The sequence below is a fragment of the Glycine soja genome, chromosome 20 (assembly GCF_004193775.1).
Source record: "Glycine soja cultivar W05 chromosome 20, ASM419377v2, whole genome shotgun sequence".
NCBI classification, from domain to species: Eukaryota; Viridiplantae; Streptophyta; class Magnoliopsida; order Fabales; family Fabaceae; genus Glycine; species Glycine soja.
The window spans coordinates 39,930,865-40,002,953 of NC_041021.1; the positions used below are offsets into that span (position 1 = coordinate 39,930,865).

General features: G+C 31.7%; 6 protein-coding genes, 1 long non-coding RNA gene and 1 pseudogene across 8 annotated transcripts; 6 read left to right on the plus strand and 2 right to left on the minus strand.

Moving 5' to 3' along the window:
• Positions 1 to 1,097: 1,097 nt before the first annotated feature.
• LOC114403461 lies at positions 1,098 to 3,007 on the minus strand. Its single transcript, XR_003664662.1, has 2 exons — positions 2,520 to 3,007; positions 1,098 to 1,649 (listed from the first exon to the last, which is right to left on the minus strand). It is a non-coding gene; the product is annotated as an uncharacterized LOC114403461 (long non-coding RNA).
• Positions 3,008 to 4,016: 1,009 nt separating this feature from the next.
• On the plus strand, positions 4,017 to 5,581 carry LOC114403458 (probable inactive leucine-rich repeat receptor kinase XIAO). Its single transcript, XM_028366454.1, has one exon. The coding sequence runs from the start codon at positions 4,188 to 4,190 to the stop codon at positions 5,379 to 5,381; it is 1,194 nt and encodes a 397-aa protein (XP_028222255.1). The 5' UTR covers positions 4,017 to 4,187; the 3' UTR covers positions 5,382 to 5,581.
• A 6,934-nt stretch (positions 5,582 to 12,515) lies between these two features.
• On the plus strand, positions 12,516 to 15,096 carry LOC114403459. The gene is made up of 5 exons (XM_028366455.1): positions 12,516 to 12,689; positions 12,898 to 12,950; positions 13,228 to 13,277; positions 14,421 to 14,575; positions 14,672 to 15,096. Exons 1-5 carry the CDS (start codon positions 12,676 to 12,678, stop codon positions 14,868 to 14,870), a joined length of 471 nt encoding a protein of 156 aa, XP_028222256.1. The 5' UTR covers positions 12,516 to 12,675; the 3' UTR covers positions 14,871 to 15,096.
• A 503-nt stretch (positions 15,097 to 15,599) lies between these two features.
• Positions 15,600 to 18,403, minus strand: LOC114403460 (stress enhanced protein 1, chloroplastic-like). 2 transcript variants are annotated; one of them, XM_028366457.1, is made up of 4 exons: positions 18,226 to 18,403; positions 18,041 to 18,142; positions 16,454 to 16,629; positions 15,600 to 15,968 (listed from the first exon to the last, which is right to left on the minus strand). In XM_028366457.1, exons 1-4 carry the CDS (start codon positions 18,266 to 18,268, stop codon positions 15,864 to 15,866), a joined length of 426 nt encoding a protein of 141 aa, XP_028222258.1. In that variant the 5' UTR covers positions 18,269 to 18,403; the 3' UTR covers positions 15,600 to 15,863. The 2 variants fall into 2 exon arrangements, with proteins under 2 accessions (XP_028222258.1, XP_028222257.1); XM_028366456.1 differs by having other exon boundaries at positions 18,223 to 18,403.
• A 969-nt stretch (positions 18,404 to 19,372) lies between these two features.
• On the plus strand, positions 19,373 to 24,695 carry LOC114401286 (annotated as a pseudogene).
• Positions 22,633 to 24,047, plus strand: LOC114402104 (sodium/proton antiporter 1-like). The gene is made up of 5 exons (XM_028364632.1): positions 22,633 to 22,674; positions 22,820 to 23,085; positions 23,560 to 23,695; positions 23,739 to 23,837; positions 23,931 to 24,047. The coding sequence occupies exons 1-5, from the start codon at positions 22,633 to 22,635 to the stop codon at positions 24,045 to 24,047; spliced, it is 660 nt and encodes a 219-aa protein (XP_028220433.1).
• Positions 24,696 to 30,189: 5,494 nt separating the features above from the next.
• On the plus strand, positions 30,190 to 36,236 carry LOC114402808 (triacylglycerol lipase 1-like). Its single transcript, XM_028365488.1, has 9 exons — positions 30,190 to 30,549; positions 30,696 to 30,815; positions 31,695 to 31,835; positions 32,180 to 32,290; positions 32,376 to 32,519; positions 32,599 to 32,639; positions 32,758 to 32,834; positions 34,716 to 34,811; positions 35,732 to 36,236. Exons 1-9 carry the CDS (start codon positions 30,295 to 30,297, stop codon positions 36,052 to 36,054), a joined length of 1,308 nt encoding a protein of 435 aa, XP_028221289.1. The 5' UTR covers positions 30,190 to 30,294; the 3' UTR covers positions 36,055 to 36,236.
• Positions 36,237 to 41,624: 5,388 nt separating this feature from the next.
• On the plus strand, positions 41,625 to 43,566 carry LOC114403627 (putative UDP-glucose glucosyltransferase). Its single transcript, XM_028366709.1, has one exon. It carries the CDS (start codon positions 41,721 to 41,723, stop codon positions 43,161 to 43,163), a length of 1,443 nt encoding a protein of 480 aa, XP_028222510.1. The 5' UTR covers positions 41,625 to 41,720; the 3' UTR covers positions 43,164 to 43,566.
• Positions 43,567 to 72,089: the final 28,523 nt, after the last annotated feature.

Here is a 72,089-nt window from a genome sequence, read left to right on the forward strand (position 1 = left end):
GGCCCAACAAGACTTGCACTTGATTTTTATTGACTTGGAGAAAGCGTATGATAGAGTGCCTAGAGAGATTTTGTGGAAAGCTCTAGAGAAGAAAGGGGTTAGGGTTGCATATATTCGAGCTATCCAAGATATGTATGATAGGGTATCGACTAGTGTTAGGACACAGGGTGAAGAGTCAGACGATTTTCCCATCACAATTGGTTTACATCAAGGGTCAACCCTTAGCCCCTACCTTTTTACCTTAATTCTGGATGTCCTCACGGAACAAATCCAAGAGATAGCGCCGAGATGCATGCTTTTTGCAGATGACATAGTCCTCCTTGGAGAGTCAAGGGAGGAGTTGAATGAGAGGTTGGAAACTTGGATACGAGCTCTAGAAACACATGGCTTTCGCCTAAGCAGAAGCAAATCGGAGTATATGGAATGTAAGTTCAACAAAAGAAGGAGGGTTTCTAACTCAGAGGTGAAAATATGAGACCATATTATCCCTCAAGTCACACGGTTTAAATATCTTGGGTCTGTAATACAGGATGATGGGGAAATTGAAGGGGATGTGAATCATCGCATTCAAGCAGGATGGATGAAATGGAGAAAAGCATCGGGGGTGTTATGTGATGCAAAGGTACCGATCAAGTTAAAGGGAAAGTTTTATCGGACTGCGGTAAGACCGACGATTTTGTACGGAACAGAATGTTGGGCGGTCAAGAGCCAACATGAGAATAAAGTAGGTGGAGCGGAGATGAGGATGTTGCGGTGGATGTGTGGTAAGACTCGACAGGATAAAATTAGAAACGAAGCTATTAGAGAGAGGGTTGGAGTAGCGCCTATTGTAGAGAAGATGGTGGAAAATAGACTTAGGTGGTTTGGGCATGTAGAGAGAAGACCGGTAGACTCTGTAGTGAGGAGAGTAGACCAGATGGAGAGAAGACAAACAATTCGAGGCAGAGGAAGACCCAAAAAGACTATAAGAGAGGTTATCAAAAAGGATCTCGAACTTAATGATTTGGATAGAAGTATGGTACTTGATAGAACATTATGGCGGAAGTTGATCAATGTAGCCGACCCCACCTAGTGGGATAAGGCGTGGTTGTTGTTGTACACTTGGATGGCAGCACTATGAAAAGTAAGGACATTTTAGCCATCCAATAGAATCTTAACAAAACAAAAGTAACACATGAAAAAGAAAAAAATAAGCATGTAAATAAACTAAACTTGGTTATTCATAAATCAAAACAAAATTGGCTTCAAGAAAATGAGCTCTCCCACAAGGCCATACCTTAGTACCTTCAACATCTACTCAACCAACCCAAACTATCCCTACAACCTCCAAAAATATTTAAAAATTAACATATTAAAGACTGAAACTTTTCAGTTTTCATAGTGAGGTGAGGTCTGAACAACAAAAAATATATAAAGTTATAGGAACTAACAAAAAAGAATAGATCTTTTTATTTGAATTCCTTCAATGTAAGAGACACTACAATTATTTGAAGATAAGTGCCTCTTTTGTTCTTGTTTATTAGAATCTTCACTGAACCAAGATATTAACGAAATAAAACTTTCAATATTTGGTTTTTTTATAAGTAAAAACCCTCCATTTCCCAGGACTCTATATCATTGATATTGGAGTAGACATCATCGAGTTAGCCCTGCATCAGATTCAGAAATCAGCAATTTAGCAACACACCAAAAGCCTCTTTATATCCATAAGTGTTGAATCGCTCCTATTAATCAACAGTTCATGAATATCTTTTTACACATACCAAAATTGAAACAGCTTAGCACATTAAACTTATCATAAAGACAGGACCCCAAGTTAACTGTCCACGACATGAAGGAGTAACTAAAAACCAGAAACCTTAGCACTATTGCAACTCCAAGCTTTTACCTTAGCACTATTGCACACCATATTTACTATACTCCGATTAACTGATGCAATCTATTTGATTGAAAAAATAATTTATACTACTCTTCTAAGGTAGCCTACAACAAAAAAAAATAATATAACAGAAAATAGTGCTTAAGCCATTAAAATCAAGTTATTTTGAATCTCATCATAAGTATCATGTATCTACATGTGTCAAAGAGAAGGAGAAACAGGCATGGTAATGCATAACACAACAAAATATTAAAAGAAAACATGCTTTCTAAAGCCAAATAAGGTAAAAATGTATTCATTTTTTTTGAAACAATTTCAAATTTATAAGACATATATAACCATATAAAAAAGCATGGTGGAACAATCTGACCACATGCAAGAAGAGAAAAGTGAAAATAGCATGATGGCAAGAAGTCCAAGCGCAAAAGTGATCTTTAGCTGAGGCAACGCTCAGTAATATTAAAGTTCAGAAAACTTATTTAGCAACCACCATTCTATAACAACAAATTGCACTCCATTCCCTCTTTGAGCCACTTTGTTATGTCTATAAATATTTCATTCACCTGGCTGAACCTCCGAATATTTATTTAAAGAAGAAAAATATAATAACATCAAAGAGAGAGGGGGGGGAGAGATTAACCTCTGTTGTCCAAACTCCGACGCCGTCGACCTCGGAGGCTCGGACCACCGGCGTCGTCGATCTAGAACTCGAACAATGTTCGACTATCTCTTTGACTCTCTCTGCCTCAGTCGAACAGCGCCGTCGCCGTTGGAGCGGATCTTAATGTCGTCGTCAAAGTTCACACCCATCGCCGCAGGTGGCATCCACCATGGCAAGCACCATCGACTAAACCCAAATTCTGGTTCGGAGGTTTGGAATGGAAGAGAGAGGGTTCTTGAGAGGGACGTCGTACAAAAATATGCCTTTGCTAATCAGTCACCAGTCTTGTCCTACAGATCAACACAAAAACCAAAAACCAATCCTATTTGGTTGACAGAAACATCTCTCACGCAAGAATATTCTCGGCTTTTAGTAAAAAACAATCAAAACCAAATGCACTTAAAAATAGCTTAAGGGCAAAAACGGACTCATACTGTTATCTCAACAGTAAAAAATTCAAAGGTATAGATTCATCTCTTCCCACTCATGGAAGAAGACAATTTTGTCTATTCGTTCTCATTATCTTTTTATTAGAATTGAGGAATGTGCCCAAGAGCTAGAAAAGTTTGGTCCCTCAAATAAAAATAAAATAAAAATTAGTAAGAAAGTACAATAAATTAGTTTTATTATTAATTCTTTTTTTGGTAATGTTAATATTTCTGCCAACATCACATGTGCTCTTCTCGCATGATATGTGACAATTCATGTATAATACTGCGTCATTCATGGTTACATTTGACTAATATCTCAATATGTTGAACTAAATTAAATTATCATTATTAAACGTTTTATTTTTTATTTCAACATCCTCACTCCATTAAAAAAAAGACAATTTTGTTTCCAAACATTATAATTTATTGTTATTTTAATCCTTAAAAAATATAATTTATTAACAAGGATCTTCGTTCAACAAATAAAAAATTACTCTAAGGATAACAAGTTGATCTCTCGGAAGAATTCACATCAACTGAAAGATTTGACAACACATCATATATGAAATATTAAGTGAAAAAAAATGATCACATTAGAGAGGGAACAATTTGTAAACAAAAAGGGTTTCATGAGAAATTTGTGAGGTATTCAAATTAAGTTGAATCAAACGTTTATAATTTGCCAAATCGATCCTAAAAAATCAATTAAAACTAGAGTTGAACTTCCTGTTTGTTAGTAGTAATTTCAATTTGGATGCATGCAAGACTTTTATGTTAGGTGCTTTATCTATGGTGGATTAATTTGTCTATATTGCATCTTTGAATGACTAAATTAAGAGTAAGTTGTAATTTTCACAAACTAACTTGTCTATACTTTGGTGTTGCAAAGAAAGAAAAACAAAAAAAAAATTCAATAATAATAATTTAGTGCATAACAAACATAATAACATATTAATGAAATATAATCATCAATGATATGACATTCTAAATACACACATAATTTGTCATGTAAGTAACAACATTAACATTAAAGAATAAAAATTAATAATAAAATTAATTTATCACACTTTTACATATTCAAAAAATAAATTTATATCACCATCCACTCACTCATACACCCACACTACAGATCCACGGTGATAACACAAACTAACACCCAACAAATTAACAACAAAACAACCCATCTTGTCAGAAACCACACCAAGAAGTTTCCAACATGCAAAATCTCAATTTCCTCTACCTAACCATCATTTCCCTCACTCTCATCCACTTCCACTGCATCCTAGTCCAAGCACAAACCTCACCCTCAGACATTGCAGCACTCAAAGCCTTCAAGGCCTCAATCAAACCCTCCTCCATCACTCCCTGGTCATGCCTCGCCTCATGGAACTTCACAACCGACCCATGCTCACTCCCTCGCCGAACCTCCTTCATCTGCGGCCTCACCTGCACCCAAGACTCCACAAGAATCAACCAAATCACTCTCGACCCAGCAGGGTACTCAGGCACACTCACCCCACTAATCTCTCAACTCACACAACTCACCACACTTGACCTCGCTGATAACAACTTCTTTGGCCCAATCCCCTCTTCAATCTCTTTACTCTCAAACCTCCAAACCTTAACCCTTCGATCCAATTCCTTCTCGGGCACAATCCCTCCCTCCATAACCACCCTCAAATCACTCCTATCTCTCGACCTCGCACACAATTCCCTCTCTGGGTATCTCCCAAACTCAATGAACTCCCTCACCACACTCCGCAGACTCGATCTCAGCTTCAACAAACTAACCGGTTCAATCCCAAAGCTCCCATCCAACTTGCTCGAACTCGCGATCAAGGCCAATTCTCTATCTGGGCCTCTCCAAAAACAGAGCTTTGAAGGGATGAACCAGTTGGAAGTGGTGGAGCTCAGCGAGAACGCGCTCACCGGAACCGTGGAGTCGTGGTTCTTCCTTTTGCCGTCGCTGCAGCAAGTGGACTTGGCCAACAACACCTTCACGGGGGTGCAGATCTCGAGGCCACTCGCGGCCCGTGGAGGAAGCAGCAGCAGCAGTGGCAACAGCAACCTCGTCGCGCTGAACCTCGGGTTTAACAGAATCCGAGGCTACGCGCCCGCGAATCTCGGCGCGTATCCCGCGCTGTCTTTCCTGTCGATTCGGTACAACGCGCTGCGTGGCGCGATCCCGCTGGAGTACGGGCAGATCAAGTCCATGAAGAGGCTGTTCCTCGACGGGAACTTTTTCGTCGGAAAGCCGCCGGCGGGGCTGGTGGCGGCCGGAACAGCGGTTTCCGGCAGCCTGGGGGACAATTGCCTGCAGGCGTGCCCAGGGTCGTCGCAGCTGTGCTCCCCCGCGCAGAAACCTAGCTCTGTTTGCAAGCAAGCCTACCGTGGTAGACCAACACCGTAATCTGATGTCGGTTAAAATTAAAAAGAAAAACAATTAAATAGATTTCTATTATACTTTTCTTTTTCTAGTATTTTTTATAAAGGTTCTTTGTATGTAGAAAAGCTGTGTTAGTGTTACTATCTGAATAAAAGATGATGTTGTAAAGTGTAAACTATGAGGATGAATGGTGTTTATATTTGTTCTCGCGATGATGCCGTTGATATTTTGAATTTTTAAATAATTTAAATTACAGCTATACCTCACAAACTCACAAGTGACAACACATGTGCGTGAGTGCTGGCTATTATGCTATTGATTTGCTTTTAATGCTTTAGATACGAAGTCCGTTCTGGGTCCGGTTACCGTCCATCATAAGAGGTTCATATCTGTTTTCGTGTTCGAGTAAGTCTCCACCGACTAGTCATCAAAAACGTCTCTATCTTCTCGGAGATGTAATAATAAAGGAAAAACATAAGAATAAATAATAGGCAAATCCACGTGGATAAAGTAAAATGTTTTTATTGAAAGGTAAAAATTCAGTTCTTAATTTTTTTTATGTTTACTTATGTTTTATATAATAAATATTTTAAGATTCTTAGATACTGATTAACAATATCTTAAATAATTCAATGAGATTCGATCATTGTATTAAATTTATTATCTTATACTTGAAGAAAAGTGATATACCCGGTTTTAAAATATGCAAAAAAAATGTTATGTTAATTAAGAAAATTAGTTAATTATATCTAATTTATTAATTTTAATTAATTTTTTTTCAATTTATTATTCTTTAGAATTTGATATTAAAAATAAGAAAGAATCATTAAAACTAACCTCTCAATTAAATTAAGAATATTTTAATAATAATAACATTAAATAAGATAAAATTAGATTTCAAACATATTCTTTATATGATCTTAACCACTTGCACACATCTTCGATCTCGTAAGTTATATATGCAGGACGACATGCTCCTTACACGATGCTAACTGCTTGCGATACTTATCCGAAGATCTTAGAGCAGCAGGTAAGATCATATATGTTGTACCCATGCGAGAATTCAATTATATACATCCATATATAAATCTTATTACTTGATTTGGATAGAAAGATTTTACTTTCACATTTAAATACTCTTGGATTAAGTGTCCGATAAGACAAGATCGAGTGACAAAAAGATATATAAAGTAATTTATAACATGGTTAAACATTATAGTATTTAATTTTCTGTTAAAAAACATTATATGTAATTCTTGGTTTAGCTAATAGTACTTTTTTTTGCTTTCGTTGGAGAGGTTAAAAAACCAAAGGCTTATCTCTTAGTAGAATAAAAGAGTATCTAAAGGTGGGATAGGTTCCTGCGACAAAGTAAACCCGTAAGCCTGAGGCGCTCCATGATTAGCCAAGAAGTGTGCATCAGAATTGGCTCGCCTGGTCTGCCAACATGCAATATGGAAAACCCCAATTCCGATGATAAGTCCAAAATAGTGTCTGACAAATTAAAATAAGCATATAATTAGCTAATAAATATAGTATTATAGAGAAGTAATCATTAATTCAATTCACCGCTGTTTAATATCACACTAAACAATTGCTAGCATGTTTGTTTAGGGACAAGAAAATCAAGGGTATATTCTCAACAGTCGTGAATATATTTTAAGGTTTTATTATAATAATTCGTGAATAGAGTAATATTGATATTCTATTTCTTTGATGGATTAATCTTATGGCTTTTAACTGTGAAAATATCTTACTAAAAAAATGTTTTTTTTTTAATGTCATGCAACATGTACGTGGTAGTTTCAATTACAATCATGTAATAATAATCACCACTGAGTGTTATCATTATTTTTCTTTTGGTTAATTAGTTTCAATATTTAAACAATATTTGGTTGGTAAGCAGAATAGTCATGAACTAATTAAGGGAATGAATGATTGAAAGGATATGTTTGTGTGTTGCATTATATTGCAAATAAATAATGCACAAGTTAATTTTTTAATAGATGTATATGTTTGAACTAAATGATAATCATATCACAAGACCAAAAATATGCTTTAGAAGTATTTCGTGAAGAGAAGACACTGATTGATTAATGATTGGTTTTGGCTAAGAAAGGGATTACAAACAAAACTGACAGAAACCATGTTTCTAGGAATTATTTTTACCACAAATTAAGTAATATGTCATTATATATAACTTTTCATGCTAAAGGCACATTCAAATTAAATATAATTCATTCTTATATTATAAATATATAACTCTAAATATAATTAGTCAATATTAAAAGATAATTATGTACCTATCAACGAATATCGAATATTTAATTTAATTTTTATGTATGATTATTTTATAATATATAATAAAAAAGATTAAATATGATTTTCTTCCTCTAAATATTGACACATTAGTTTTAGTTTTTCAAAAATAACTTTATTGTATTTAATTCTAATTTTTTTTAAAAATTCTTCAATTTAAGTTCTTTATATAACATCTAACTTACCCACATTTTATTTGATATGGAATTTTATTTTTTAATTAAAAAGTAGTTAATTATTTTGTCTCAAGGTTACATATTATGGTGCAGTAAAAAAAGTTATTACGTATTTTACTTATTAACCTGACTAGAAAACATATGACATGGATGCTACATTAGATTAAAAATTTGTTTCTCATTCTTTTTCCCTTTTTCCTGCGATTTGATTTGGTCCTCCGGAGGTGAAATGGCACTGTGGTGCTGCAAATTGTCAATTTCTAAAGTCGAACAAGAAATTGCCTAACTAGACCTCTGTTGGGTTGAGAGTTGAAACCATAAGCGAACATCAAATGCTTGCACTTTTACGTTGGTAAAAGTTGTATGATTTGCCAAAATATTAAGTGTAGCCATGGCTGTTGTCACGTAGACAAAGTGAAAAGCAGCCATATATAAAGGGAATAAATTGCTAAACTCGGAATATTAGTGTGTAAGTTAACATCATATATCACTCACATTTTGTTTTAGACTAGCCAGCTAGCAACCGTCTCCCCCTTCCTTTGTCAAGATTAATGCTGTGAAAACTATATATGTATCTGCAAGCATACATACAGCATCAATCACACAAAGCTAGGCTGTCTTCTTATATATTAAAGACTTCCATTGATGAAAACTAATCTTAAAATTATAATTTAATTATTTAATATCATATATTAAAATGTATTTGTTCACGTCAGAAAATATCAGTACGAGAGACTTCTCTGAATTAGAGAAACCTGTAGGAACCCCAACAAACTCTATCTATTTATAAAACTGGGACGAGCATGTTATACGTTTTCATTTCTTATTTTTTGAAAGTAATACTAAAAATTAATTGTTATTTTTAAAAATTTTAAAACTCAATTAAAAAACATTTCAAACGAGATCTAAAATTATAATTACCTCAAAATGTATTTTAACAATAAAATAAAATTAAAATTTATATAAAAATACTATATAAATATGTTCATATCTATTTTTTCATTTAGGTTTGTTTAACTAATCCCAACACAAAATGGGATTAAACAATCTCATAGTACTTGACACAATAAAATTAAAACAATTGTATTAAAAGTTTGATTCACTTGTTTATATTATTTTTATACATAAATTTTTAAGTAATTATGTATTTCCCTCATTATTTTTTACTAATTTTAAATTATATTCACTTTTTAAATTTGAGATTTTATTTTTACAATTGTTCTTACATCATTTTATACAAGAAAAATGATAGATCTAATTTCTCCTTGGCTGACTTGTAATCAAGGTGTTCCAAAAGGTGTTGCAGGTTAAAAGTATTATATAGAAGTTTCATAAGGGAATTTTTTCACAAAAGAGAAAAATATTTACATAAATGATATAAATTATTGTTCACGTGAAGAAGTGAAGAAATTGATTCCTGATAAACCAATTTTTTAATAAATTGTGTGTTTTTTTTACTTTAGTTTAGAAACCGGTTATGAAATTGATTCATGGGAAATTAATATCATAAGGTTTTTTTTTTCCTGATAACTTGGTTGTTTTTGTTATTTTTTTAATTTAATTGTTTTTGTAAAATATTTTTAATTTTTTTCCTTTTTAATTAATTACATTTATATTTAAATTTTTTAAATTGAAAATAATTTTTTAGTTTGAGAACATTTTGTATTATTTTTGTTATTTTTAATTTTATTTGTTGTTTAAAATTAAATAAAGTTGATTTAAGAGAAATTTTTGTTAAAAAAATTAAGATGATACTTCTATTACATTATTTTTTTATTTATTCTCATGTATTTTTATCTTTATCATGTTTTGAGTAATGATAATTTTGATTTTTATAGATTATAGTTTATTTAACATAGATTTTTTCTTAATTTTTTTATGAGTCTACGGTCCAATATAAAGAAAAAGTAAACTTATATAAAATAGATTTGTAAATAAATTAATAGACAAATTAAAACTTTTAAATAGATTAAATGAAACTTAAAAGTTAAATCTATAAAAGTTAATAGAATTTTTAAAAGTAAATTTTTGCATATTCATAATTTTAATGTATGTCTATCTCTTTTAAATCACTTGTTTTATTTTTATTTGCATCTTTAAATTTATATAACAATTTTATTTATTGATTATAAAATGAAAATATAATTAATTTATTTAAAAATAAGTTAAAGTGATTTTTTCCAAAAGTTTTTCTTGGCTTAGTTTGCTCGGGAATTCCTAGATTTGCAAAGACGGGGAGGTGTGTTCAATCAATGTACAAGAGACATGAGTAGATTCACTTATACAAGTTTTGCACGCACACGCTAGCACGTGTTATTGGACTCGCAACGTATTTGGATTTTGTCATTTGCATAAGTCAATAACTATAAGCTAGTTTCATTGGAATTGAAGGTTGGTAACACTAGGCTGGTCTTTTCCCCTTGAGCACATAGCAATGACTCCTACAAATGCAACTACAAGTCAAATGGGGATAAAGATCATGCACAAATTTCTCCCTTAACACAACATACTAATGTTGCGGTTCTTCTTCTTCGTGATTGCAGTTCTTCTTCTTCCTCCACTTCCCGTGCGGCTGTAATTCTTCTTCTTCCTCCACTTCCCACGCTGCTGTGGTTCTTCTTCTTTCTTGTGTCATTTCACTCCGTTGATATTTCTTCTTCTTCCTTCTTGGGTGCTGGATGTTGTTGATATTGGTTTGATGTTGTTGTTTGAAGCAATGTCACAAACAAAAATGATATTTTTCTGAAAGAACGGATTATCAATTTGTGTTTATACAGATTATTGATTCGTATGATTTTTTTTTTCACTTTTTTTCTTCTAAATTTGTTTTTTTTTAAATTTTGTTTACATTGTAAATGTATATTTGTCCATTATTATTTAAATTGTTTCTTATTGTAATATTGTTTTACAATGTTATTGAAATTTTATAATTTTTTCTGATTTATATGTTAAGTATTGACTTTATTTATAAAAAAATATATTAATTATTACTAAGATTAGAATGTTAAAACTAAGATTAGATTAGATTAGATTGCTAAAATTAAGATTAGACTAGTGAAACAATTAATTTTCAATATTATTATATTATATTTGTTTAACTTTTAAAAAAATTGAAACAAATATTTAAAAGATATTGAATTTTTTACTTATGTAAAATATTAAAATAATAATTAAATATAATTTAAATTTGTTAGTTACAAAATATTTAAACTAAATTTTTAAATAATTAAAATTTGTTATAAAAATATTGAAACATAATTTTTAATTATACAATAAATCTGTTAGTTATAAAAAATTATGAAAACAAAATTTAAAATTTAAGATATGATAAGATTGTTAGTTGAAGATACGGATTGAAATCAAATTTAAAAATATATTTAATTTGATAGTTATAAAAAATATTGAAACCAAAATTTAAAATTTAAAATATAATAAGATTGTTAGTTTAAGATAATGATGAAAATCAAATTAAAAAATATATTAAATTTGATAGTTATAAAAAATATTGAAACCAAAAATAAAAATTTAAAATATGATAAGATTTTTAGTTTAACACAATCATTGAAATTAAATTTAAAAAATATATTAAATTTAGTAGTTACAAAAAATACTGAAACCAAAATTTAAAATTTAAAATATGATAAAATTTTTAGTTTAACATAATGATTGAAATCATATTTATAAATATATTAAATTTGATAGTTATAAAAAATATGGAAACCAAAATTTAAAATATGATAAGACTGTTAGTTTAAGATAATAATTGAAATTAAATTTAAAAATATATTAAATTTGATAGTTATAAAAATATGGAAATCAAAATTTAAAATATGATAAGTTTGTTAGTTTAAAAAAATGATTAAAATGAAATTTAAAAATATATTAAATTTGATAGTTATAAAAAATATGAAAATCAAAATTTAAGATATGATAAGATTGTTAGTTTAAGATAATAATTGAAATCAAGTTTAATAATATATTTAATGCGGTAGTTATAAAAAACATTAAAACTAAAATTTAAAATTTAAGATATGATAAAATTGTTAGTGTAAGATAATGATTGAAATTAAATATAAAAATATATTAAATTTGATAGTTATAAATAATATTGAAATAAAAATTTAAAATTTAATTATTAATTACTATATAATCATGCAGATTTAATGATTGATTATGCGACTCATAATTTGGTAGTCTCATGATTTTGTGACTCTTAATAATAATGTAAAATATATATATATATATATATATATATATATATATATATAATATTTTATCCGAATACATTGATTATTTTTTTTCTCATTTATCCATAAATTTTCACGTATAATAAAACTATTCATTTTTATAATAATTACTTATATATTATATATAGGATAATTTATAATTAATTAATAATGTATTTTTTTTCACAGTTATACAAATTAAAATATTTTACATTAAGATTTTTCAATCAATAAACTTAACTTTTCAAAATAAAGAGATCAGGGGAATAAATGGTCAATCCATTTAACATTAATTTTATATTGAAGAAAAAACTCAAGATCTAAACTTTTAATTTAGTTATATTTAAATTAATAATAGATATTTTTGGTGTAATTTTATTTTTTATTTTAAATATTTTGATTTTTTTTTCATGAATTTAAATATTTTGATAAGTGATACCAATATCCCTCAATTTGGTTGCAGAGAACAACTCAGTTCTCAAAGCGCAGCACGGAAGTGGAATCCCTCTGTTGTTAGCCGTTAAGAAACACTATCTCTATCCCTAATCGAAACGACACCGCTGGATCTGCTCCTCCCTCCTCTCAGATTTTGCTGCAATGGGCAAGAAAAGGTTAACGCCTTTTTTTCTTTTGATCGGAAAATCTTAATTTATTAGTTTTGTTAGAAATATGAGTTCGGAATTCTAACCCGCGACCTCTTTTCCCTCCCTTCTCTCTTCACTGTTTTCCAACCACTGAGCGAATCTTTTATCTCCATTAACCCTTTCCTCTTCCCAAAATTTGAATGCCAGTTTCTAATCAGTGTTCTCACCTGTGCAGGTTAGATTCAAAGTTCGATCGCAAGTTCGAAAAGAAGGTCCAATTTTATTCCAGTAAGTTCCTGGATCAATTTCTAAAATGCTTTTCCCTACTCTTTTTATTCTTTTTTATATTTTCAATTAACACAATTTAATAAGTTTACTGAGAAAAAAAAATAAAAAAAAATGTCATAGCTGAGGCGCTAGGCTTATGCTAGGTATTATATATGTTTTATTTGCGTTTGTATGATTATGAAGTTTTATTGTCATTGGTGGTTCGGTGCATTTTACGTGTGAATTAATCCTGTTTAAATTTTTTAACTCATTCTAATAGTACCTTTTGCTATTGCAGAGGTGAAAGATGCTGTTACCTCCTTGAGTACCCAAAAGTCTATTACTAAGGTGATAATCTTATTTCAACCCTATTATTGTTCTTAAGTTGGGTTCATTGAACTGTGGAAGGACTTCACTTGGTTTGTAATAGGTTTAAATTAATGGCTAAATAACTGAATTATGCTGGGTATTAGGAAACAACAACAACAATAACGCCTTATCCCACTAGGTGGGGTCGGCTACATGGATCAACTTCCGCCATAATGTTCTATCAAGTACCATACTTCTATCCAAACCATTAATTTCGAGATCCTTTTTGATAACCTCTCTTATAGTCTTTTTGGGTCTTCCTCTTCCTGGGTATTAGGAAACATTGGTTTAAAATTAAAATGCTATATTGTTCATGGACATGTTGAAGACTTCTCAGCTACTTTCTTGTTCTCCACTTTACAACTTTAGATAGGGACAGACTGGGCATTGTGTCATATGTTGAATACACATGTGATGCCTGCTCTCACAGTTATAATTAGGCATTCACGTAATTTTGATTGGTGATGCAACATGTAAGTAACACTCATTTGATGCAGAAACATATCATATGGCTTAAAGAACGCGCGAGGACATTCTATAGAAGTAACTCGTTGTATTGATTAATATGAAAAGATGATGATACAAGAGGGAACTATATGTATTTATAGGAGTGTAATGGAAACTGACTTATCTCAACTAATATAACTAACAATAAATAACAGAGGAGTTTTTTGTTTCATTTTAGAAAGCATGTATACTCTTCCTACAAGTAATTGTTGATGAAATGTTGTGTACACAGTTGATGCATTGGCATAAAATGACTTGAATGCCTGTTTAATATTGATTTACAGGACACTCTGCAGATTTGAGACTAATAGAAATTTTAAAATAGAATAACATTTTATATGTATTTTTTTCTTTTATAAAGGAAGACTTTCATGTTCCAATGTAATGCAGCAAACTTTTGAACCATCTTGAACTGATGGATTAACTTTTATGGATTTTATCAGTTATCCTAAATATTTTTGAACAAATCTTTATTGAGGATGCCCTGAAGATTTGGTTGCTGTGTTGTTGTATTGACCGAGTTGTGTTTCATTTAAGAGATATGTGCTCCTCTAGTTTTATCACTTTTATGTGTGTACGTGTTATTGATTTTCTGAAAATGTTGTCTTCTGTCAGAAAAAGAAAAAGAGCAAACAACAAAGGCGGCAGAACAAATTGAAGGCATATAATCTATCTTCACTTTTAGAGTCCCTTCCCGAGGTGAAGTCATCAAAGAAACCAGTTTGTGAGAATGACGGCAAACTTAAGTGTAAATCCAGGCAGATATTAGTGTGAGTGTTTCCCATCATTATTCAATATTGCATTACCAACTTATCATTTGATATGTAAGATTGTATTTGTAACCTATTGTCCTTGTTCATCATCAGATTGACTGAAAGAGATCGAATTTCTGCTGTTCTCAACGACCCTAACTTTCGAGCAGATCCCCTGTCTGCCATTCATCAATATATACAGAGCAAACAACTTGTAGTAGAGGAACAACCCAAGAAAAAAGTGAACAAAAATGGATCCAAAAAGAAGAAGAAATCAAAGGCTTCAACTGGATTACAATCTATGGAAATGTAGTGTCTTTGTGTGGCTGCTATAATGATCTGCTTTTTTCAAGGTCTTTCCATAATTTTATTAACTTCTTCCGTAAAACATTAGATTGCTCGAATTATGAATGCAAAAATCAACGATTATGGTAATTGGTCACTATTTTGATAGCAGTATTTATTGAATAGGCGACTGACTTGCTGCGAGTGTTGAGCATAGCAACTCATAGTAGTAATTATGAACACAGGGAAACAAATTTTGACGAACATTGAAAGGTTCCTAAAAAGAAGAGAAAAGATAGTTCAAGATAGGATTGTGACTATCGTTTGATAGTCAAGGCATCTAATGTTTTAAATTCATTTTTTGTGACTACCTTTGACTATCGATGATTTTAAAACAGTGTTCCGAAAAGTATTTTTCTTCCAAGTATAAGAAAATGTTTAAATTCTGAAGTTTGTTTAAATTACGCTTAAATGAGTCTCCCACGCCTCTCATCAAGTGGCCAAATCTAAAGTAAAATACCAAAATGTGCTTGAAGCTAATCCAATTAAATCATATACTAATAGCTCAGAGGAATTAAACCCTCATTTTTAGGTTGAGTTATGATATTGACAATAACAGTTGTGGCCCAAAAGAAACACACTACTGGTTGCAGGATCATTAATTGTATATACTGTAAAGAGCGTGTAGCAGGATATTCTTCCGTGCCAATTTTAGTTGTGAGTAATGCATTATGCTTATCGCAAACTCTTCACGATATTAAGTGAAAATCCTCTTTCATTCACAACTAATGCAATGAGGACAACATAATTCACAAAGGTAGCGTTTGACATGGATGAAGGCAACATGGAAAGGTGAGGTCATACCATATTTAACACGAAGTTACTTTGATTTTTCAGGCTTCATTGCCAATTCTTTTCATCAAAACAAATATTACAGAAAAGAATGATAAAATTTTATCTCCGAAAATGAAATCTCTGAGCTTCAGAATTTACAACAGACACAAGGAGTTGGAATATGTGATCAATTTTTTGACGCTGACTGGAAGATAAAAACTGCCGTCAAGACACCCACAAGTGCTGTTACTGCAAGGGCAACTGTAGGCAGTGGACTTGTGAGTCCAAAGTTCTGCAAAATCAAAGTAAAGGAATGCTGTTATTCTTTTGCAGCGGATCGATAAGAATCTCTAGAATGGGAGGGATAGGAGTAAGGAGCATCAGAACTCCATAAAGCTTGGTTTCAGTGTGTTGCAATCACTTTTAAGCTCAAAACTTAAAATGATTCTACTTAGTTTTGAGATGCATCAGAAAGTTATGTGAACCCATATGCTTGATTATGAACTTAATATTTTAAAAGATCGTGACTCAGATCAGGCTATTACCAATGATGACAATAATAATTAAAAAAAACACTTGAGCTTATTTTACCAGTAGATGTCATAAGCTCAATAAAGTAAAGGAGGGAGAAAGATTAACATATTACAGATTTACAGTCAGAATATCAAAGTGAACTTCTGACAGGTGGGTGGTTATGAAGAAAAGGAAGGCAAAAGCCAATTAATCATTCGATGAAAATGATAAATTGTATAATGACTCAAAGCAACAGTATCATACCTCTAGGAGTCCCTTCCCAGTAGCAATTTCAACAGTGATTGCTACTGCAAAGCCAACCATGGCTAGCCGACCTAGCCACACATCCAAACTGTTCCCTTCCTGGGTACTTTGCTCACATCTTATTGTAACAGGCATTGCTTTGCATGCAGCTTTCCTTCCATGATTTCTCCGAATCACTAGAGACAATTCAAACAATTCTTTAGTTCCACCCCCTTCCCCAACCATTCAAGGAAAAACATCATAAACGTCATAGACTAATGGATAAAGCTACAAATTCCAACTATAAATACTTTAACAGATTGACTTTTAAGGATTATATCAAGAACTGACCAGAAGATAGTGGTGAAATCAAAAAGATAAAAAGTGACTATCCACAAATAAGCGGTGATATTGCAAGTTTATATGAAAAAAATTAGCGGCAATATTTTCAGATACCACTTGTCATTAGTGCTGCCACTTTTAGTTGCATCAAATTAGCTAGTTCACAGGCTTAACTTGTGTGATCCTTCAATAAAAAAATAAGAAACTTAAAGTCACTAGATAGAATGCAGTTTTTCCCTAGATAGAAAATATCATATTTTGCAATAGAATGAAACGAAGCCGTGAATCACCAGCTTATTTTGCAGTAGACTTATTAATTGTGGCTAAAATTAAGTGTAGGATCTAAAAGATGTATTAAACATTAACAAAGGAAGCTGTGGCCTATAGTCATCTCCAGCTGGAAAATTCTAAGATAGTTCACGAGTTCTAACTCTATTTTGAATCCTAACTAACATGCAATTTTTTTCTTTTCTTATAATTAACATATCAGAGAAATTTAGGAAGAAACCAAGATCGCTAAATTATCCGAGCATTCAATTTTGAAGCAAAGGGTAGTAATTATTGTTAATGAAATGCAGTGACCCTGGCATAATTGAATGCAATTTTCACTTTATAAAGCAATCAAATATGATAAGGAGTAACCACAAGAACTAGAACTCGGAGATATAAGTTTGGTCCCGGTGATTGCGGAAGGATGAAGGGATTTTTAATCCCCCAACTCACATTTCTAACAAAATTGACAAATATCTAACAAAATTAACAAATTAACATTTGTCAGAAAAAAAAACAAAAAAACAGGAAACTGTAAATCATCTGTTTATTGAAGATATTGACAGACGGGCTTACATTTATAATTGTGGCTAAAATTAAGTCTAGGATCCAACAGAAGTGCTAAGTACTATTGAGAAGGGAAGTAGTGGCCTATAGTAATGCTCCTGCCGCAAAATTTATGAACATGTTTTCGTTCAATTTGAAGCCCACAAAACATAATATGAAATTCTAAGACGTTAGCATACTCTGCAAAGAGTTCTACTACAATTCGATTTCCAACTATGAGATGGAAAAAAAAGTTCTTTTGGTTAGAATAACATGTCAGAAGAAAATTTAGGAAGAACCCAAGATTGCTAAGTTAGCAGAGCATTAAACTTTGAAGTGAAGGGTAGAAATTATTGAGAATGGAATGCAGTGTTGAAACTTGAATGCAAATTTCAGCTTATAAAGTGATAACATATGATAAGGAGTAACCACAGGAACTAAAGCTCTTACAGAGTGGGGAACCAGCGATGAATGATGGTCGAGTTGCAACAAAATTCCGATGAGGAAAGTGAGCGGTGGGAGAGCATTTTGGTGGAGTGAAAAGACGAGCAACTGCGACACACTTCAACTGAGAGTTAGAAATTGAACCTGAGACTCTTCACAATGAAAGAGTTGACAGAGAGGGAGGTTACCACCAGAAGAGATTGAAAGAGAAGCAGAGGCTTCAACAAGTGCCATGGTGGTGACTTGCTGGTTGCAACTATCTCAATTGTGCGGTTCCTACGAATTTTGCAGTGTTTAATGTTTATCTCCTGCTTTTGCTCAAGCGGTGTCAGTGCCTCAAACTTGTTCCACCATAACCCTTCATTCACACTCCTTAAGTCGCACGTGGCCTCTTTAATGATTTTCTTTTTGTTAACAGGCTAACAAGAATTTGCTGTAACATTCGAATATTAATAATATACAGAAAATGTAAGAAGTCACATTTTTTTATTTTTTTTATTTAAGTAAACATATTATGTGTATATATGTAGTTCTTATTTCTATAATTGAGAAATTAAAAAGACAGTTTTCTTTGGCTGACGGAAAAAAAAGACACGGTTTTCTTTCAAAGGATAATCACATCTAAAATATTTTTAAGAACAAGAGATTAAAAAAATAGATATATTTTTAGGCACTAAAAGTGAACATTCCTATATTTATATTTATAGATTTATAGGAACTAAAATTGTATTTAATTTTTAAAAAAATATTTCAGTATTGTTAAAAAGTAAATTAATATAGAAACTTAAAACTTTAATTTTTACTTTGTTTAAAACTAGTTAGTTAAAACAATTTTAATAAAAAATTGTATATAGTCCATTATATTTAATATTAATAGTAGAGTTTTTTTTAACTAAACATTAAAATAATTAAGAAAGAAAACATATATTTTTAATATAAAATTAAAAAATATGTCATTCAAATAAGAGAAAAAATATTTAAAGTATATAATTGAAAAAATGAATAGATTTAAATTTTACCAACTTTATGTATTCTAATTTATACTTTGCTATTTTTTAAACATTTTACTTTCAAATTTAGAAATTATTTTTTATTTAAATTCATTATAAGTTAATAAATTCACTTTCTTTTATTTTAAAAAAAATAAAAGCTAATATATGCCATTGCGACCGAACAATGGTCAGAGGCACATAGAACAGGACAAAAACATAGTTCTTGCCTCTTTGATTAAAAAAAAAACAACAGACAAAAGGGATAAAAAACTGTTATTATTTCTACTCATGAGACTACATTGACCCACCCTCTTGCGTTACCTCACTCTGCCAACTAAAGAGAGTAGAACACTTTGAGCGAATGGCTACGTTTTCAATTGGGACACACACTTGTCCATGTTCCAGCATTTGCATAATTCTAGACTTCCACTTCATGGCTTCTGCACCGTTGAATCATCACCCTTCTTTGGCTCCTCTTCCTGCAGAATCTGATTCACAGGTACCCTCCCCACGTTGCTCCGTCACAATGTATTGGCACGTGCCGAAGATAAGGCCAGAGACCCTACACCTTCTTCCTTTCAGCCTCAACAAAGCTCACAGCAACAGTTTCAGGTTCTTCTTCTGTATGACCCATTAACTGAGTTCTAACCATACCCTTTTAATCATTTTGGTCTGCTTATATATGAATTTGGATAGTTGATGTTGGGGTGCGTAATCTGGGTTAAGGGTTCCCCGCTTATCCATGAAAGATCCAAATTTTACGGAAAATTGATTGAATATTTGAATTCAAGCCGTTTTTATTTGGAATTAACTCTACTTCACCGCTGTAATGTTCAATGGATTGATCATTTTTTTTTCTTTCAAAAAAGTAAAAAATAAAAAAGGTGGTGGAATGAAAGTGCACATTTTTTTAGTAAGAAAATAAAAATGTAAAATCAAAGGGTTAATTTTGGTGATTCAGTCAGTTAATGTGTGCACTGTGCATCATGGAAAAGTGCACATTAGTATGTTACAAGGTTATAGAAGCTGCTTCTTATATGTTAATGCTCACACTGCTCTTCACTTTGAAAATGGTATCAGAACTTGACACCAGAATCTGGGAGTTGTGATCCCCTATGTTCACTCGATGAAACTAGCTCACAAGAGTTTGAAGACAGCTACCAGCCCAAGACTGATTTCCTCAAAGCTGTTGCAATATTAGCAGCAGCTGCAACTGGAGCACTGACAATTAACCATTCATGGGTGGCCACTAATCAGGTACGTCAATGTCCTCTATCCTGATTTCAATGCTGCACATTTCACAATGAAGTACATGTACTAGGGAAAATGCCTCTAAATATGCATATTCTAATAGTTATTTGTTTTCTATGACATTTGACTGTAGGATCTTGCTATGGCATTGCTATTTGTAATAGGATATGCAGGCATCATATTTGAAGAATCTCCAGCCTTCAATAAAAGTGGAGTGGGACTGTTGATGGCTGTAAGCTTATGGGTGATACGGAGTATTGGGGTAAATATCTATCTTTTTGTGTTTTGACTTTTGAGATTAATCAGAATTTAATGTATCCATTGTCATGCTTTTGATATTTAGGTTGCAGTTGCTGTTTGTCTGATAATGTGCAGGACACAGCACACTGTGAATGCACTTGATGCATCTACTCCCATATATGCATGTTTGTAAATTTCAAATGGAAAAGAGATGCTCAAGTATCTGGTACCATATACCCATATATGCACTTTTTTTCTTAGTGTTTGTTTATTTAGTCATCTTTGAAAAAGATAAGGAGGAACCAATAAGGACAATTCTATGTATCTGGTACCGGTACCATTATGTTCAAACGTATGACCCTTCCACATCCAACCTTAAGTTGAAGCACAATTTCAAGTGTGAACCAAAGGATCTTTATATTTTCAACATTGGGTTTGTTTTCAAATCTGTAAAAGAACTTGTGGTCATATATATGCCACTACCTGCACTTGGAATACATCAACTTTCTTTTGTTGAACCATACACAAGTCTCTGAAAAAATTATAACACTTAGAGGGATTTATGGACCTAAGAAATGTAAGTTGATTTGGTTCAAAAACTACACAACAGTTTACCTTGAAGATTGTGTTTTTTATTTGGGGATTTTTTCCCCCCAACAATTGGTAGCTACAGATGCACAGAATATGATGTAGAAAAGTGTAATTTCTACTACTGATATTATAATGGCAAATAGGTTGCTCCTGACCCTATAGTTGCTGTCTCCTTAGTGTCAGCATCCCCAAATACAAGCACTTAATAAATGATAGTTTGCCCACTGATCTGTTGGTTACAGACACTTGACAAATATTGGTTGGCCTCAATTATATCCCCAGTGTCTCTTCTCTTGTTGAACTTCAACATGTCCATTCACTGGTCAGTTTATTTATATCTTTACATTTTGAAGTCATTTGTCTCCCTTGCTTTCTTTTGATTGGATTTTCCACCACTATTTGCTTTTTATTTGTATGGATTGTCTATAGGCTCCATCAACTGATATAGCTGTTTCTGAGCTTACACATGCATCTGTGGAAGTCAGTGAAAGTGTTTTTCTTGCTTGGTGGAATGACCATTGTTGAGATTGTTGATGCTCATCAAGGGTTTAAGGTGGTTACTGACAATATAACAACCCAAAACCCACGCCTTCTCCTCTGGATGGTAAGTGCTTTCATTGCTTTGTGTCTGCATTGTCAACCCTACTAGAAATGCTTCCTAGCAGGTTCTTTGCAAATTGAGAGTTCTTGGAAATTTGATTATATTAGTTGTTGAATGTTATTGTTAAATTTGGATAATGCACACATCAGAAGGGCTCAGATTCAAGAGCTCCTTCTCACAAAATGATGCCGTACCAGTTAAGCTGTGCAATAACAACAATTTTTCAATTTTTGATATTTACAAATGTTGGGTTTTAAAAGAATAAAAGAGATCTCTAACAAAAGAGCAGACAAGACTTGGTGCATGTTTGCTTCTCGATTGTTTTTGGAAAATAAGTGTTTTTTTAAAAGTCTCTCAGAAAGTTGATAAAAAACAATTATTCTTTAAAGAGAAATTATACCTGTACAACAAAATATACAACTAAGAGTGAAAGAGAGAAAAAGAAGATAAATTTGAATTTGAAATGTAATAAATGATAGGGTAGAGGAGAGAGATAGACAAAAAATATAATGTTGTATACAAATTGGAACCGAAAAGTGGCGAGCCTATTAGAATAGACAAGAACTAAGATGGGCTATAGGCTTTGATACCATGTTAGATTTCAATTTAAAACCAATTCACCTTGAGTGAAGTTGCCTAACAGATATATAAGCTGCACCCTAAGAACTGAGGCAGGCGATGTGAGACTTCCTAACATTCCCTTTCCTCATATGCCTGCCAATATAGGCGAGCCTACTAGAATAGGCAAAAACTAAGATGGACTATAAGCTCTGATACCATGTTAGATTTTAACTTAAAACCAATTGAAAGACGAGCAGGGGGTTTAAAAGATATCCTTGGAGAACTCCCTAAAAGAGAAGCATCTCTCTTCCGATCTCAGGTTTCCAAACTTGCTTCTGAGGCAAAGAAAGAAAAAAAATACCATGTCTAAGGAGATCTCTAAACTTAGCAACTATGGCATCTCGGTTTGAGAAACTTTGCTTCAGCATTCTCTAATTTAATGTGCATCTGAGTTTTGTTATCAGGAGCATCATATCTGGTTATCTTCCCAGCTTTCTAATCGGGACTAAGACAATCCCCTATTATTATCATTATTTTAAATTCCTTCAGTTCATCATTATCATTATTGCTCCTCGAGAACAGCTTGTTTTCTCTGTGGGTTTAGGAGCTTTGATTTTTGTCCCAGTATTCAAGGCTCTCACAGGTTTGCCTCCATACATGGGGATGCTGCTTGGACTCTGTGTGCTTTGGATCCTTACAGATGCTATCCATTACGGTGAATCTGAAAGGCAGAAGCTAAAAGTACCACAAGCTCTCTCAAGAATAGACACCCAAGGAGTACTATTCTTCCTGGGAATTCTATTATCCGTTAGCAGGTGATAGAGAAATATATTTTGATTTTTCTGCTTTGGTAAGCTTTAGGCAACAACCAAGTGTTCATGCATGTAAACCAATAAAAAAAATGTAAACAAATATGTCATTGTTCCTTTGTGTAGAAGAGCACTTGCTATGACTTAATAGATTAAGGTCATGTTTGGATAAACTTCTCCCATAATGAAGAAAAATAATCTTCTCCCATAAGCTAATTTGTTGAAGCTCTCATATAGTTTTTCCAAAAGCCAATTTTAACTTATGCATAAGCTTATGGAAAAAGCTTATTTCATAATTGCTTCTTCTATAAGTGTTTATGAAAAAAATTATCCAAACATGACTTTGATACCCAAAAATATATTACCTGATTTACCTTTTCTTTTGCATGAACTGTGATTACATTATGTAATATCTTTAAATTTCCAAATTATTCATGTTAACTGGTTTTATTTGATCAAATTTAACCATCATATTGGCAGCCTGGAGGCAGCTGGGATTCTTCGGGAAATAGCAAACTACCTTGATGCACACGTGCCAAGTAGTGAACTGATTGCCAGTAGTATTGGACTCATATCTGCACTAATAGACAATGTTCCATTGGTTGCTGATGGGAATGTACGATGTTACTTCTTTCCCTCAGGATTCTGAGTTCTGGCAGTTGATTGCATTTTGTGCTGGTACTGGTGGATCCATGTTAATTATTGGCTCAGCTGCTGGAGTTGCGTTCATGGAGGATGGAAAAGGTGGACTTCTTTTGGTACTTACGAAAGGTATTTCCTACACGACACATAAGACTAATTGTGTTGATAAAATGTTTGTGCGTACAAGTAATTTATCTCCATTTTTGCAGATTAGTGGCTTTGCTTTTGCAGGTTATGCTGCTGGTATTGTTCCATATTTAGCGCTTCATAACCTCAACATCTCTCTACCAACTCTAGCGGAGGTTCCTTTCCTTTCTGGTTCATAAATCAGAATTCAGACATCAAAAGCAGCATATTTTCAAAATTATGTGTACAAGTCAACTCGTGGTGTAAGTCTTAGTTGTAAGTATAGAGTCAGAGTTTTTTTTTTTTTTTCAGAGACTCTAATTATTGATGCCCAATAATTCACAATAATATAAAATATCTAAGAGGTTTGGCGCGTTCGAAAGTGACGGGAAAGAAAGAAAAGGAAAAGAGGGCAGAATGGGTGAAGACGGAGAAGCTCAATAAATGATAACTGCTCTCAAAGATTTTCATCACTGCTAAATGGTAATTTAGTTGGCTGGCCGAAACCATTTCTAGTTCCTACGGAGCACATTGCTGTTCCATGAAACTTCTGCAACCAATCTCCTTCGAAAATTGCAACAAAAATACATTCAACGGAAACTCATCCCATTTCAAAGGTTGCGAGACCTAACATAATTGAGTGTATTTGAAGTGATTATGGGACGTTTTGTAAGATGCAATAGATACTACAACAGTTTTCACCCATGAGAATGCACAATAACAGAACGAAAGGACAACAGAAGAAATTTTTTAGAGGTTCATAAAACGAGGATTCTGAAGTTTTTAAAATAAATAATTTTTGTATGAATGTAATAAAAATGTACTGATAATGTAAAAGTTTTTTTTCACATTGTTATGTAAATTATGTTTACATTATACTCTTTACATATTTTAAATGAAAATAAAAAAAATAAAAAGAAAAAAAATTTAGAAGTTAAAAAAAAAAAATAACATGAGAGTAGTAGGTACTAGGTAATTATTATGAGAAAAGTAGTAAAAATTTAGAAATTAATGAAAGATAAAACGGTCCAGTGAAATGTGTTTATCAAATAAAAGTATTTTTTTATTAGCATAGATAAATTTAAAAAATAAAAAATTATCAAATCAAAACTAACCAAAATGCAAAAAAAATAATTTGGTTTAGTTTGAGATTGATGTTACTTTTAAACTAACTCAAATCAAATTGTACGTTAATTTATATATTTGATTTAAATGTATTTTGTTTTAAAAATCAAATCAAATTATCCTAGGAACCTCTTACTTTTAAGAGACCTTTAAATACTATGAGAAAATACACTAATAACATATTATAGATATCTATGACCCTCTTACTTCTAAGAGACGCTCTAAATACTACGGGAGAAGATACTAATAATATATTATAGCTATCATTAGAGGTTTACCCCTACCCAAAGAATTACTGCACAACCTAAATTGCAAGCAATTTTATTCTATGGTACTCAGCCAATCTGTTTACGCTAAGAGATTTCTTTGAGAACGGTTATACATTAAATGAAATTTTAGTGGCATAAGAATATCTTAGTTGTATGTTTTTTCAGATGGGTTTTATAATTATCTTTTTGTGGTTCCTGTAATATTTTTGGTGTTTTTGGTGTTTTTTATGGTGTCACGTTACTGATAAGAAATTCATATAAAATTTTACTCCAATGTAAGGAATCGTACGAAATTTCAAAAAATTCATACATTTAAATTTTTTATTATAACTTAATTATTATTCAAATAAAATATTTAATTCATTTTTTCAGTTTTTATGTATACAAATAATAAATATGAATAATTAAAGAAAATATTAAATATAAATTAAAAATAAAAAAATTACATAACATTAAAAGGATGTGTTGACATTTTTGTCCTTCATTACAAATTTTATGTCAAATAAATCGAGAGTGTTAGAAGATTCTTTGCCTTTGTTATTCATTTTTGCTGCTTTTTGTCCAATGGCGAGACATTGACGTATCATATTCTTCAACTTCAATGAGTGCCTCTGGGTTAGAAGACAACGAGTAATTTCTAGAAGCATAAACCTTTGTTCTTTTTGAACACTTTGACATAAATTCTGCATCGAATTTTGGTTGATCTTTCAACAACAACCAAGTATGCTTAACCTCAAATTTTTTACTTGTATCCTATGAGTAAATCATATGAGCATCAACTAAAACATCCTTATCTGAACTTCCATTTCTCATATGTTTATCTGCTTGTTTGTAGCACCCGTTAAACTTTTGAATAGGAGGGAGGATCCTGTTCCACCGAGATTTTAATTGAGTCCAGCTTCTACCACAAAATTGTCCACTTTGACGCACATCGTTATTGTTGTACGCATTTTTTTATCCTTGTCCAATATTGCTTTGATGTTTGATCGACTCCTATAATTGAATCCTTTGGCACATTAAGCCACGATCAGACGAGAATCACATCTTCTGTCACTGAGAATGCTGTACGACTTTTTTTCCACCTGAATTTTGATCTCTTTCATCTACTTGAATACTGTCTACACCGATTGGTGATTCAATTTCATCACTAAGGGCTCAATATTGGATAAAGAAGGCCTATATTGGATAAAGGATGCATATACCACATTTGTGAGTGTGGTGAATACATAACATATTGTGATGAATTTTGAGGATTTTCACTGGTATAGGGTGGTGGTGGATACATAACATATTGTGGTGGATTTTGAAATTTTTTACTAGTAAGGGGTGGTTGATTTTGCAAATAACTAGAGTAACATTGATAATTATGTTGATTGGGATCCATTTTAGAGAATAAAAAAGATTGAGGCTTGATAGGAACAAGAAAAAAAATTAGGATTACAAATATTGTGTCCAAAACTCCATCACATGAATCCAAATTTATAATGAATAGTGTTCTTACGGTAAAAAAAATTATGTGTGCAGGGGTAACTTCAACGTTCCAATTTTGCACTTTTTTTTTGCTTTGTTTTCCTTTTTTTTTTGCGACTACTCCACTTCTCTAGAACCTTCCCCCTTCCCCACACATTGCTTCTCCCACTTTCCTACTAGAACCTTCCTTCTTCCTTGAGCCACACCACATCCCACCCTTTTTTTTTCTTTTCCTTAATTCTCCCGAACGAAGCGAGCCACACCCACACCCCACCCTTATTCTCTCTTTTCTCCGCTAGACCTCCACACCCACACCCACACGCCTCTTCACTCCCCCCATTTTCTTTCTGTTATTTTCTTCAGCGTGCCACCACCATTGCGTCACCACACTCGCGCCACCACCATTGCGTCATGCACCACCATCGCGACCCTTCTTCCACGCAATCACCGTCGCCCCTCGAGCCATTGTTGAGGCCCCTCCCTCGCGCAACCAAAGTCACAACCCCTTGATCTAGTGAATTTGTTCTTAAATTTTTTTCCATTCCTAGATTACTTGTTCATCGTTCTTTAATTTTTGGTTCTATGTTGTTCTTGTTTGTTTTGTGTTGTTGTTGGTTTTATGCTCTCATTGTTCTTCTTTCCGTTGTTTTCCCTCTTCTTTTTTTTATATAGTGGTTGAGGTTAGATATTAATATTTTAATGTTAAGCACCTGATCCTTATATATGAAACATTTCTTTTTTCATGAGGAATCCGTTCCGCCATAGAGACCCTTTCTAGTGCAAGGTTTTTTCACCAAACCGTATTTTGTTGCGAAGGGACCACAAAAGAACCTTGCGTTGGAGATGCTCTAAGAGAATCAAATCAACACTTATACTAAAATGAAAGTTAAATCTATATTCTTAAACCATTTGTATTATTCTATTACTTATCATATTTATATATTTTTCCCTTTTCCACTTTAAATATTAATTAGAGATTAATATTTACCATTTAACCCATATGGTTGACATAGCAATGTAAGACCCAATTGCATTCACATGTAGGAAAACAATCTATTTAGTAAGAGAATCTGTATTTAATTTTTACCGTTGTTAATTTTTTTGGGCCAACGAGAGCCACACACCACGTGCACCACAAGTAGAGATTGGTCTTTGGCTCGGCAGATTGGGAAACATCCATTGTCTCTAACCCCCCAAAAAAATATCTATCGTTTTTTTTCTTATTCTTGCAACTAGTGTTTCCCGCCATTCCATACGTAACCTAAAAGATAAATATCCAATTTGGTCCTTGAATTTACAAGGCACTGACATTGGGGTCCCTAAAAAATGAAAAATAAAATAAAATTTTGTCCTTAAATTTTCAAAAAGTGTGATAAATCCGTCATGCTGTTTATTTTCTCCATTAATCTAAACGGCTAAGCCTATGTGGCATCACTAGACCTATTTATCATAAACAAATTTTGCTTTGTGTATTGTTGAAGCCAATAGAGTAAATGTCATATGAAATTTTGCTTTTTTACTAATTGGGTAATACACAAAGAGAGGTCAACATTTATTACAATAAAGTCACAAGTAAGTCTTTCAATAATATTACTTGATGTCATTTAAATTCATGAATCTAACAATTTATCGTCAAAATGGTCTCTTTGACGTCATGATCAATGTTGTCGTCTCCGTCATTGTTGTCGTCGGCTATGAGATTGTCCCCATCGTTGAAGACCGATTGGTTCAATGTCATCTCTTCCAAAAACCCAAACCCCAAACTCAACCTCTCTAGCACAATGTACCACTAAAACATCACAACATTGAACTTAGATTCGCGATGTTGGAGAAAGAGAAAGAGCACCAAACCTAGATCCATAAACCCAAATTCGTGGTGCTCCAAACCCAAATCTGCGGTGGTGGGAGAACAAGATGGCGCACCAAACCCATAACCAAGCATCACAATGCACCAAACACAAAATTGCGACACACCAAACCCAAATCCATAAACTAAGATCCATAGTAGTGGGAGGAAGAGACACCACACCAAATCCATAGCCAAACACTATGTGATTTGTTGTTATTGTTTGATGCAATCCTACCCCGCAAGGGCATTGGATAGAAAAACTCCAAGTAGATTGGACCAGAGATGCAAGAGAAGGCCCTAGGGTTCTTATGAGCCTTAGGGTAGATTTCGGGCCCATGGGCTAAGTACGAGCCCACTTATCTTTGTAAATATTAGATTAAGGTTTCATTATTTTTGGGCCTTGTTTTTAGGGCTCCATAATGTAGGTAGGGTACCCTAGAAATATAGGATTTTTCAGCCCTTGTATTTTGGGGCACCTAGACTAGTTTTTGTATTAGGGGTAGTTTTGTAATTTCACATGCACTAAGTGGATTTTGATGTGTGTGGTTGGAAATAAATTTAATTGAATTGGTAGAAGCCCAATCCAGTTAAATTTTAGAGGGGGAGGTGAGCATTTTCTTACTACACCCCATTGCCACATCATATAGTCACACTTTGTGCATGTCCTTCATGCTTTTCATGCCTCATGACACCTAAACACACTTAGTGGAGAATCTTGGAATTGATCTTGAATTAGTGGGCTGAACCATAACTAAAATTCACTAATCATAATTAGTGAAATTTTGGCTCCAAAGTTTGGCTCCACAAATTCAATTTCAAATTCAAGTGAAATTTGAATTTCCCTCCCATTTTGTGTGACACTTAGGCTATAAATAGAGGTCATGTGTGCGCATTTTTTTCAACTTTGATGATTTGAATATTAAAATTCAGATTTCAAAGCTCATTTAGAGCACAAAATTTCGTGCTCTTCCCTCCCTCTCCCTTCATTCATCTCCTTCTTCCTCCAAGCTCTTATCCATGGCCTCCTATGGTGGTGAACTTCTTCTAAACTCATCTTCTCCTTGAAGTGGCGTCTCCTCTCTCTCTCCCTTTCTCCATTCCGCTGCCATTCATCTTCCAAGAAGCAAAGGAATCCATTGATGAAGAAGATCTTAAGCCTACAAGCTCCAATGGAACTTGCATCATTGTTGGTGGTGGTGATGATTTGAGAGCCACTAGATGGAGGTTTATGATGGTGGGAGAAAGAGAAGGACGGGTAAAACAACAAGTGGAGCAAAAGAATCTATAATTTTGTAAAATCCATTGAAATTTTAATCACAAATCAGTTCATCCCATTCAATTAAGTGACTATTTGTTTGTATACATGACGTCACACATAATAAAGTTTCATAACATGTTGGCAAATCTATTTAAGTTAATGGTAAAATAGACTTATCACACTTTTTAAAAATTTAAGAACAAGATTTTCATATTTTTTTATCTTTCAGAAAATAAAAATGATCATCTTACAAATTCAACGAACAAATTAAATATTTTCGAACACCTAAAAGTAAAAAAATAATCGTAAAGAAGATAGAGCGAATAGCCTGTAGGGTGTTTATAACCCCACGCACGACACGAGCGAGGCGGAGAGAATAATAAACAATTAAAACAGTTGTGGGTTGTCAGCCGCGGTCTTGCACTCTTATTTGGCAGTTCTGAAAAGGACGCGCCGGGAGAGGCGCGTGGCAGATTATGGATGGTCGAACCCGCAAGCATTATATGATTGGTGTGGTGCGTGTTGCATCAGAGGTGGACGCAATTCAGAATAACAATAAAGGGTGGATGAGGATCCAGAGGTTCTTGGCCACACTGGCCATAACTGTCTCCATACTCTTGGGAAATGGAAACCCCGTTCAGTGCTTCGACGGCGGTAGCCACCAAAAACAGCAACACAGTTTGTGTGAAGAGCTCATTATCCCCTACGGTTACCCCTGCTCCGAGCATACGGTACTCTCTTTCACTCCAACTCCGGATCACAAAAATAATTAAGTCAACTATCTCATTTCATATATCGTTGCGTTCTCTTTCTGTTTACAGAATTACAGTTAATCTCAAAATTGAATAACGGATTCGTTTGTTTTGTCGCGTTTCAGATTCAAACGAAGGATGGTTTCTTGTTAGGTCTTCAACGTGTCTCTTCTTCTTCTTCTCTTCGGCTTCGGAACGATGGAGAACGAGGCCCTCCGGTTCTGCTTCTGCATGGCTTATTCATGGTCACCTCCTCATTTTAATTACTCTTCCCATTCATCACAATGCAATAAATGCTTTAACTACACTACAATTATGTTGCTTGCGTCAGTCACCTCCAACTTTTTTGTTTTCAATTGAACCCGTTCCGTTTCTCAATTGGCTTTGACTCATGGATTTCACCGTCTATTATAAGTTTCCACTGTATTTGATGTCTATGAACTTTACGTATGTTGTTGTAGCTACTACAGTCCACTGCGCCTTATTTGCACGGTTTTTGGGCTGTGTTTGGGATAGTGTAAAGCTTTTCTCCTTTATACCAAACTCGAAACGAATAAACCCTCAATTTTATCTCAAACTTTACCCTCTCTCCTACATGGTCCTTTTAAGGTAAAAAAAAAATAAAAATCATGCTGAGTAGTATTTTTCCCTTCCAATATTTTTCTATTGGAGCTTCTCTGATTCCTTTTACTGAACATAATGATGCGAATCGAGCTTTAATGAGTTCTAATATGCAACGGCAAGCAGTTCCGCTTTCTCAGTCCGAAAAATGCATTGTTGGAACTGGATTGGAATGCCAAGTAGCTTTAGATTCAGGGGTTTCCGCTATAGACCCCCTGAATGCCAATTAAAAATACCAATTTAGGAACTAAATTGATCGATATTCAATACTCGAGGGATTTCTTATATTATTACCTTAAGGACTACTTAGGAGAGAGGGTAATGCTTGGAAGACCAAATTAGAGGTTTATTCCACTCAATACATTTGTATCATGTTTTAACCTTTGACTTTTTTAGGGGAAGGAGAATTCTTTAACTCTTGTTAGTGTGAAATTCATTTTTAAGTTTTAAGCCGATTGATTGAATCTCAACCTTGATTTGTTGATGCCGTTTGATGCGATCAGGCAGGTGATGCATGGTTTCTAAATACTCCGGACCAATCACTTGGCTTCATACTTGCAGATCATGGTTTTGATGTATGGGTAGGAAATGTGCGTGGAACACGGTGGAGCCATGGGCATATATCTTTATTAGAGAAGAAAAAGGTGGATAGCTTACTTTATCCTCTGTGTTATAAAATGTATTGAGTTCCTGTCAGTTGTTTGTGATAGTTTTTATTGTTTTATTATTTTCAACAAATCAATCTTATTACTTATTTTCTCTCTAAGAGTCACTGGGGATACTTTCGATAAAACAGAAAACTTAGCATTGGAAGTTTGGTAGTAGGTACTGAAATTTTTAGTTATGAAATCAACAATTAAATCACAACTTTTCATTTTGTTAGTGTCTTATTATCTTTGGTGAAACAGTTGGAGTCCAAGTTTGTAATACATTTCAACATATCTGTGATGTGAGTCGTGTGACTAATTGAGCTTTTGTCCCTTTGTAGCAATTTTGGGATTGGAGTTGGCAGGAATTAGCCCTGTATGATGTTGCAGAAATGATCAATTACATTAATTCAGTAACAAACTCAAAGATATTTGTAGTTGGGCATTCACAGGTATTTATAATTCTTGACATTGCCCTTTTCACTTGCTATTTGGTGGTTGCTATAACATAAATTTTATGTTTCCCATCCTTCATAGGGGACAATTATATCTTTTGCTGCCTTCACTCAACCGGAGATAGTAGAAAAGGTTGAGGCTGCAGCCCTTCTTTCTCCAATATCATACTTGGATCATATCAGTGCACCTCTTGTACTTAGAATGGTTAAGATGCACATTGATCAGGTATTTCTTACTTTGTTCCATTAATTTTCACAATTAAAGTGGATCCTTGATATGAGAAATGATTACTGGTTTTGTTCAGATGATTCTTACCATGGGCATTCATCAACTAAACTTCAAAAGGTTTTTATATTTCAATTTTCCTTCTGTTCTGTTTTTATCTTATTCTCTTGCTTAAATTCTTCAATGTATTTTTAGTATGGCTGTTCACTTTATATATTTTTTTTATTTCCACTTTCAGCGAATGGGGGGCCAGTCTCTTGGTTTCCTTATGTGATACCCGCCTAAGTTGCAACGACATGCTTTCATCCATAACAGGTGCATGTCTTTCAGACTGGCTCAGTCTATGTGCCTTTTGTCTTTTCAGAAGTATTTGATTCTGAATTCACATGCTAAGCCGTGGATGTTCATGCTGAATTTAGCTGTTTGTTGAAAATGTTATAGTCTTCTCCAATTTTGAGAACTCCAGTCTATTGTGTTTTTGAGAGTGCTAAACTGTCCTATCCAAATAATATTCTCCAAATCAAGGAGTTCTGTATTGCCATTGTCCATGGCAGGATTAAACTGATGATGGATTTATTTCTTTGTTCTCTGTTGGCTGTGCTGTTGTAAGTTTGTCCAGTTGTCCATTAGTAGGGCTGAGGCATCTCGTGTCTTTGGTTCATAAATAGATGAGTGCGCATGACATGTGGAGACAATGCTTCTCTGTTTGCATCTTGAAAGGATTTCTCAATCTCCCCTCCCCCCCTCCCCATTAAAGTGTCTGTACTCAGTTAAGATAAGTTGATAAGTTGATAAGTCACAGCAACCATGATACTTCCTGCTACGCGCAAGTGCCAGGAACTTATAATTTAAAACATGTCCAAGTTTGTAATTGAGTTCAACTTGGCCCAAATAAAAGATTGCAAATTTCAGAATTTGTAAACTTTGTCTGCCCACTCATTTTAAATTGATGGATCATTGAGTTGGGTGTTATGTGAAATCTGTATCCTCTAGAGCATGAAGTGGGGGATACGGTGAGTCCTCTCATTTAGGACAGAAGGAAAGTAACAAATAGTTACAGACAGTTTGTTAGAGGGGATCTGTCAGTTAAATAGTGGGAATGAGGATGGAAGGATTCATTCTGAGTATTAGGAAATTTGTATGAAAGGGGAAACTCTTTGCAGAAGGGAATCCCTTGCAAGACAATTATTTCTGCTATTTTCATGCGGTTCAAGGATTTTTTTTTCTCGTTTCACTTTCCTGCTTCAAAATACTTTAAATTAGTATTTAATATTTAGTTTTGTCAATAGATTTTTGGCAAGAGATGTGTTCTTACCATGAGTCAGAGTGTGCAAGTTTACAACTCTATCTGATTTTACTAATCACAAAATTATCAGTATGCAAATTAAAACATGAAATTATTAAATATTATCATGCATGCACTTATGTCTTTCATATGCCATTATTATCTGTTATTGAGATGCTCCATTGTCATATCCTCGGGATAGGAAAAGTTATCAAAGATAGTAGAGTAAAATGTCCCAATTAAGGGTCTTTATTATTTTGTTTTATCAACTTCCTGTGGTACTACTCCGAGATGCAAGCTTGGTCTATGGTGGAAATAAATCTATTCCTTGAATAAAGCTTAAGAAATACTTGAAAGGCAAAAGAATGGGTGGCATTTATGGTGTGGGTTATGTGGATGTGGATGGTCAGTTGTTTAGTTTTGTTTTTGTTAAAATCAAGAAATTTGTAACATATATGTAGAGTAGAAATTCATGATTTCATGGAATGGAATTCCTTTTATGCAAGGGACCAGAGTTTGGCATTCCCTTCATTTTAGGTGCTTACGAAAGAGAGAGTAACAATAAGTGTGTGAAGTAAACAAAAAACAGAAAAACTATCCTTCCCTTGAAAATAATTTTTGCCATTGCTGTTGGATCACTGAATTTACCTGAAACTCAATGTGCTGATCAAACAGTTCAGATCTGCTTACGTTGATGGCCTGGCAGAAGATATGCTCTCTTTAAGAGCTTATAGATGTAGTCTGCTAACAGATTCAGTGATTAACTATTTCAATAACTCATTTTTTGACCAATTAAATGCAAAGTTGCTCTTTTGGCTCATTCTACAAGTTTCAATAGTTTTGTTGTGTTTCTTTGTTTCTTTCTTTTTTTGATAAATGATTCTACTCAAGACACTTTGATGAAATGACAGGTAAGAATTGTTGCTTCAACGAGTCACGTGTGGAGTTTTATCTTGAGCAAGAACCTCACCCATCATCCTCCAAAAACTTGAAACACCTTTTCCAGAGTATGCTTCATTATCTTTGATTTGGGTAGCCCTTAATGACACTTTCTCTGTGTCCCACTAGTAACCATAATTTAATGTTGTTGCTCTTATGAATACTACTATTTGTTATCATCAAAGATTTTCCTCAGATCATGTCTGATAATGATCACAACATTTGCATGATGTGTAGCAGCTAACTGGCCTCTGAAGGGACAGGAGAAGAAATATTGGAAAATAAATCTGAAATCTGAAGACAATGTTCTATTGTGTCTACATTAGCCAGGGGAAATGAATTTGATAATTTGTCTAAATGTCAACCTTAATTCTTGTTTGTTTATTTTTGTGGTTGATAATATTGTTAACCTCTTCATTTAGTGCTTGGCAGCATGCATCAAAATAATGCTTGTTAGTTGTTACTAATATGTTTCCAAGAGTAGGATGATTTCCTCAAATGGGCTAGTAGTATTTACAATCTTGCAAGTAGATTAGCTAAAGCAAGTTCGGCTATATTTTCTTCCTTTTTTGGTAATGCATATTTTGTTACCAGCATAGGATATGTGGTTATGATGTTTATGACATGCTTTATCTTGCCAAAGATCACACATCTGTACAAAGATTAGCACTGGCTAGCAACTGTCATAGTGCCATCACTTCTTGGCTGGTGGCGAACCAGCAGATGGGTGCACTGAAATTCTTTTATTTATCTAATATTTGATTTATTATGGTGTCGAATAACCCATGTTACCGGTCCTACTTAGTGGGAAAAAGGTTTAGTTGATGTTATTAAATACCTGATAGTTTCCAAGAGCATGTCTTTTAATTTGAACTTCCGTGTTATTCACCTTGGCTTTTAAATTTTTTCATGATGGTCTAGAGATCAATATTCATGTGCCACTATTATTCTTAATATTTCTGTCTCTGATGACTTCGTTTTTCACCAGTGATCCGCAAAGGTACCTACTCCAAGTATGATTATGGAAAGCTAAAAAATCTGATAGAGTACGGCAAGTTCAATCCACCAAAGTTCGACCTTAGTCGCATACCCAAATCATTGCCTCTGTGGATGGCCTATGGTGGAAATGATGCTTTGGCAGATATAACTGATTTCCAGCACACACTCAAGGAATTGCCATCCACACCGGAAGTGGTTTATCTTGAAAACTATGGTCATGTTGACTTCATTTTAAGCTTGCAAGCAAAACAAGATCTTTATGACCCTATGATTAGTTTTTTCAAGTCATCCGGAAAATTTAGTAGTGTGTAAATTTCCTTCATTCCGGTATGATGGATGCAATACAATGGTCTACGTGTTTATATATTACTGCACTTTCTGTAAAGTGAAAATATTAATATTGTGTGGAGTTCACCTTGATTTTCTGTATGTAAATATGATGACAGATATAATAAAGAGTGGCGTTGCATGGCCTATTTCTGCAACCTGTAAAACCTCTTATTATTTAACCATTTCGTTATGCATCAGCCGATTGGTTAAAAGCAAAACAACATCACTCAATTATGACAAGCAAAGAAAGGTTGAAACTTGAAACCATTCGATGGTAGTGATAAAAGTTGACACCACTCAATGTGCTTATTATAAATGATATTATGCTGATTGGTTAGTAAAGCGTAATTTTTAATTTGATCACATTTTTTTAGTACAAAAATGCGACATTAAAACACAGTACAAGGTTTAGATATATTCTGATCCAATTATGTTTGACAATTTATATCGCCACTGTCGTTCTGAAATGTCAACTACCACTCAATTATACCGAATGATGTTTGATGGCTAAGCTAATGTTTTTATTTTTAAAGTTGATCTAACGTGAAAGAGAGAATGTGTTTGATAGCTAGGAGTTTAACAGGTTTTAAACGAAAACGTAAACTATTTATAATCGACGTTATAGCAACATCACAGGTTCTGGAAAATCAACCAGTCAACAAGGCCTTTCCAGCTTTAAATATAAGAAAAAAATTAAAATAATTGGACACAAGTAATTAATATATTAAACTTAACTTTGAACGTTCGGATAATGATAAATTGAAGAGTTAAGAAAAAAAATATAAACAAAGAAAATCATATATGATGATCTAAATTATAAGCAAATTTTAATATATAAATAAAACTGATTTAACTATAATTAATGATCTTATTTCATAATATTTTTATTTAATCGAAATTATATTTTAATGAATTTTTTTTATATTTGATATAAAGTTATAGTGAAAGATAATTTAAGGAAAAAAGTAGTATTTTTTAAATGAGATTATTGAAATTAAATGAAATTATTTTTGAATTCTTATATTCAACCTCAGAAGAGTACAAGGAACACAGATTACAGAACATTTAATATGCTTCCATTAAGAGACACAATGTTGTTGTTGGAACTTTGGAAGAGTAGGTAGTTCCCATCCACCCACCCTCTCAATTTTATTTAGCATGTGCATGTATTAATGTAACACGGAGCTATCAGCATTTAATTTATGTATTCCACGCTACAAAAACGAGGCATGCGAATTCGTCGTTAGTCCATGCGCTATTTCAGTTACCTGTTCTTGAGGCAGATACACAATACTCCCAAAAGATATATATACCACAGATGCTGGGGCCCTCGAGTTAAGCCACTCTATGCAATCATCACTCTTCATAAAATCACCTCGGATTTCACTTGTGCCTGTTGCTATTGGGGTCTTGAACAAAGGACCAATGGTCCTTGTGGGCGCAAACTTTGTAAGATAGTTTATGTAATCATGCTCTAGTTCCTCAAAACTATCCACCAACACAGCAAGGCTTGGATAAATTCTTAAACTGTTCCAATACGAGTGTCCCCAGAAATGGATATGGACTAAAAGGATGCAGAAAATCTGGAACTTCGTTGTGTTTAAGGACTACGGAAGGCAGTTGAACATCAACATAAGGATCTGAATCTGAAGGGAAACTTACCAGTTTGTGGAAGTAGCTGTAGTAAGCGGTGAAGACAGCACTGGATTGAATCCATAACATGGCAGAAGGAATACCATGTTCAGCAGCTACTTCACAAACCCATGGAACAAAATGGTTGTTTATGATGCAAGAAAATGAGTGATTGATAACGGCTAATTATGAGTATATTTTGGAGGTTAAATTATAGATAAAGTTACAATTTTTTCTTTTAATTTTTCTTTTTTAGCAAATAATTATTAAATTAATATCATTTACGTTTTTGTGCAGAAAATATTAAAAGTGACGAATTTATGAAGCTAAAATAAAGTCTAGAAAAACAAGAATAACTAAGGAAAACAAGTTAGTTGAGGAAGAAAAAGACTAATTAAAAAAAAAGACTAATTGAGAAAAACATAACTAATTAAGGAAAACAGTAATTAAGAAAATGAGGCTAATTAAGAAAATAAAGACTAATTAAAGAAATTAGATTAATTCAGAAGTTCACTAATCTACACTCATAAAAGAAGAGAGAAGACATATAGAAACTTTAAGAGAATATAATTTCTTATAGAAGACAAAAACTAGAATAAAGAGAAGCAAATAATGATAGTCATTTCTTTCCTCCATTTATTTTCTTATCTTTTTTCCCTTTACTAAATATTCTCATCTTACAATTATAAAGTTTCTATTACAATGAGAGGCTAAACCCCATTTCTTAGGAACTTGACAACCAACTACTCTTAATGTAATTTCTCTTCCTATCTATTTAATAATATTACATTTGCATTATTTCTTGTGCTTAATATTATTGCTTGTGGCTTGATCACCCATTTGCATGATAAGTTTTAAGAGTAGCGTTGAGAAACGTTATTTTCTAATAGAACTGGAAAATAATATCTAAATAAAGTCATCATTAGGGATAGATTGATATTTGTTTAGTTTGTTATACATCTCTATTCTTAATGCAATTTACTATTTTAGCTCTATAAAGGGATTTGAGAGAGAAAATAGATAAATTAGGCTCTTTCATGTTGGGGACCAAAGTTAGAGTATATTAGGTGTAAATTGAAATAATTATAAATAGAGAAAAATCATTAACATTACATCAAGGAGTAGGTTTGGTAGACTAAGTTCCTAACATTCTCATATTTTGAATTTTATTCTACAATAATATTGGATTTTTTCATCTTTTTTGTCCTTAATTAATTCATGTTTAATTCTTTTCTTGTTTGATTCAATTTTCTGTCAATTTAAATTACTGTTTTTCTACAATTTTTTCAAATCTTTTTCTAAATCAAATATTCATCTACCTAAGTACAAACAAAATCTTTGTAGATACGATATTTGGACTTCCGTTTTAACATTACTACTTGGGACAACACTTGCCCATTCATTAACAAGTTTTTGGCACTGCTGTCGGAGACTTTGTTCTTTGTACTTAATATTTTGGATATTCTATTTTTAATTGTTATTTTTTTCTTAATTTTTCAAATTTAAATGATAAAAAAACGGGAAGAAGTATCTTTTTCGTGTGAGTCTATGCTTATAGGGTGGAATCTCCGAAGTTGATCCATGAAAAATATTTTAAAGAGGTGGATTGAGCATCTTGAAAGCATACGATTAGGGATTAATCATCCACCATTAGTAAATTGTGATTTTTATGGATGAGACCATTTCAATAATAATTGTCATTTTTACTCCATGAAATTTTTTTGGTGGGGACAAAAGTTACACCCTTACAATTAATATGAAGAAAAAAGACTTTTTAACATAAAGAATGTGTTTATGCAATTCGTGGAAACATCCTAAGTTAGCTTTAAAACCAATCAAAACTCAATTCAAAATCTTTGGAGTTACAACCTAAAACTTACAACCTATAGAGGTTCAGCTTGACATAAGTTACTCTATGAAAAATTATCGGTGGGAGAAGAGTTGTAACCTTACAATCAATATCAAGAAGGAAATTTTCTGACTATCAAGAAAGCCAGTTATACATTCAAATATTCAAACAGCGTGCAAGTGGTTTTCATGACTAAATTTGTTTTTCTCTCGTTACGGCTGAAACACGGAAACCTACTCTCTTCATACAAATATTTTTAAAAAAAATCCATGTACTAGAGAATTGATTTCAAAATTTATATAAAACAATGCACTACTTTCATTTATTCAAAGTCCTGTATTTTGAGTATTTTATGTCACTAGTCATATGCAAAGGTTGTCTGCACAAATTATATTATTTTTTTTGTGTGAAATTTTGTGTGGGAACTAAAAAAGTCTACTTGTCTTTGTCTCGATCTTTATTTTATTTTTATTACGATTGGTATCTATTAGTAAATAAATACAAAACAAACTTATTTATGTTTTTGCTTAAATATTAATTCAACCCGAATTGAAAAGTCAAAACCTAAACCAACCACCGCACGTCTTGCCTACCCTCGCTAAAACCGTGTGTATACATATTAAAAATCTATTGGTCCAACGAAAGAGATGAAAAGAAAAAATGAAAGAGAGAAGAAAATTATGAAGTTAATGAATTATGTGATGGAAAAAAGAAGATATAAGAAGATAAAGTAAAAATAAGATAGAATATAAACTAATATACATATCAAGCATGATTTTTTTATGCCGATATCTTTTTAGTTTCTTTCCTTTTTAACCTAACGCATTCCATAACAAATATAGTTTTTTCTTATGGATAAAAAAATAGTTACATAAGCAAAATTAATTTTTTAACCTAAAGCATCCCCTGCAAATGCACGTATATATTAGCGTGATTTGCAAGGAAAGTATTATATATAAAATTAGAGTTTATAGCAACATAATATATTTTAGGCAAAATTGTAAAATTGGTCCCCCACTTTATCTTTAATTATGAATTTGGTCCCCTATAATTTAATTCATAAATTTGGTCCTCCAGTTTTATAAATCCCTGTAAAATTGGTCCTGGAAACCTAATTTAGACGTTGATCGTTAACCTCAGACGCTGACTGCCACGTGTCAACGTTTGAGTGGTTTCTCGTAAAGACTTCATTTTTTAGGTAAAATTGCACTTTTAGTCCATCAATTTTACTCCAATTTCGATTTTGGTTCCCCTATAGTTTAATTCACACATTTGGTCCCCAGTTTTATAAATCTCTTTATAAATTGTTCCTGCAAAATTCGTCTTTTGAATGGTTTAGCCACTTGTGCTAGAGACATGGTAGGTCTTGATAAATCTCGCATTTCTTTTTCATCGCAAGTTTTTCACTCACTTAGAACCCAGAGAAAAATCACTTTTTGTCTCTCTCCCACTTCCGGGGTTGTTCAACTTGGGAAAGTGACGCATGAATCCCAACCTGAGTCTGAAATTTTCAGATCTCTTACTTTAATAGGTTCTGTAATAACTCCATCTTTTTTTTTCTTTTTTTGCTTCCTCATGCGATATTATGTATATACGACTACTTAAGTGGCCTATGTATAACAATGATATTTTTGTTTGAAATTTGAAATACAACTTCTCCCGTAATGAAATTTGGCTGAATTTATAAAGGGATTTATAAAAATGAGGGACCAAATGTGTGAATTAAATTATAAGGGGACCAAAATCAAAATTGGAGTAAAACTGGGGGACCAAAAGTGTAATTTTACCTATAAAAAATGAAACTTTTACTGGGAGCCACTCAGACGTTAACACGTGGCATTGACACGTGACATTGATATGTGACCGTCAACGTCTGAGGTTAATGGTCAACGTTCAAATCAGGCTTTCAGGACCAATTTTGTAAGGATTTATAGAATTGGGGACCAAATTTCTGAATTAAATTATAGAAGATCAAATTCGAAATTAAAGATAAACTGAAAGATCAAAACATTTTATCATGTCACATGAATCAGGATGATTGTGTGGTATATAAAGCTAGCATATACTCGAGTCGAGGCATATTATTTAATCTCTCGAGTGCCACGCTAGTTTTTTTTCTACACATACATATATCCCAAGAAAAATTAAGCAACGATTCAAGAAGAAAATGGGTTCTGAACTTGAAGCTCCCATTCACGTCCTCATGGTGTCCTATCCAGCACAAGGACACATAAACCCTTTGCTCAGACTAGGTAAGTGCCTTGCTGCAAAGGGCTTATTTGTAACCTTCACCACCTCAGAGACCGCTGGTAAAAACATGCGAACCGCCAATAACATCACTGACAAATCAGTGATTCCTGTCGGCGATGGTTTTCTCAAGTTCGATTTCTTTGAAGATGGCATGGCAGATGATGATGATGGTCCCAAGAAGATAAATCTCGGTGATTTCAGTGCACAGCTTGTGCTTTTCGGGAAGCAATACGTTTCCCAAATGATCAAGAAGCATGCTGAAGAAAACCACCCATTTTCTTGCATCATAAACAACCCTTTTGTTCCATGGGTTTGTGACGTAGCTGCTGAACATGGTATTCCTTCTGCCATGTTATGGATTCAATCCAGTGCTGTCTTCACCGCTTACTACAGCTACTTCCACAAACTGGTAAGTTTTCCTTCAGATTCAGATCCTTATGTTGATGTTCAATTGCCTTCCGTAGTCCTTAAACACAACGAAGTTCCAGATTTTCTGCATCCTTTTAGTCCATATCCATTTCTGGGGACACTCATATTGGAACAGTTTAAGAATTTGTCCAAGCCTTTCTGTGTGTTGGTGGATAGTTTTGAGGAACTAGAGCATGATTACATAAACTATCTTACAAAGTTTGTGCCCATAAGGCCCATCGGTCCTTTGTTCAAGACCCCAATAGCAACAGGCACAAGTGAAATCCGAGGTGATTTTATGAAGAGTGATGATTGCATAGAGTGGCTTAACTCGAGGGCCCCAGCATCTGTGGTATATATATCTTTTGGGAGTATTGTGTATCTGCCTCAAGAACAGGTAACTGAAATAGCGCATGGACTAACGAATTCGCATGCCTCGTTTTTGTGGGTGTTGAAGCCACCTCCTAAGAATTTCGGGGTTCCACCTCATGTTCTGCCAGATGGGTTCTTTGAGGAGACAAGAGATAAAGGCAAAGTTGTGCAGTGGAGTCCACAAGAGGAAGTGTTGGCTCATCCTTCGGTGGCATGCTTCTTGACACATTGTGGTTGGAACTCTTCAATGGAAGCACTCACTTTGGGAGTGCCAATGTTGACATTTCCAGCATGGGGTGACCAAGTCACGAATGCAAAGTTTTTGGTGGATGTGTTTGGAGTGGGGATTAAACTGGGTTATGGGAAGGCTGAAAAGAAAGTGGTGAGCAGAGAAGAGGTAAAAAAGTGCTTATTGGAAGCTACAGAAGGGCCAAAAGCAGACGAGTTGAAACAAAACGCGCTCAAGTGGAAGAAGGATGCAGAGACCGCGGTGGCTGTAGGTGGCTCATCTGCCAGAAATCTCGATGCATTTGTGAAAGAAATTAAAAAACGTGGAGCTGTTGGGGTCAGCGGGAGATAAGTCTATACCTTTATTAATTATTATGTCACTCCCTTCATGAAAAAAAAGAGAGTAAAAAAGTGGAATAGATCGATAACCTTTAATTTGTACTTTGTAGCGTGGAATACATAAATTAAATGCTGATATATAGCTCCGTGTTACATTAACACATGCAAATGCTAAATAAAGGTATTAAAAAACGTGGAGCAGTTGGGGTCGGCGAGATATAACTAAGTCTACCTTTATGCCCCTTCACGATTCATTATTGCATTGCATGTATAACCTTAATAAAATTTATTCAGGAGGAACTACCTTCTCTTCCAATTAAGAAGATTATGATCGTGATTAGATGTTTCTGGATAGAAATGTATTTCTTTTGGTGTAAAATTGGTTGCAATTAATGTTGATTGATCAGTTGAAATGACTTGGGTCTAACTTACTTGGTTTAATTAGGATACATGTGTTATAATTACTCTTTGTGTCATCTTTAATTTTTCCAATAAAAAAGAAATGATATGATTTTTGTTTAGATAATTGATATTAAAAAGTTATTTTTCATAGTATGTCATAATGCACAATTATGACATATTTATAACATAAGCAATTACGAATTAGAAAGGTGAAATGATTTATTTGTTTTTTTAGTATAAAATTAAAAAGTTACATTTAAGTGAAATTCGTCACTTTGACTTGATTCTTTATCTTTTAAAAATGTTTAATTTATTCATTTATTTATTTTTGGTTAATTTAGGTATTTATTTTTCAAAAAGTTTTATTTTACTTATTTATTTTTCAGTTTAATTCGTGAAATCTATTTAGGATTGATGTTACTAATAATTTAAAAATGAATTTTTTATTAAAAATGAAATGGAGGAAAAAGAGAGAAAATTGAATAAAAATTATTTTAAAATGATTAATGACATCAATTTTAAATAAATTAAAGGATAAAACTAAAATAAAAAATAAATCTATCAGAAGTTCAAAATTAATTCTAGTTGAAACAAAAGTAAACCTAGTTGCTTTCTACAATGTATTTTTTTGCTTTTGCTACTAAATATGCATCGTATTGACTCTTCTTAGAATATATTATTATATAAAATGTTTTCTAATCTATGTGTCATTTAGTATTTGATTTATTTTAGATTAATGTATTTTGTGGAATTGATTATGATATTAAAATTGAATATGAAGTGACGTTATTTGTAATAGATATTAATTAGAAAACTGATTTTGTAGAAAATATTGTTTAGATACTTTTAATTAAATTAATTTTGGATATATAATTTCTAAAATGGATTTTAATATCTATTCTACGTATATTTTTTCTATTATGATTATATATATATATATATTAATAAATTTAAAAAATAAACATGAAGCATACCAATATGTATCTATTTTGATATGATTACATATCTTTTAAATTCACTTTTATTCTTTAAGTTAGTGTGAACACGTTTAAATATTAAAAAAAACTTATAATCAACTAAATAAATTTTACGTTTACAAAAAAATAAAAACTACTTCCATTAATTATAACATTGGAGATTCATGATCTCAAGAACCATTCTTAAAAATTGAATTATTCTCCCCTTATCAAATGCTAAGTACTATTTTTATTTATTTTTTACTAAAAAACGGTTTTAATATTTATAAATGTAAGATAAATGTTTGATAGGAAGAACAAAGAGAGAAAGAAAAAAGAAAAAATATATAAATATAATAGAATTTATAACTTGATATGAAGAAAAAAAATATTAATAAGATATTTAAAATAACCAAAGTTCATACACATGACTCTAAATGTAATCTTACGCGCTCTACATTAAAAATTTGGACAGGACTCAGAATATTCTATTGCCAGCCTCTTTTTTTCTTTTTCAAGAATTCTATTATCAGCTTTTCCTTAAATAGTCAGCATCTCCATTAACGTGTCCGTCTTTGCTTCTTCAATTGACATTATACCTTTTGTCTTATTAATTAATGTCACACACGGCTTTTGTTTTGTATTTCTTCGTATTTATGTATTACACATAACGATAGATGCACGCAGATCCTATTAAGTATAATAATGAGAAAATAGATTATATATTGTATTTGTATTATTATCATTATTATTCAGTTATAAACTAGGGGTTAGATTTAGTGGAAGAAACTCGTCTTTCATAACGTAGTTAAGGTTTAGAATTTTGATTGAAACATATATTCATATTTAATGTTGGATCGTATTTTAAATAAGATTATTTTTGAAAGAGAAGAAGAATACATAATGGAAAAAAATATATAAACTATCATGTATATAATAAACATGATATGTTATTGACTTTTATAATCTTCATTATAAAATTTATATCAATAATATTAAAAAACAGTTTAGTTTATAAAAGTTTCTTTTTTTGAAGTTAAAAATTACGAATAAAAATGTAAGTATTTAATATCTTTTTATCGCTGAAAAGGCTTGAAAATAATTTAATTAATAGAATATTATAATAATGATTATAAATATCATATTAAGCTAAATATTAATCAGAGAAATTTGAGTATTGATATTAAGAAATTAATAAAAGTGAAATTCGATCTCATTTGATTAAATAATTACTAAAAGAAAAAAAAATATTTTGATGTATGAGTTTTAAAAGCATGTATTATATAATGAGAAAGACATATATCATTGTTAGAACAAATATATGTACTGTTAAAAAAAATATGTATAAAGTATAAACTGTATATCATTTTCAAAAAATGAATACGTAAATTTATGATAAACAATTAAACAAAAATCGTAAACACCGTGTTGTTCGAATACGCTAATAGGCCCTTCCTCGTGTAGTGACCAGCACTTGTTCATTGATGGGCGTGTGGAAGTGGAACACGCAAAAGAACATTGTCATTGTGAGTAGGAAATTAAATTGACATATATATAAAGAACATTGTCATGTGAGTAGGAAATTGACATATAACCTTATCATTTATGAGTGATAACTGTGAAATGCTTTTGCAGGCATCCTACAGACCCTACTTTCTTCAAGATCAAATTAACGATAAAGGAAGGCATAATTTGTTCATATTAAAAGTGAAATAGAAATAAAAGATAAATAGAATGAAAAGTGTAATTCATTTCAGTTCCATCTTACTTCTGGTAGCCTGTGGCTAAATTAGCAGAACTTTAAACTTCTATGCTAACTGCTTTTGAATATTTTTTTAGAATAAATTATTTTTAAAATAAAATAATTGTAAAATGGTTTAAATGAGAAATTAATTAATTAATTGAAGCGCAAAATCATTTTTAATGACTACAAAATAATTTCTCATAAGAATTTGCAAGAAAAGTGAATATAGTTTGTCCTTTTTATAAACTCTTATACGAGGACTATCATTTTCAATTTCTTTTGAGTATTTAAAGTCACTACATATTTACGTTACTCTAAAATTTTAAAAAAAAATGCGTGAATCAAATAATAATATTAACATTATTTAATAGCTAAAATAATAATTAATAGTTAAATTTAAATATATAAAGAAAATAATTAAAATTTTCATGAAAACAATTAATTATTTTATTTAAATCTATAAATTAATCCAAACAAATTCTTCAGAAAAAAAATCTAAAAGAAGATATTTGAAAATTAATCTAAACATAATAAGAATATTGTCACAAACTAATTGAACTTTCTGCCACAGACGTGCAATCAAATAACCCAAGAGACGTTTTCGGTTCCTCCATTCGAAAGTCTCCAAGGTAGACAGCGACTATTGGTGAAAAGTTTTATTATAATTTAATTTTAATTTATATATCTTTATTTATATAATTTTTACTTATTTTATAGAGTTAATTTGTATAATTTTGAATTAAGATAAATGTTAGCATATGTGTTGGTACATCAAAAAAATCTCCCATCCCTCAAGAATTAATTGAGGGAAAAAATTAATTTATAAACACTCTAACTCACTCAAAACCCTTTTTAAAGACAAAATTGTGAAGACTTGAGAAAGTCAAAATGCACAAAATTTCAAATATTCTAATAACGTAGCTTCATGAGGTCGGAATATTGACATTAAAAAGGATGTCTTAATTGCATTACACACATGAGCCACAAAGTCCTGTGACCCTTGTTCTAGTATATAAAAGCCCTGCATTATTTAAGAATTAACATTAATGCTAACTAGTTTACAAACACTCTTTAATTAACTTGGTAGTTTATAAGTATTATTCTTCAATCCATCGATGAACCTTTTTATAGACAAAATCATGAGACTTACATGAATGTTAAAGCGAATAATACTTTGCATGTTTACTAAAAAAAAATTACATTGGATGTGATGACCTAAAATACGTTTTAATTATTAAAACGTGGTATTAATGTGTTTTTACCTTTTACTCTAACTTTTAATGAAATTTTATTAAAGATCATTATTTTTTAATTAATATTCTTAAAATATGAAATATATATGAATGTGAGTAAAAAGTAAACTTTAATTTAACTTTAAATTTCTTAAATATTTTACCAAGTATAGCCTAAGAAATTACTAAAAAATATTTGTTTATCAAACGGTCAAACAAGTTTCTCGGTTAGTAAAAAAAATTATAAACTAATTAAAATTTCTTGTTAAACATAATCTTAATAACTTTTAAAGTTTTTTAAAATGTTACTTGAAGTAAATTTTTTTTAAAACATTAGCTTTAAGCTTTAAATATTTTTTTATTATTTTTATCTTCAATATATTAATTCATTTTCTTGATATCCTTTTTAAATAAATCATGATTTAATTAAATTTTTCTCATTTTACATTTTTTAACTACTTTATCAACTAATCTTATTGAATACTTGTAGTTTAATTAATTAATTTTTCAGTTTTCAATTTTCAGCTACCAGCTAACTATTAAGCTAGTTTTGTGACACATAGTTAGGGGTGGAAATGAGCCCAATCAAGTCAAGCTTTACTAGGTTTGAGCTCGGCTTGAGTTGAATACGCAAGGCTTGAGCTTAACTCATTACCTGTCATAGGTTTTTTTTAAAGGCTCAGCTCGACTTACATAAAAGTCTGACTTGGCCTACGAGCCTATTTAAAAGTCTTCTTAAAGACGTCTTTGACCAATTAATTGTTTTAAAACTTAGTGAAATACTAACTAAAAAAACTTATAAAATTTCGTATAAGTAATGTACAAATCCAAAAATAATTGATAAACAAAATCATATTGAATTCAAGTTGTTAAAACACAAAGTATATCAAAAGAAAATGAAAAAAAAGCATAATATTAAAAAATATATGGATTAGAAATTATTTATACTAATATAGCCAAATAAAAATATTTAAATTGTCTGAAAATGTCTTTAAAAAACATTCTTTTCTTTGGAAGTATTAATTTGGTTGCATTATCTTTTTAACTTGAGTCTTCTTCTTTTTGAAAATTTTTCACATGCAAGTAAACTCTCTAAACACTTTATGACACTTCATTATGTCATTCATAATGCCATAAAAATGGTAAAGATAATAGTTGTTATTATTATTAATATTATTATTATTACTTAAATAAATCGGCTTGTCAAGCTTAACAAACTTTTTTTATAGTTTGGCTTTGACCTTTTTATCTAATTTTTTTTTAAAAAAAGCTTGATCAGCTTGACTTTTATAAACAAGTCAAGTCGAGTCAAGTCTTAAATACGTCGAGTCAAAGGCCCTTAACAAGCGATTCGGCTCATTTCCATCCCTACACATAACCTTAACTTTTTAGAGTTGAAGGATTATACTTTAAAGAATAAAGGATGCTCACAATCTTTTTGTTATAAAATCAATGGTTAAAGAAGTAATAAAATCACGTGCATATATAACATAATCTAAAATTAATAATAATATAAATGATAGATTTTTTTAATCAATGATTATTATAAAATGATATAGTACAATAGTAATTTTTAATTAAAAAATTAATTGATGTTAATTTTTTGGGATAATGAAGGATGACTAAAGTGTCTATGGTCACAACTTCCATTGTAGCTAACATATCAACATAGTTATTGTCTTCTCCAAAGTGTGAAAAACAAATAAACTAATCAATGATATTCTAATTAATTTTAGATTTTATTGTAATCTCAAACGTAATTGCACTTATATTCTATAAAGTGTAGTCCATAACAAGAATACTAAATCCCTTTTTGAAATATAGGTCAAATCAAGTTTTCACACTATAAATAGAATTGCATCATGTGACTTTATACTCAACTAGCAAAATTTCGAAACCTCTTAAAATTTCTTGAAGCAATTAGTAGCTTACTAGTAGTGATGGCTGGGAAACTCCAATGTTTTTCTTTGCTTCTTATTTTTCTTTCTTTCTTTGGGTTGTGCATCGAACAAGGGATGTCCCAGCCACTCATGAACACTATGGTGTTGCACAAAAATGCTAATCAAGAATCAGAAGCAAACAATAATATTCTCAAGTTATCACACATAATCGTGAAGTTTCAATGTGGAAGGTCATAGACAGAAAGGTAACATTCAAATACTAGACAGTGGTCCCAGTCTTGATGGATCAAGGCATCCTCAACTCCAAAAGGATAACATTTAAATACTAAACAGTGATCCAAGTCCCGGCTGATCAGGGCATCCTCAACTTTATATATCAGCTTATGCTGCATACGGTTATTTATTGTTTTTATCTTAAAAAATGCACAATACGTTGAGTTAGTAGAATGCTCCAGAACTTTAAAACTTTTTTGAAACAGATATTTCAATAGCTTTTATATAAAGTTAACATAATTTATTATCAATTGGATAATAAATAAATATTAATATTAGTTATTATATTGTAACTTTTTTGGCAACAGAATATTATAATACTTTTTTGGATGCAATGTATATCATAAATATGTGATAACCGTGTAACTAGTATAAATTTAAAATATATTATAATAAATATTTATTATTTAGTTCAAATTATATTGAAATCATTCATATATTATAGTAATACTAACTAATATGATAGCATATGATAAACGTGTCATTATTGGACTGTATGATAAAAATAATATAAATGATTTATCTTTATTTTTAGAGTTCATAGTTATTTTCTATTATAATTCATTATTATAAGGTAAAAAATACTAATATTAAAATTATTATAAAAATTAAAATTTTTAATAATGTTATTTTTTATCAATATTAACATAAATGCATTATATTTATATATACTGTATAATCATTATTAATAGAAGGATAAATAATAAGATAATAAAAACTAAGTATTGTACATAAATTTTCAATATCATATATTTTACATATTCTTATAGAAATCATTTATAAGTGTGATGGGGTATATACCAGGAAAAGGAGAGTGTGTATGTGAAAGTGAGAGAGGAAGTTAGAGTGTAGTGAAAATTAGAAAGTGAAATCATTTGTGTGTGAGAAAAATGAAGGGTGTTATGAGTTTCATTGTATTATTGTACGTACAACTAGTCTATAAATGAGTGATGCAGGATTTTTTTCCCCTCTACATTTCACTTATGTCATTTCTCTTCCATTTAGTGCCTATCTATTTGCTTGAGCCTTGAAGTTGTCTAATGTGTTCTCAACATTGGTTTGCATGGTAACTTGTAACCTTTTGTAGGTGACTATCAGAGAGGCAGGAAATATTGCTATCTTCATTTTCAAAATTTGGCCTGTTTGTTTCAATCATTTAGTTTTTGGTTCACTGGTTGCTATATATTCAGTGTGCTTGTTGTTGTGCTTTTGACGTTTGTTTGTGTGTTACCCAACAACCTTCATTAGGTGATTATTAAAGACGTTCAATAAACATTTCTCCTTTGGTTTTTTTTTCTGATTTTGACCCTTCAGAGTGATTTTGGTTTTGTTATAGTGTTTGTTCTGTTAGAACAAATCTCTTTTAACCTGTGATATTACAAACTACAAAGAAACACAGGTTATTAATAAAATGCGGAAATTACAGATCAAAACATACCTCCAGCCATTGCTATGAAGAGTTTCTTGTTTTGGTTCTTCCAAGCTCTCTCTCTTCCACTCTCTAGATGGTGTATAAGACTGAATTCGAAGGGATGAGCTCAGGGACCAAATTCATGTGCTTATATAGGCATTCTACCATCAAGAATGCATTTATCAGCCATTACCACTCATTATTGGCTGTTACAATTCTTTATTGGCCATTATCATCCATTAACAACCATTCAAAATGGCTTTCAAAACTGATGAGCGTTACAAAATTTCAAAATGTTATGACCATGAATTATTACATTCTCCCACTTGGTCCAAACATTTTGACTTAATGCTCAATCTTCTTAAGAAATAAATATATGAATCATAGTAATAGTTCCTCTTATAACGAGTAATATCATCTATGTATTACAATATACTCAATTTCCCAAGCAGTATACTTAAAGTGGTAATAAAACTTCATGAATAAACCCAATGTTTATTCTTGGTCCAAAACATAATTTTTCTCAAATAAATCAATGTGCACCAAAATATGAGAAAATATCATAATATAAAAGTTTCAATTTTTACATATATGTATACAATCATAAATTGGAACCAAGTCCCATTCTTTCTACATGATCCTTAAATTTAAACGGTGGCATGCCTTTAGTTAAAGGATCAGCGATCATCAACTCAGTGCTTATATGCTCAATGACCACTTTCTTGTCTTTTACTCTTTCTCTAATGGCTAAGTACTTAATGTCGATGTGCTTACTTCGACTTCCACTTTTGTTATTCTTAGCCATAAAGACAACAGCTGAGTTATCGCAAAAAATTCTTAAAGGCCTTGAAATAGTATCAATTATCTTCAGCCCAGAAATGAAACTTTTAAGCCATACACCATGTGATGTAGCCTCAAAACAAGAGACAAACTCAGCTTCCATGGTAGAAGTAGCAGTCAAAGACTGCTTAACACTCCTCCATGAAATAGCTCCACCAGCCATCATGAAAATGTACCCAGATGTTGATCTACGAGAGTCAACACAACCAGCAAAGTCTGAGTCTGAATAACCAATCACATCTAGATTGTCTGTCTGTCTATACATAAGCATGTAATCTTTGGTCCCTTGAAGGTACCTCAACACTTTCTTAGCAGCTCTCCAGTGGTCAATACCTGGATTACTCTGATATCTTCCTAACATTCCAACTGCAAAAGCAATGTCAGGCCTTGTGCACACTTGAGCATATATGAGGCTTCCAACAACTGAAGCATAAGGAATGTTTTTCATTTGTTCCCTCTCAAAGTCATTCTTTGGACATTGGTTCAAATTAAACCTATCACCCTTCACAATGGGAGCAACACTTGGTGAACAATCTTTCATCCGAAATCTCTCTAGAATTTTGTTAATATAGGTTTCCTGTGATAGACCCAAAATACCTCGAGATCTATCTCTTTGAATCTTAATGCCGATGACATAAGATGCATCACCCATATCCTTCATGTCAAAATTCTTAGAGAGAAATTGTTTCACCTCATGTAGCAAACCCCGATCATTGGCTGCAAGTAAAATATCATCTACATATAAAACAAGAAAGCATATTTTACTCCCACTGACCTTGTGGTATATGCATTGATCCATTGGGTTTTCATCAAAACCAAATGAAGAAATTATCCCATGAAACTTAAGGTACCACTGACGGGAAGCTTGTTTTAAACCATATATAGATTTATTAAGCTTGCAAACCAAATGCTCACCACTATTAGAGGAGAAACCTTCAGGTTGTTTCATATAAACCTCCTCCTCTAAATCACCATTAAGAAAAGCTGTTTTCACATCCATTTGTTGCAACTCAAGGTCAAAATGAGCAACTAATGCCAAGATTATACGAAGAGAATCTTTCTTAGATACTGGAGAAAAAGTCTCTTTGTAATCTATTCCTTCCTTTTGAGTAAATCCCTTAGCAACAAGTCTTGCCTTGTATCTCTCAATGTTGCCTAATGAATCCTTTTTGGTCTTAAAGACCCATTTACATCCAATGGCCTTCGCCCCATTAGGCAACTCTACAAGGTTCCAAACTTTGTTACTCTGCATGGAACTCATCTCATCCTTCATGGCATCATACCATAAATTTGACTCTTTACAACTCATGGCTTGATCAAAAGTTTCAGGATCATTTTCAGCTCCAATATTATAGTCAGATTCTTGCAAATATACAATATAATCACTAGGAATAGCTGATTTTCTTACTCTAGTAGACCTCCTTAATGTTGCATCAACATTTTCTTGGGGATCATGTTGTTCAACTGGTTGTTCATCATTTTCATGAATTTGATGATCAACTTGATCTACTGGATTATCAACAACAGTTTGTGGAATGCCAATCATGTGTTGTTCATCATCCCTTTGAACTTGAGGGGTATGAATTACAACCAATCTTTCATTTGACGTGGAAGGTTGAGATTCTATATAATCAATTTCAGAACCTAAGTCCCTCAATTGATCACTCCCACTGATCAAATCATTTTCAATAAATTTGGCATTTCTTGATTCCACAATCCTAGTAATATGATGTGGACAATAAAACCTATAACCTTTAGACCTTTCGGCATATCCAATGAAATACCCACTAATGGTCCTCGGGTCAAGTTTCTTCTCTTGTGGGTTATATATTCTCACCTCAGACGGACAACCCCAAACGCGCATATGTTTCAAACTCGGTTTCCAACCTTTAAATAACTCAAAAGGTGTCTTTGGGACAGCCTTGGTTGGAACACGATTTAATATATACGCTGCCGTCTTTAGTGCTTCAGCCCACAAGGATTTAGGAAGATTGGAGTTGCTAAGCATACTCCGCACCATGTCCAATAATGTTCGGTTCCTTCTTTCTGCCACACCATTCTGATTCGGAGAACCAGGCATAGTGTATTGGGCAACAATCCCATGTTCTTGAAGGAACTTTGCAAAGGGACCAGGTGCTTGTCCATTCTCAGTATACCTGCCATAGTATTCTCCACCTTTATCTGATCTCACTATTTTTATTTGCTTGCCACATTGGTTCTCAACTTCAGCCTTAAAGACTTTGAAGGCATCCAATGCTTCGTATTTGTTATGAAGCAAATAAACATTCATATATCGTGAATAATCATCTATAAAGGTGATAAAATATTTCTGACCATGTGCATCCATATCTGGACAACAAATATCAGTATGAATTATTTCTAATATGCTTGAACTCCTATTAGCACCTTTCTTAGACATGTTGGTCTGCTTACCCTTAATGCAGTCCATACAAGTCTTAAAGTCAGCAAAATCTAGAGTATTGAGTACCCCATCTTTCACTAACCTTTTAATCCTCTCAATGGAGATATGTCCTAATCTTCGGTGCCATAACATAGAGGAATTCTCATTAATATTACACCTTTTAATACCAGTTTGAACATGCATAGAACTATAAATGACATTATTTTGTAAACCAAGAAGATAAAGACCATCAGACAATATACCATTCCCAACACATTCAGAATTATAAAATAACTCAAATGATGTGTCTTTGAAATTAAAGGAATATCCAAACGGTACAAGCCTTGAAATAGAAATTAAGTTTCGGGAAAAACTTGGTACATAAAAAGTCCTTTCTAATTTTAAAATAAAGCCACTACTTAAAGTCAAAATGCAAGTTCCAATGGCCTCCACATGTGAGCTAGCTTATTGCCTGATAAAATGCTTTGCTCACTTCCCACTGGTTTCCTTAGGTTTTGCATACCCTGTAAAGAATTTGCAATATGAATAGTAGATCCAGAATCAATCCACCAGGTGTTAATATTAACACTAACCATATTAGATTCATAACATACTAATGAGATTGATTTACCTTTCTTCTCAAGCCATTTCTGGAATCCGGGGCAATTCTTTTTCATGTGTCCCTTCTTCTTGCAAAAGAAACACTTTGCCACCTTCTTAATATCAGCTTGAGGTGGTATTTTACCATTCCCCTTCTGATAAGCTTGAGACTTAATTGCTTTGTTCTTCCCATAAGCAGTAGTCAGTAGTGCACTCTCACCCATCTCCATTACAAGCCTTTCTTCTTCCTGAACACACATGGTCATTAATTCATTGATAGACCATTTATCTTTATGTGTGTTGTAGGAAATCTTAAATGGCCCATATTCATGCGGAAGGGTGTTCAAAATGAAATGCACTAGGAAGGACTCAGACATATCAACCTCTAGTTTCTTAAGTTGAGCTGAAATATCTCGCATTTTCATGATGTACTCACGCACACCTTTCACACTGGTGAGCCGAAGAGAAGAAAACTTCATGATCAAGGTGCTTGCTAAAGTCTTATCTGAAGTGATGAACTGGTCATCAATGGCCTTAAGCAAGTCTCGGACCTTTTCATGCTGGTCAACAGAACCACGCATCCCAGCCGAGATTTTAGTCTTAATGAACATCACGCTGAGCCGGTTGGATCGTTCCCACTGCTCATATAGCGCAACGTCAGCTGGGCTACTTTCATTTGTGATTGCAGGTGGTTCGTCTTTCCTTATAGCATAATCTATGTCCATCCACCCCAATTGTAAAAGAATTCTCTCCTTCCATATCTTATAGTTATCTCCTTTGAGTTCGGGAACATCACATTGAATATCAGAAAAATTAATAGTTTGAGAAGCTGCAAAATTCAAAGGCTTATGTCAAAATTTGAGGCATACTAATCTTAATTGTATCTTTTACCAATGTAAACATACCATAAAATTGAATCTTGTGACATAAAAATTGCCTGTGGTCTAAATTTTTAATTCAATAAGAAACAATTAAACCTTATGATAGAATAATCAAATTATTTGCTTAATATTCATGCTTTATGGGTACAATATGAAAATAATTTAATTTCTATCGTAAATTTTTACTTTATGATAAAATCGACAAATTATACATACATCATGATGCCTGTGGGTAAATCATGAAAAATAATACGTCATTTTATCCCAATTAATTATACAGATATAATAAAAATTCTTGTGAGATAAAATTCATTATATAAGTATAATTAATTACAATATTATGTCTAATTCCTTATATGATCTTTAACCAACTTAATATATAATTTTAATCAAATATAGATGCTGTGGCTAATCCATAATTAATCAAAATCATAAAGATCACTTAGACATAAAAATTTATTATATGAGAATAAATAGTATTTTGCATTTCAAAATCAAGATACAATATAATTATGAATAAGATTCTCATATAATTTTATAATTGAAATATAATATTATGCATTTGATTTCATATATATATATGCATAGAATAAAATGTTCTAGAATATATTCATGCATAAATTAAATCAAAATTCAAAAAACTGTAAAGCACAATGTGTATATAACATATTAAAAACAACAACATATCAAAAAAGTCTTACTGGTTTAGTGGTCTGCACATACATTTGTGTTTTCAGAGTCAAGGGTTCGACACCCAGCTAGCACAAAATATAGGAGTTTTTGTCTTTTTTTTTTTTTTTTAAACACTGTTCATCATCTTCAACCTTTAGCGGGTCAAACCCGACCCATACGCAGACCCGTTCGTTTTTCATTCATTCGGACACCATTTTTCACGATTCAAAAGCCAAAATTAAGGAAATCAAACGAAATACATATTTCTAATTTTATTTTTTAAGAAACAAGGCCCTTCATACCATAAACAAAATCAAATCGGAAAATACCGAAAAACGAAAATGGACAAGGCAGAGGCAATTCTTGCTCTGATACCAAATGTTAGAACAAATCTCTTTTAACCTGTGATATTACAAACTACAAAGAAACACAGGTTATTAATAAAATGCGGAAATTACAGATCAAAACATACCTCCAGCCATTGCTATGAAGAGTTTCTTGTTTTGGTTCTTCCAAGCTCTCTCTCTTCCACTCTCTAGATGGTGTATAAGACTGAATTCGAAGGGATGAGCTCAGGGACCAAATTCATGTGCTTATATAGGCATTCTACCATCAAGAATGCATTTATCAGCCATTACCACTCATTATTGGCTGTTACAATTCTTTATTGGCCATTATCATCCATTAACAACCATTCAAAATGGCTTTCAAAACTGATGAGCGTTACAAAATTTCAAAATGTTATGACCATGAATTATTACATGTTCTGCATGGTTTTGTTAGAATCATTTAATGGATATTTGTGCAGTTGGAAAAATTTGTGCAGAAGTAAGTACACCTGGTTGCTCTTTAATTTCATTTGATACTTAAAGTTTGTTCTAGATGTCGATTTTGTATTTTAGGGAACATTTCTGATCAAATTCTTCTATGTATTATGAGCTCTGTTGCCCAAATAATTTGGAATTGGTATCTTATAGTGTTGTGTTGTGGTTTGACTACTTCAATCATGTAAAAACACTTCTAATTTGGAATTGTTATACTGAAGTGCTGTATTTTTACTTATCATTGATTTCTAGCATTTCTTTGATTTGTGTACTATTTTATTTCTGAAGTTTCATCTAACTAGATGAAGATACTATCGACTTCATTTAGATAAAATCTTCTAAGAAATGCTGGAAACTATGTTCTTCTCACCTATTCTTTTTTAAATATCTATTTCTTTCTTGCATTTTTGCTTTTTCTATCATATGGTGGTTTGAAAGAAGAATACTTTTGGATAATAGTGTCATTAGTTATGTGAATGTGAATCCTTTGTTGAGTTCCTTTGATTCATTAAATAATCTCTTATTTGAAATGCCATTATGTCACTCAAAATGTTGGCTGAGATCTCCACCTTCTATTTCTGGTCGAGAAAGTTTCAATCAAGATCTTCATTTCAAGAAAATCGTTAAATATGTTGGACAACCCTTGACCCACTTGGAATCTATTGCATCCTCTATGGTAATTATATTTAACTTTTCCCCTCTTTATTTTTTGCTGGTTCCTTGTGCATGAAATGGTGAGAGTGCAAGGATAAGGTTACTGTCTTGTGAGTTATGACATAGTGGCCGTGTGTTTTGCCTGCGATATCAACATCTGCTCACAGGCTAAAGATGCATGAATTTAATCATTCTTGAAAAAATTATTTTAGAATTCTCAATATTTTTTTTAATTTTTTTTAAAAATATTCTAAGACAATTCTTCTAAAAACCGTCAAAGTCTACTTTTTAAGATGATTCCGAAAAAAATCATCTTAGAAATTGTATTCTTCTAAGATGGTTTGAAAACAATTATAAAACAATCCCTCAGAGGCGTTGTAGAAAATATTTTTTTTAGTAATGTAACTCAATGTACTGTGCATTTTTTTAAGATAAAAACAATAAATAACTGTACATAGCATTGGCTGATATTATATATAAAAAAATGAATAAAAATAACAATTTAAAACAATCGAGAATACTATTACCATTATTAACCAAATTTTATTATAGTAATGGATTACATAAAAACATAAAAAAAAATAGAAGGATGGTAACTTTGTTCGTTATGAAGCTCTAATTGTTGAGTTAAGGATACCTTTATTCACTGACATTGGAACCATTTTTTAGTATTTGAATGCTACCCTGCTTGAGTTGAGGATGCCATGATCCATGAGGACTAGGACTATTGTCTAGTATTTGAATGTTATCCTTCTGTTGTTGAGGATGCCCTAATCCACCAGGACTAAGACCGTTGTCTAGTATTTGAATGTTACCCTTCTTGAGTTGTGGATGCCCTGATCCACTGGGACTAGGACCACTTTCTAGTACTTGAATGTTACACTTCTGTTGTTTAGGATGCCCCGATCCACCGAGACTAGTTCCACTGTCTAGTATACGAATGCTACCTTTCTGTTGTTGAGGATGCCCTGATCCACCAGGACTAGAAGCATTATCTAGTATTTGAATGTTACCCTTCTTGAGTTGTGGATGCCCTAATCCACTATGCCTCGAACCACTTTCTAGTACTTGAATGTTACCCTTCTTGAGTTGAGGATGTCTTGATCCATTGGGGCTTGGACCACTATCTAGTATTTGAATATTATTCTTCTTGAGTTGCAGATGCCCTGATCCACTAGGACTAGGACCACTATCTAGTATTTGAATGTTACCTTTCTTGAGTTGAGGATGCCCTGATCCGTCGGGACTTGGACCACTGTCTAGTATTTAAATGTTATCCTTCTTGAGTTGCGAATGCCTTGATCCACTAAGACTGAGACCACTGTCTAGTATTTGAATGTTACCTTTCTGTCTATGAACTTCCACATTGAAACCCTTCACAACTATATGTGACAACTTGAGAATGTTATTGCTTGCTTCTCACTCTTGATTAGCATTTTTGTGCAACACCATAGTGTTCATGAGTGGTGGGACATCCCTTGTTGGATGCACAACCCAAAGAAAGAAAGAAAAATACGAAGCAAAGAAAAATATTGGAGTTTCCCAACCATCACTACTAGCCACTAATTGCTTCAAGAAATTTTAAGAGGTTTCGAGGTATCTTATGATTTTGCTAGTTGATTATAAAGTCACATGATGCAATTCTATTTATAGTCTGAAAACATGATTTGACCTATATTTGAAAAAGGGATTTAGTATTCTTGTTATGGACTACACTTTATAAAATATAAGAGCAATTACGTTTGAGATTATAATAAAATCTAAAATTAATTAGAATATCATCTATTAAGCTAGCGTTTTAAAAAATAATATTTCAAGTAGTGTTTCAAAAAACTCTAGAAGCTACTAAGATTATGTTCGACAAGAGATTTTAGCTAGTTCTTAACTTTTTTACTAACTGAAAAACTTGTTTGACTATTCGATAAACTTCTTTGGCAAAACACTTCAGCTAGCTTTTAACTTTTTTACTAGCTAAAAAGTTTATTTGACTATTCAGTAAATAAGTTTTTTTAGTAGCTTCTTGCATTTTTTAAAATGTTAGCTTCTAGCTTCTAACTTTTTGTATTTTCTTCCATTTTTATCCTCAATGTTGTTATCAAATTTTCTACTTATCTTTTTTAAATAAATCATGTTTCTGTTATTTTTATTTTATTTTATATTTTCAACAACTTCAATAACTAGTTTTATCAAACACTTATAATTTAATAAGCTAATTTTTTCACTTTCAGCTATCAGCTTCCAACTAGCTTTTAGACTAGTTTTACCAAATATAGACTATGACTATGTTCAATAAGGCATTTCAGCTAACTTCTAACTTTTTTTACTAGTTAAAAATCTTGTTTGGTTGTTCAATAAATAAGTTTTTTTAGTCGCTTCTAACCTCTAACTTTTTATATTTTTTTTCATTTTTATTTTCAATTTTCTTATTCTCATTTTTAAATAAATCATGATTTTATTATTTTTATATTATTTTACACTTTTCAACTACTTCAATAGTTATTTTTATCGAATACTTATAATTTAATAAACTAATTTTTCATCTTCCAACTTTCAACTTTCAACTACCAACTAGTTTTCTAGTTTTTAACTAGTTTTGTCGAACATAGCCATAACCTTAACAAACCTTAACAGCTTCTAGTATTTTTTTGAAGTGCTATTTGAAGTAGTACTTTTTAAAATGCTAGCTTCTAACTTTTTATATTTCTTTCATTATTATCCTCAATATATGTATCCGATTTCTTAGTTACCATTTTAAAATAAATCACGATCTTATGATTTTCTCTCATTTCATTTTTCATCTACTTCAACAGGTAATTTTATCAAACATGTATTATTTAATAAGTTAACTTTTTAACTTTCAGCTAACCACTTTTATGCTACCAGCTACCTTTCCAACTTTTATCTAACTTTTCATATAGTTTTGTCAAACATAGCCTGAGAAACTACAAAAAAAAATTATTTATCGAATAGTTAAACAAGCTTTTCAACTATTAAAAAAACTAGAAGCGAACTGAAATGCCTAGTTGAACATAGCCTAAATCTTACAATAATTTATTTATTGATAACACAATTAAGGCACATTTATTTAAACTTTGTGTTCTGAATCAGAGATCACATGTGTCTTCCAACCTATTAGATCAGAGACTAATCATGCTCGTAATACGCAATTGTCACTTGACATTGACCCTTAAGAATTTTACACATGCGAATGTAACTAAACCTTATACTACCATGTCAATCCAATATGTTGCGCATTTGTTTGTTTAAAATTAAAAAAAAAAAATTTAATTGAAGTATTTTTTAGACAAACACATAATAAAACAAAATATTACTTATTTTTATTTAAAAAAACCACTGTTTTAATGATAAAACATACTTGTTTGATTTAACATATAATAGGTAATTTATTAAATTTAATAAAATATGTTGGGATTACATTTTTTTTATCTTATTTGATTGTATTTTCTTTGATTTTGTATCATTTTATATGAAATATAAGTATAAGATATGTATCGTTGTCAAATATTACTATTTTCTAACGCGTTAAAATTTTTATGAGCATGTTATTATATATATATATATATATATATATATATATATATATATATATATATATATACGCGCGCGAATTAATCTAGGTATGTATACAGAATTTAAAAGAAATTAGTGAATATTTATTCAAAACAAACTGCAGGAAACATACAAAACATTAGTAGCATCAATTATTTGGAAAGGAAAAGGGCTGGTCTAGGAGACAGCTACCTGCAGAAGATCTCAGCCCAGATTTCACACTCTTATATATATTAAGAAAGACAATATTCACTATAGAAAACAAAGTAACACACAGAAAGACACTGACCAAGTGACCATGCATGACAGAATACAAATCACATAAAATCGAAAAGCTTTAATTAGAAGAGTCCTAGCTTTCTTGGTTATAAAGCTCTAATTGTTGAGTTTAGGGCAATGCCCTGGTCCGCAGGGGCTAGGACCACTACTGTTGATATTCTTCTTTGCATAACCTTCCACAATCGAGCCTTTCACAACAACTGCGTCTACGTGTGATGCCTTGAGAAAGGTACTCTTTGGTTTTTCATTAGCATCTTTGTGCAGAACAAAAGTGTCCAGTGGCCGCGGCATCCCTTGTTGAATGCACAGCCAAGAGAAAGAGAGAAAAATAAGAAAGAAGGCAAAGCATTGGAGTTTTCGAGCCATGTTATGTTGAGGTTTGGAGGAATATTATGTTTTTGCTTGTTGAGAATTACGCGGCATGGTGCACTTCTATTTATAGTCTTCTTTGGAGGAAAGTTTGATTAGTTTGACCTGTACTGCTTATTGATAACATAATAATGTACCTGAATATGCCTATAACCCAGCTAGTGGGACTCCACTGGCCACTAGGAGTTGTATATTTCTTGAACCATTTTATTTTTCATCTTATATTATATTTTTATAAAAAATATTTATAATTTTATTTTTATTTAATAGTATTGATAAGGATTACATTATAATTTTAAATTATTTATTACAAAACAAAAATTTAAATACCAAATTAGCAATATTTAGAAATTATATATGAAAGTTAATAAATTGTTTTTTAACTAATTTTAAATTATTTATTCCTAACATTTTATTAATTTAAATATAAAATTAACTTCTGTAATATCCTTAAGCAAGGTCGGATGGACTTCTACAAAGAATTTATTAATAAATTATATTTGAATTTCTTAAACTAAATCGAGTTTGAATAATGTGAACGAAGAAAATATGATTAATTGGGAGTGAAGGATTCCCTAAAAATGATGAATGAAATCCTAAGAAGTATTTTTGGACTTTTTTATGGCGGCCCTAAAAGGTACTAGACAAAATAAATGGGTGTGTGGGAGTGGGAAAGTTGGCTAATGAATCTCCACCGTAAATAGGAGTTGAAAGCAACAAGTAACAGTGTCAACGATATATGTTAGGTCCATTAATTCCTTCAGCAGATAGCACAAGTACTCAAGATGATCAGATGCAGGGCTAATCAAGGGATTTCATTAAACAAATGGCGTCAAAACTTTTGCTGCATAGAAACCTGGCAGCCCAAAATTCTTCAAATACATATTTAAATAAATAAACGTTAAGTTCTAATCTCTAGCTAGCTAGAGCTGTGAAGCACCATCATATGCTTTTCCAGGAAAATCATGAATGAATGGCTTCACAATACTTATTAGCTTTTACCATATAATATTAATATAGACAAAAAACAAATTAATTAAGGAGACACAATACGGAAAGTCTCCTGCGACAGTGATTCATGCATGCAGATTGCTTATCGACCAAACTGGTGGCTTGTCGTATGAATATGAAAGCAAGAATGACCTATAGCTAGCTAGTTCATATTACTGGAAAAGGTATTCACTGCATCTAGCTATAGTTGATAATGCATTAGCCTCCCTCCTGAGCGACCACTAATAACGTCAAAGTGGTTCATCCTTTTGAATATCTGATCATTTTCACTCAATTTGAGTTTGAACAATTTTATTCTTCTAGCTAGTGCTTAATGCGAATGCTTGTCACTGTCGTTCTAATGGCGTTTGATTCAAAAGTCCAAATTTTCCCTACCATGCACAGGCAGATTGCAGAAGTAGACAATTCCTTGTTTTCCACGTTGGAAGCAACTTGAATGAGATGTATTTTACGCAAAAACCTACGTTAGCTTCAATTTATCTCCATGCTCGGGTCACTGCAAGAATTTTAGAAATTAGCTAAAAAAATTTCTACAAGATTGTTGGTAGCATGAAACAAGTAGCTAATTAACTATGAAAAATAATCCTAGTTTTAATTTGTAGCTAATTTTAAAAAAAATATAGTTATTTTCTAGTTAATTTCTGGTAATATATTGTTGAATTTTCTTTGTTTCTAACTATGTTATTAGGTTATTTTCATAGTAATTTTATAGTTAATCTATAACTAAAATTATTATATATCTATAGTAATTTAAAAAGTATTTCCTAGTTAATTTTTAGCTAATTCATAGTTAAATTGAAGATATATATATATATATATATATATATATATATATATATATATATATATATATATATATATAAAGTTTAGTTTAAATTAGATTGAATTAGCTTTCTTGTTATAGAGAAATGCCATAGCAACACCTTTTTTAATATAGTTTTTTTTTAACACATTCTTTATCATTAACTCTAAAATTTATAAAAAGAAAATCATATTTTATGAGTCTCACTTGATATTTAATACATTCTACTCATCATTTTATAATTTTTAACAAATTTTATCCAATAACAATTAGTGTGTCTGAAAGAGAATGTTACTAACACTTCTTTTCTTACTAAATCTAAAATTTGATCCACCGGATGAATAATATTTTTTTTGAGCTTTTTAATTTTTGTCTTTTACGACTTATTCCATCTAGAAGCTTTATTTTTTCTATTTATATCCTTAACATCTAATAAATCACGATTAACCAATTTTATACTTTTTAATATTTTTTTAATTTTTTAAATGATGGTAGTGGCTGTACGTACTTTTGTTTTTGGTGATACTGATATCACTATTCTGAGAAAAGGTTCATGAAAACGATGCCTAAGGTGGGAAAATAAATTAATAAAAATATTATTTTTATATAAATTCAAGATTATCAATTAAGTTTAAGAAAAATTCTTCGTTTGTGTAAATTGTTTAAAAAATGACTTAATTATAAAAAGGAATATAAAAAATACATTGCAGAGAAGTTATTTAGGAGGATTTATTTTCCCTTTCATATTTTTTTTTAAAGAACAAGGGTCCGAGGGAGAATGCCCAGTTTTCAGAGTAAGGTCACTGGAAAAACATTTTTTTCCTCAATTATTACTTTGGAATCTAAATTGACTATTTTAATCTCAGTTTTTTATTTTTTTTAATTATAATTTGACAGTTAAAATTATTTTCTCATTTTTCATTTTAAAATTTTTCTTATTTGAAACTATATATATATATATATATATATATATATATATATATATATATAAAGAAATTTAAAGGTAAAAAATATAAGTTTAGGAAACATATATAAATGAAATATATGAAAAAGTTAATTATATAGAGAGAGATATGGATAAATTACATCACAGATTCATTAATTGAGTGTACGTAAGATCTCAACAGTATATATCACACTTGACGACGACAAAGGTGTTCACTATATATTATAAGAAAATTAAGTAAAACTAACGGAAAAAGAAAGAGACAATGACAATGACAGAATATCAAGCTTCAAATTACATAAAAACGAAAAGTGTTAGCTGAGTCGTAATTTTTCCTGGTTATGCAACTCTAGTTGTTGAGTTGAGAGTATGATGTGAGTAGCCCTTTATGCCCTGGTCCGTCAGGGCTTGGACCGCTGTTGTCAACAACTAGTTTCCGAATGGTATTCTTCTGTGCATCGATATCACCCACATTAATCTTCGAGCTTCTCACAACTGTGTGTGATGACTCCAAAATGGCTCTCCTAATTGGTTCTTGATCAGCATCTCTATGTAGCACTAAAGTGTTAAGTGGCCGTGCCATCCCATGTTGGATCTTCACCCAAGAAGAGAACGACAGAATAATAACAATGAATGCAAAGGATTGGAGTTTTCCAGCAGCCATGATCGACAGGGAGCTAGATCGAGCAAAGGAATTAATAAGGCGATATATATTGATGCTTGAAGGTTTATATGATTTTGTTAATTTGTTGTGAATAGAATACCATGGTGCATTTCTTTTTATAGTGTACGTTGTTCGGATGCACTGTTCATTGATAATGTAGTGTCATAATGCCCATAAACTCAGTGGCTGACACCTTCCACTTCCCTATTAATATTTCTTCTCCAAGTTTTAAACTCCATAAAATATATCAAAGAAGCTGAAAATAAATAAGCTCTAATTTGATTCTCTTAGAATAAATATTTCAATAAATATTTATTGAAGAAGTAAATAAATTAATTTTATTTCATTAGTAAAATTAGCTTAAACATATTGAAGAAGTTAAATGGAAAAACTTTTATAAATTATTAACTTATAAATAAACTAATTTTAATTTATGAGAGCAATTTAATTTATTGTCTTCTTATTTTGCTCTCAACACATATATAGCGATAGACCACGCGCACACGGATATATATATATATATATATATATATATTAAGCGTACTTAATTTGTTTTCAAAGTTCATGATTGCAGCTCCACTAACAAATGAGACCAGATCAGAGTTTCAAGGCAACCAATACAAAACATATCGTCTTAACCACATTTGGCGTAGTTGAACATACCAGTTCTTAATCGGAAATTTAAGAAATTGTTACTTCTATACTAGCTACCCGAGTATTGTGGAAAGTTGATTATAAAATTATATTTGTGACAAATGCCAATGGGACGACAATGACATTCATATTATTCGTATAGGAGAAACAAAATATTTGTTCAAATTCAAGTTAAATGGATGAACCACGTCCACATTCATGCATGTAAGTCATCATAGGGGAGGGATCATGAACTAGCTAGGTCATTTTTCTTTTTGTATTATGATCATAAGCCACCAGTTTTGGTCGATGAGCAGCCTGCATGTATTTTGGTATAAATTTTTTATTTTCAGACACTTTTTGGGTGTAAAACTTTTGTGAAGCCATATATACGTATATTTTCCTGGAAAAGCTTAATTAATGCTCTATAGCCTCTACTACTCCGGAGACCAGAAGCACACGTTAAAGTTTAATTAGTTTGTTTAAACATTAGCACAATTTTGAACCAATTTCCTACAAAAGGTGTGAAGCCCCCTGTCCCCCCAAAAAAATAATCTTTAGTTATATAAAATCCAACTATGCTGATCATATATTTGTCAAAAGCATATTTTTTTTCTTAAAGTTATCAAATTTAAATATTGTATAAACATTGAGAAATTAAACTTCATTCTCAAAAACATGTGCACTTAATTAGGGGATGATCCCCCACCCCCACAAAAAAAGAAAGTCATTTTTTGGTTACATAATATCCAATTGTGGTGATCATATATTTGTCAGAGCTTATTTTTTCTTAAAAGTTGTCAAATTTAAATATCGGGTAAACATTGAGAACTTCATTCTTACAAATAAGTGCACTTAATTTAGGGGAAATTGGCAATGAGAAATTTACTTCATATATGAGATTTATGCTTTCAGGGAATTGGGTAAGAAGAGTTAAAAAAAAAAACTTGGTAATGGTGCTCCGTTGCTCTTATATACTCTCGTATGCAATAGAGAAATCAAGGTTATGTAGTTTTTACAATGACTAAATAGAAAGTAAATCTAAACTATTCTCATTGACAACCTATTTTCTATTATTTGGAAATTTTTGGATTTATCAAATCATCACGACTAAACCATTCTACAAAACGCCATATTTTCACAATAACTAAATAAGATCCAAAAATTATTGTCACTAACAAGTAACAACACATGTTTTAGAAAATGTTTAATTTTAATAAGAATTAAATTTACATAATTCCTTTCATTTCTTATGTAAATTGTTTAGCTACTTTCTTAGCAATTCCACCTCTCCATAAGAAATTAAGAACAATTTGACGGGAAATATATATAGAAAAAAATATTATTGAGAATTCAATGTGTCCTGGAAAATTTGTTTTTTAAATTGCATATTAAACACAAAAACTTACATTTTTATACTTTATAAGCAAAATTATTGAAACTTTATAATTTTGTTTATAACTCAAAATTAACTTAATTTAAACTCATGCATAAAATAATTTTAACTTTATATAAGAAATATCATTTTAGTTTTTTTTATAATTTATTCTCCTATATAAATATTTATTGATAAATTTATCAAACATTTATTCAAAACATCCTTCAATGAAATTTAAATACGGATGAGTGTGTAAAACTAAACTAAACTAAACTAAATAAATTTGTCAATTTGGTGATGGCAATGGGTGGAGCACGCACGACGCCAGCCTTGACATTTTCGTCTTACTTTTTGTTTTGAACTCTACCTGTGTTCACTGTTCTGGTGGAGCTAGCATGCATTGATGCTTCGGCGCTTTAGCGCTCTGGCTTTGAGTAAAACTACAACACGCAAGCTGATGAATTTGAGTTTCAGGGGAAACAACTTGTTTTACTTTGAAGGAATAGAATAAATTCCATTGCTGAAAGGTGGAGAACCCATTTTATTTTGTCTAATGTCCTTTTATGGAAGTAACCACATAGTTTGTTCTTTTCCCTTCTATATTATACCAATTCCATGCAACTTCATTGCATTCATCGATCCTTTCTAAATTCAGAACCTTACTCAACTTGCCATTTAATTTGTCCCCCATTTTCAATTTGTATGCAGCTTTGGAGTACTGCACGTATGAAACAATATCTCCTAATTACTTTCCTCATTTACCCAACCTGTACATAAATGAGTCAATTGTGTCAAGTTTAACCTAAATCCTTAAAAAACAATTTAAAATTCTAAATTATTTGAACTGGTTTGGACCGGATTTAACACACAGGTTACTCGAATCTGTGAACACCTCTATAAATTGGTTTTAAATAATAGAAAAAAATTATACACTAACAATATAAAATAATTTTATATTATTACAATAACTATCTTTTAAGAATTGTATAAATAGTTATTTTTACTGTATAATGGTATAAAACTTTTTTATAATGTAATTACACAATTATTAAACTCTTCAAATAAAGATTAATTGTTGGTTAATTCGTTTAAGAAATATTAGGACACACTCTTTTTTGATTGGTTGAAATAAAGGTTAAACTTATTAAAAGTGACAAAATTGTATGGATCCTATATCATATTTAATGTTTCTCTCCTGATTATTTAACTTAATTAATTAGAGAGAGTATTTTTAGAGAAGTGTGTTCCTATCACTTCTATTCGTGTAATATTGAAACACATATATGATTATTAATACTATGATAGCGTTTTAAGTAATAGTCCCAAAAAATATCCTACTAGCCCATTTGACAAAAACTTAAGCTACTAGCCCATTATGTATTTGATCATCGGCACTTGCCCATTAGGTGTGGGGCAGAATAATACTTAACTCGTGTTGTCACATTTGTTATATCACCTGTTATGGTTATTTTGGAATTCTTTATTTTCCCATTCTCTGTGGAGTTTGCACACCGAAGTCCGATATAAATGTTTTCATCTCTTCTCATAACAGTTTTGATTCGTAGGAGAATCAATATATTTGTGATAGAAACTTATCAATTTAATAGTTAACTTATAATTATCCTGACATGAGATTTAGTATTGTATATTATTTAATAAACTTATCAATTTAATAGTTAACTTATAATTATCATAATTATTTATGTCAAATTTTATAAAAGTAATCAATAATGAGGATTATTTAATGGTTTTTTTTCATATATTTTAAAAGTATTTCAAGTTAATTTGATGCATATAATAAAAAATTAAATATTTGTAATTTCATGAAAGACTTTGTGAATGCTATTATATAATAAAAAAATTTAATCTAATAATAAATACTGTGATAAATCATTTAATAAAAATTATTTAATTTTGCAATAATAATTATAAGGTCAATGCTACTAACAAATGTATTAATTATAAGGTAAATGCTAACAAATAAAAACAGATGTTTTTTTTATTGGAAATGAAAGTAATTATTGTATTGTACTAAAAACTAAAATTACTAAATATTTTTATAATTAGAATCATTTATAGATTGTATTTAACGATTTTTAATGGGTAACCTTAAGACATTTATTAGTAAGACTCTAATTACGATGTAAATTGAGACCTCATTATAGTATTTTTTTTTTTTTTTTTTGGTACGAATCACAAATCTTTTAAGAAAAGTAATTTGGCTTAAGCTAACAAGGTCAACGCAGTTAGTTAGCAGATAGTTAGGTGTTAAAGCATGTTTTCTTATTATTGCTAAAGGAAAAGACTTTGTTAAAAAAGCTAAAACTCATTTTCGTGATAACTAATTAACTATGTCTTGAAATGAATTGAGGAATATCTTTGGTGTGTAAAAAAATAAGAAATAATCTTGCTTAAGTAAGGTAGAATTACTATGTTCAACAAAAAAAAAATATCTTTAAATATTTAATGCAATTATATTCTGGTTGAAACCTCCTTACATAATAAAATCACTAAATAAAACTTTTTGCAGAATAATTTAAAATATATTAGTACAATTTTTATATTAAATAATGAAAAAGCGGCGAAATCCTGCTAATGTTTTTCTTAAGAATATTTTGCAAAAGGAGAAAAAATGAACAACTTAGTTGTATTTTGTAGTTATATTTCCTTTTACTATTTGTTCCTCACTCCTATCATGATTGATTATAAATAATTTGCAGTAGTGTTTATACAAAAACTTTGGTGAACAATAGCTTATTAGCGTTGTCGTTGCCAAAGAAGTGAGGCGACTAATAAAATTACCTATAATATTAAACAAATGTTACAGTGCAGCATCCACTAAGAACTTAACTTTTCCAAGATCTTCTGAATATCTTTGCTATAGCATTTATCAGAAAACAAAACCATCTACAATGGTCAAATCAAACCAATGCAGCCCGCACTATTATTGGCAACAAGTTTAGTGGAACTATTACATGCACCTAGTTAGATGATTTTTGTTTAATACTCTAATTTCATATGCAGTCTGTCATCTCTTAATAACAATACTTCAGAAACTATCTTACGAGTTAAAAAAATGAGAATAACAATGGTAGTCTAATGCAAATAAAATGCAAAGAATTGGCATTTTATGGCAGGTTGTTGGAGATTTGCTAGTGTCCTTGACCTGGACTAGGACCAGAGTCTTTCATCCCTCCAAGATTTTGAAGATTTTTAAGTCTGTGCCCAACACCAGGGCTTGGACCAGAGCTCTTCAATGTTCTGAAGACTCCATTCACCTCTCTAATAATACTGATACAATTCTTACTTGGTGAAGAACTAAACAGTGGTCGTGCTTCTGATACAGGAAGCAAAGGGGTAAACAAGGAAGCAAGAAGAACAAGAGTGAGCAAGGAGACAGACTTGAGTCTTGTGTCCATGTTGAACGAAGCTGGTCAAGGTTTATTTTTGGTTCTATGATTCGATAGTACTCTCTAAGGGTATCTTAGTTTTGATTTGTATTGCTGAAGTGGCAAAATGGAAGGTCTTATTTATAGGGAAAGAATGTCTGCTATGAAGGAGGGGACTTCACTATTTAAAACCATGTGACACTACAGATATAGTGAGGTGCCGCCAGATCTAGTTCAATCATACCTCTGCCAAGGAAACCCACAAGGTAGCTTCATTTGAATAATAAAATTGTTGAAAGTGATACTAGTAAAAAATAAAGTTTGGCGAGTTGAAAATGATGTCTTTGATCAGAAGTCAAATTAATTTGTAACGTCTCATGCAGCCTGCAGATGGGATTGAAATTCCTACCAGAGAAATCTAATAAAAAACTCAATTTCTATTTATATACATAATGTTATTTCATTTGACCTTGGAAGAGTCGAATATTCTGAGTTATTCAAAAAGGGCATGAGATGGCTCTGAACCTAACTTTAGAAAAGGCTGGTACGTGTCCTTAGCGATGAAACCGACCAATTGAATTAACTTTGGACATCAAGGTTAATGAATAGGATAAGTTTTACAATTAGCTATGATGTGTGTGGAAATAGTTTGATTTAGAGAGTGATAGTTTTTTTTTAAATATATATTTAATTTCTCAACTAAAATTTTATGGGTCTTAATCTTCGATTATTTTTTTTTTAAATTTGTAGTTTCTGTCGTCAAGTTACTCCACTAAATGATGACGTCCGAGACGATTTGTGGTTTGTGATAAGATTTTATAATCATCAGAAATTGTTTGGTGAAAACATTTAAATATGTAAAATCATTTTTGCCAGGTTAAAATCGCTAGAAATTGTTGAAACACCTCCAAAACAAAGACAAAGCAATACGAGAACTCAGACAAACCAGAACAAAAGCTAAGAACCCGAAATCCAAAAAGAAGAGGACCATTGTAAGCAATAGATTCATACACATTCATGAAGGCTACTATTATGAAAAATGTGAACCAGATTTACAATAAGACATGTTAAAAAAAAACATACATAAAAGAAATCAACCCCCCTGCT

Excerpts from the sequence above, each read along its gene's own strand:
- LOC114403458 (XM_028366454.1), top strand. The coding sequence starts at position 4,188 with ATGCAAAATCTCAATTTCCTCTACCTAACCATCATTTCCCTCACTCTC.
- LOC114403459 (XM_028366455.1), top strand. Across the intron at positions 12,951-13,227 it reads GAAGGTCCAATTTTATTCCA|AGGTGAAAGATGCTGTTACC; the intron begins GTAAGTTCCTGG and ends TTGCTATTGCAG. Across the intron at positions 14,576-14,671 it reads AAATCCAGGCAGATATTAGT|ATTGACTGAAAGAGATCGAA; the intron begins GTGAGTGTTTCC and ends GTTCATCATCAG.
- LOC114403460 (XM_028366456.1), bottom strand. The coding sequence starts at position 18,268 with ATGGCACTTGTTGAAGCCTCTGCTTCTCTTTCAATCTCTTCTGGTG. Across the intron at positions 16,630-18,040 it reads CATCGCTGGTTCCCCACTCT|TGATTCGGAGAAATCATGGA; the intron begins GTAAGAGCTTTA and ends AATTGTCTCTAG. Across the intron at positions 15,969-16,453 it reads CTGGGAAGGGACTCCTAGAG|AACTTTGGACTCACAAGTCC; the intron begins GTATGATACTGT and ends TTGATTTTGCAG.
- LOC114402104 (XM_028364632.1), top strand. The coding sequence starts at position 22,633 with ATGTCTAAGGAGATCTCTAAACTTAGCAACTATGGCATCTCG. Across the intron at positions 23,086-23,559 it reads ATTCTATTATCCGTTAGCAG|CCTGGAGGCAGCTGGGATTC; the intron begins GTGATAGAGAAA and ends TCATATTGGCAG. Across the intron at positions 23,696-23,738 it reads CATTGGTTGCTGATGGGAAT|TTGATTGCATTTTGTGCTGG; the intron begins GTACGATGTTAC and ends GAGTTCTGGCAG.
- LOC114402808 (XM_028365488.1), top strand. The coding sequence starts at position 30,295 with ATGGATGGTCGAACCCGCAAGCATTATATGATTGGTGTGGTGCGTGTT. Across the intron at positions 32,640-32,757 it reads CATCAACTAAACTTCAAAAG|CGAATGGGGGGCCAGTCTCT; the intron begins GTTTTTATATTT and ends TTCCACTTTCAG. Across the intron at positions 32,835-34,715 it reads CATGCTTTCATCCATAACAG|GTAAGAATTGTTGCTTCAAC; the intron begins GTGCATGTCTTT and ends ATGAAATGACAG.
- LOC114403627 (XM_028366709.1), top strand. The coding sequence starts at position 41,721 with ATGGGTTCTGAACTTGAAGCTCCCATTCACGTCCTCATGGTGTCCTAT.